This window comes from Corylus avellana, chromosome ca2 (assembly GCF_901000735.1).
Source record: "Corylus avellana chromosome ca2, CavTom2PMs-1.0".
Classification (NCBI taxonomy): Eukaryota; Viridiplantae; Streptophyta; class Magnoliopsida; order Fagales; family Betulaceae; genus Corylus; species Corylus avellana.
Window position 1 is genome coordinate 49,238,148 of NC_081542.1, and position 69,354 is coordinate 49,307,501.

Sequence of the window (69,354 nt, forward strand, 5' to 3'; positions counted from 1 at the left end):
CAATGAATGAGTATGATATGTTTCAAAAAAAAAAAAAAAAAACACCAAAGAAATCTGTATCATGTGATTTTTTAAAAGTTTTTCCTACATTTAGGGAAGGAAATTTTATTTAGGAAAGTTGATCCTTTGGTGTTCCATTAACCAATAAAACACCTTTTTGGTTCCCTAAACATTGAAAATACTATATTTCTACCCAATTCGTAGAGAACCAAAAGTGCTTTCCTATGCATTATTTTAATACAAATCATTTCTTTTTCCTCTCTCATCTCTCATCTGTTTACCTTTTTTTGGGGTTGTGTTGAAATTTTGTGAAAAAATTGAGGGTAAGTAGGAACTTATACTTTGTGAAGAAAGAATATTTAATTGATATAAAAAAACATAAGTGGAGCTATTATGAAGCGTATTTGGATAGGAAAGCAAAAAATAGTTTAGTTCCATAAATTTAAAGAAAATTAAAAGGAAGCGTCTAGGAATACAAATAAACATAAACATCATAATTGTGATACCTTTTGTTGCAGCATGGGTATGGTGAATTGCAAAAATAAACATTGTGTACCAATAGTAGAGCAATAGGGTATACTAACCAAATTGAAGGATTGTGAGAGACATTATAAATTGTGGGTAAATTGGGAAGCCAAATGTAGTTTCTCCAAAAATAAATATTCCACTAAATTAGAGGTAGAGCTAGAAATCTAATGGAAAATGATCCTCTCTAGTCCTGTTGGACTAGAGAAGTCTCCTCCAGTCAATGGCCAGAATGGCCCTACGAAAAATCATCATGCCACATGTCCCACCTATTTAAATATAATAAAATATTATATTTTTATTTTTAAAATAAATAAAAGCTAAAATAATATAATAATGTTTTTTTTTTATATATATATGGCCCTTGGGGGTAGCGGATACCGAGGGCCAAAGATTAACACAGGTGGCCGGCTTCTTATTGTATGAGGGGGGTGGGCGATCCACCCAAAGGAATGGCACAATTTTATTTTTAAATTTTTTTTTTAATATGGCCTTGAAATTAGAGGCCACCAAGAGATATATAAAAATAATAATAATAATAAGAAAATACAAAAATAAGTCTGTTTGGCCCTTAGGTGGCGATCCACCCAAAGGGCAATAAAGAGAATGACCATCCATTTGAGGTGGCTCCAAAGGCCAAGCGATTGGTCCCGACCGAGGAGACCATAAAAAAAAAAAAAAACAAAACAAAACAAAAACAAAAAACATTATTATATTATTTTAGTTTTATTTATTTTTAAAATAAAAAATAATATTTTATTATATTTAAATGGATGGGACACGTGGCATGAAAATGACCTAGAATTTTTCCTAGGGACATCCATTAACTAGAGAGGAGCCGAATCCAAATCTGATATCGCTTACTAAAATTCAAGCCGCGCCCCCCCGCCTCCACCCCCAAGGGCCATGGGGGTGGCCATTCTAGGGGTGGCAAAATGGGTACCTGACACGACCCGATTATTAGCCTATATCCAGACACGACCCGTTTAGCTAAACGGGTAATCAGGTTTGACACGATTATGACACGAAAATAACCAGATAACCCGACACGACCCGTTTTACCCGTTTAAAATAACCAGGTCTAATCGGGGTAGACACGACCCGATTACCCTAAACTATAAAATTAAAAAAAAAAAAAAAAAAAAAAAAAATTAAAATTCAAAGAGCAAGAGGAGGCCCAGGAGGTTATTCTAATTTATACCGAGATGAAAGGTTTTCATAAATTTATAACTAGTGGCCCAGCACATTGTAATGCCAACTCTGTCTACAAAAGAAAACAAACAGGGAAATAATCCATCATAACAAAATAACAACAGAATCACGGCGCTAACACTGGCCACCGTGAGTATGAAATTAGTTAACGCCATTTGGTTGTGCTTTCTTTTGATTCTGAGCCGAAGAGAAAGACCCAAATCAGCGTTAAAAATCGCCCCCTTCAATTGTGCAACAAGCCAAAAAGAACAAACAGAGAATTGCTAATAAAACCAAAAACACAGAGAGAGGGAGAGGAAGAGATAGAGAACATGCGTTAGAGAAAGAAAAGGAAAATAGAGAAGAAAGAATAAATGGAGGGAGAGAGAACGTCAGTTAGAAAGAGAAGGAAGAGACGGAGTAGAAGAAAAGTCCATTAAGTTGTTTGTGAATCGAAGAAAGAGAAACAGAAGAAGAAGAACGACTGTTTTAAATAACTATTAAAATTTTGTGGAGAGGAGGCCCAGGAGGAGGAGGGAGAGTGGAGACCCGAGAGAGAGAGAGGGAGAATCGGGAGAGTGGCCGAGTGGGAGTCTGGGAGACAGTTACGGAGGGAGAGTGAGAGGGACCAGAGGGTTAGGTTACAGACAAACTTTTTGTTCAAAATGGTAAAGTAAAAAAAAAGGTCTGTGACAATGAGACGTGAGTCGTCTGACTCCTCGCGCGAGGTAGAAAAAAGGCCAAAAAAAAAAAAAAAAATTGGGTCTGACAGGTCGACCCGCCAGACACGAAGATTCCGGGTCTTAATCGGGTAGACCCGATTATGACCCGAATCCGATTAGCCCAAACCTAATACCTGTTTTTTCGTGTCGTGTTCGTGTCGGGTTCGTGGGTTGTGTCAAAATTGCCGGCCCTAGGCCATTCCAAGGCCAAACGGTGGCCCTTGGGAGTGGCCCGGCCACTACAAGGGCCATAAAAAAAAATAATAATAAATAAAATAAAAATAAAAAATAAAGGTTATTATATTATTTTAGTTTTATTTATTTTTAAAATAAAAAATAATATTTTATTATATTTAAATGAATGGGACACGTGGTATGAAAATGGCCTAGAATTTTTCCTAGAGACATCCATTAACTAGAGAGGAGCCGGATCCAAATCTAATATCACTTACTAAAATTCAAGCCGCGCCCCCCGACACAAATGCATAATAAAGCTCGACAGACTAAGAAAAATTATGCATCAGCTCCGCCCCCCTCCCATGAAAATTTTAAGAAATAAATCTGTACAAATCCTTCTAAAATTAACTTCTTTCTCCCAAAAGTGATTTTTTTTTTTTACTACTTTTATCTCCTCAAATCTAAAATTCTAGTTCCTGCCCCTGCTTAAAATTACCTAACATTGAAAACAAATTCAAATTATAGAATATAGATCTACTCTTTCATCTCTAACAACACCGAATTACAGATCCAGTTTCTTGGATTTATCATCACCAAAGGTTTACTACATATACTGTAATTGGAGAAGCAGAATGCTAATAAGAATATTTGAGTTTGCTCAGGGCGTTAAGAGGGAGCTGCCTTCCTTGATGAGCACAAACACGCTGCCAGCGTCGCCCCTTGAAATTCGAAGTTCTTCATCAAGGTATGTGGTCAGTAACCATGATTCAGCATTTCTGTTTGAGATAGAGAACTTCACTGGTGGTTGGCTGGAAATGGTCTTCACAACGGATGAAGCTGTCTCTTGAACAGAGGTGATTAAGCCCTTGAAGGGTGTGAGGTCAATCTTTTGTCCAAGAAATTCCACATTTTCTGGTATCACTATCGAGTCAGTTAATTGGGGAGTCCCAATTATACCTTCATCAAACTTGATCTGAATGAAGGAAAAAAGGAAAGGACTAGTTTAGAGCAGAATCCAAAGCTTCAAAATTGTCTAATGTGTGATAGCACCCAGATGTGTTGTTTGGAATCAATTTAAGGAAGAGAGCATGAACAAACAGAATCTGTGACTGCAGAAGGTAATTAGAAGAGGAACAGGTGGAATATAATTTTGTTTTGCATCCTTTGGTGCATGGTTCTTAGAAGATATTAGAACCCTAAATGCAACAAGTAATCCAAAGCTTTGGTTTTTGGAACTTTGTAGGCACAATTAGTGAGTGGCGAGAAAGTATAAAAATAAAGAGTAAAACTATTTTTCACACCCATTTCACACCGACTAACGTAACTTGTTTGAAGTGGCTTTCTATGTTAGCCACTTAAAGCATTCAACATCAACCGGCATGAAATTGATGTAAAGAATAGCATTTCTCGTAAAAGGAAAGTAAACAAACCTGCACACGCTTTGGACTTCGGACTTCAAACTTGGCATTGGTACTAATTGAAGTTGTAGCCAATGGCCCAGCAAACTGGACAGAGTTTTGGACGGTAAAATTCTCCGAGTCAATTGTCTGTGATATTTCCTCCACCTTTACTAAGGGCAATGTACCCCTTGACAACAATGGGAACAAACCTGCAAAAGATGTGTACCTGCTCCACACATAAAGCTCAAAGTCATCACATTCATCATTCATGCTATTCCCACAACTACTAGAGCTTAACAGAAGAAACAAAGCACGCTGTTTTGTGATTTAGTTAAGGATTTAATCTCTTGTCTATTTCAAACTTCCAAGGACTACTACAACCCATTTCTCAGCAGAGTATATGTTAATATAACAAGTAACTACTTCATACCAAATCAATTTCTATAAGAAGCTTCGAATTAATATTCTATGTCAGAAATATAATTGGTATAAGAGCAAAAAAGGCATGGCCTTAAACACCAAGAATTTTGAAAGACTTTTATTTTCCTCTTTTGGATAAGAACAATTGGATGAGTTAGTTACAGATTAGCATTGTGGGATAATTGTAGAATAAAATTGTAGTTTTTAACCTTTCTCAATCCAATAAAAATGGCCAAACTAAAATTTAAGAAAAAAATTACAACAAAATACACTATAGCATGGATTATATTTCTCTCTGGGTCTTCTACCATTACAAGTACACACAAGAAGTCTTTTGATGTCTGCTATAATGCCTTTAATTAATGAATTTGCACAATTTCACTTTGGTCGACCATAGTTGTTGCCCCAACAATTTCATTTGCACAGATTTACTTCACACCTATCTTTCACATCTCATTTTTCCTCCCTTTCTTTATCAATTTCCTTAACTTTCTAAACCATCATTCTCTTTGCCTATTTCTTTCTTTCTTTTTCCTTTTTATTAGCAAGTTACAAAACTCAGGTCATGAACCCAAAAGCTCACTCAATTCCATCAACAAGTTTACCCCTTTGCTCATAAAAAACAAACTCAACCAAGAATAAGGCTTAATCAATAAGATTATTAAGAGTTTTCAATTCTAATTTTACTTCGTTTCCTAATATGTTCTTAGCAAACAAAACAATAAACTTATAAACTTACGCGAGAATCCATTTTCCATTGAGCAGAGCCAAGGCCTCAGTCGGCGCCGGCGTCGGATTCTTCGCCTCCAGCTGGGTGATGAGCTCCACGATCTCCGCTCTCGTCTCGCTCGTCGCTCTCAGGCCCCGATCTGTCCCGTAAAACGAGTCCACCAGCGCCTTCTTCAGCCTATCAATCTCGCTCGGCTCCACCGGCTTCTCCTCCTCCTCCGCCACCGCAACCGAAGCCCCATATGGACCCTCCTCCTTCTCGGGGCTCAACTCGTCATCGTTCACCGCCCGGACCCGGAAACTCGATCGCTCCCGGACGAATTCCTCGGCCCGAATCCATGATTTCCCGATTCGTTTCGGACCGATCTTGACCGAATTCGGCGCGAAAGTTGCTGGCTTGGAAGTTAATTGGGTTACTGAGAGGGCCTTGCATGGGAATTGGTTCAAGTGAGAAATAGAGGCCATTTTGTTCTGGTTTGTTTATTTGGCAGGCAGAAAACAGAGAGATTTGTGAACACAACGAAAAACAGAGGACCAGGTAGTTTATATTGGAGCATATAGTGAACGGGTTAAAGCCACGTGTAGTTCGGAGATTCGTTTTAAATTGTTTCGAATAGTTTTGCTACTGGCTGACAGATTTTAGCAATTTTTAAAAAAAATATATATGTAATAAAAATTATAGAAAAAAACTCTGTTTCATTCAAATTTTAAAATTTTAAAAACTCTCGATTCCACTTAAATAAATGTTCTACAAAAATCAAACATTTAGCTGAACATTTGATATTTCTGATTAAAAGGTAATTCAACATTTTGATTATGGACCTAATGTTCCCATATTAGTATAAATTAGTTACAAATTAATTAATTTGCAGCTAATTTTTGTCTTATCTGCATAATGTCAGTGAAAATTATCTAAAACTGAAAATTAATTTAAATTATGACAAAATTTTCCTCCAAATTATGTTAGAGGAATTTCTCCATAGGTCATCTCTAAAAACACAGAATTACAGGTCTAGTTTATTGGATAAATCACCGTAGGTTGACTACGTATAGTGTATTTTGAGAAGCAGGATGGTAATTATAAGAACATTTGAGTTTGCTCATGGCGTTAAGAGGGAGCTGCCTTCCTTGATGAGCACGAAGACGCTGCCACCCTCTCCTCTAGAAATTCGAAGTTCTTCATCAAGGTATGTGGTAAGCAACCATGATCCATCCTTGCTGTTTGGGATAGAGAACTTTACTGGTGGTTGGCTGGAAATGGTCTTCGCAACAGACGAAGCTGTCTCTTGAACAGAGTTGATCAAGCTCTTGAAGGGTGTGAGATCAATCTTTTGTCCCAAAAATTCCACATCTTCTGGTATCTCTATCGAATCAAACAACTGGGGAGTCCCAATTATACCTTCTTCCAACTTGATCTGAATGAAAGGAGAAAAGGGAAGGACTAATTTAGAGCAGAATCCAAAGCTTCAAAATCTTTGACTGCAGAAGGCATTTGGAAGATGAAGAGATGGAATATTACTCAAAAGTAAACCAACCTGCACACTCTTTGGACTTCGGACTTCAAACTTGGAATTGGTTTTAACTGAAGCTGTAGCCAAATAAGCCAATGGCCCAGAAAACGTGACACAGTTCTGGACGGTAGAATTCTCCGAGTAAATTGTCTGTGATATTTCCTCCACCGTTAGTATGGGCAGAATACCCCCTGACAACAATGGGAACAAACCTTCAGAAGATGTGTACCTGCTCCACACATAAAGTTCAAAGTCACCACAAGCAAGAAGATTGTGACCAAAAAGCTATGATATAATACTCAATTCCATCAACAAGTTTCCCGCTTTGCTCATAAAAAACCAACTCAACCAAGCATAAACTTACTTGAGAATCCATTTGCCATTGAGCAGAGCCAAGGCCTCAGTCGGCGCCGGTGTTGGATTCTTCACCTCGAGCTGCGTGATGAGCTCATCGATCTTCGCTCTCGTCTCGCTCGTTGCTTTCAGCCCCCTATCCGTCCCGCAGAACAAGTGCACCAGCGGCTTCTTCAGCCTATCAATATCGCTTGGCCCCGCCAGCTTCACCACCTCATCCGCCACCGCCACCGCCACCGAAGACGCTGCCTTAGATGGACCCTCCTCTTTCTCCATGCCCAACTTATCATCTTCCGCCGCCCGGACCCGGAAACTCGGTCGCTCCTGGACGAACTCCCAGGCCCGAATGCATGATTTCCCGATTCGTTTCGGGCCGATTTTGACCGAATTCGGCGCGAAAATTGCTGGCTTGGAAATGAATTGGGGTACTGAGAGGGTCTTGCATGGGAATTGGTTCAAGAAAGAAACAGAAGCCATTTTGATCTGTTTCTTTAATTGGACAGAAAACAGAGAGATTTATGAACGCAGAACGAACAACAGAGGAGCAAAAGTAGTATATATTCAAGTATAATGAAAGGTTAACTCCACGTGTAGTTCAGAGATTTGTTTAAATTGTTTTGAAGCATGGTGAGTGCTGCTGCAGTGGGATCCTAGCAATATTACTGTCGGGATAATTGGCAATTTGTTTCAGCAATATTACAAGTAATTAGACTTACAAAACTTTTTTTTGTAACCACGACACATTTGTGTTTTCTACTGTAGTAGCTTTTGAACAATTATTAAATTATCGTTTACGCTCTAGATCTCAAAAACTTTTTTGACACATTTAATTATTATGTAGAATCTCTAAATAATCGGGGCATATCAATTTCCTATAATAGACTACAAGAGACCCTAGTCTAACGAAAGACAAACTAAATCAAGATAAACAACTTAGTCGGTATCCGTACGAGGTCTTTACTCATCCAGACAAAACTAGGTTAATTACAACTAAACTAGAATTTTTGGTACGGCGCGTCCGTATGCATTGTGAACGAGTGTTGATAAGCTTCTCGAGGGGCCTATAAAACTTAGCTCATTCGGATCAACTGCGGATGAGATTGCCGACGAGCTTCTCAGGGGTCTATGAAACTTAGCTCATTTGGACCAATTGCGGACACGATTGCTTACAAGCCCCTTGGGGTCTATGAAACTTACTCGTTCGGGCATTCTTTAGATGAGGTTGAAAACGAGCATTTCGGTGGGTCTTCTATGAACACGTGGTTTGAACAAATTGTAGACAGAAGTATTTTATCACTAAATTAACCAATTCAAAAACCTAACAACAGTCATAATAATTACTTTAGATTAGGGACTTTATTTCAATATATTTTTTCAAAATAAACTAGTAATTCATTGAGGTAATATTTTAAAGCCTTTATTATATAAAACTTGTACATATCTATTTGTGCATTAGTTAAATGATAATTTTGTCCCACTAGTGGTGATCTTTATAAACGATGAAGGATTTGTGTCTTGAAGAAAAAGAGACATGGGTGCTCCGATACTAGGGGCACTAATTGTTGGACATCCTTTTGAAACGTGGATGACCAAGTTGGCTGACTGTGAAGGATTTTGTGTCTCGGAGGTAAGGAAGCCAAAGAAGGTCGTATGAGGTGGACATTCAAACAAACTCCATAATCTTCTATTTTGTCGGATTCTAATTCTTGAACTTTCTGTGGGTTTCCACAAATTTCACAAAATATCTCCATCCAGACTCTTCCGCCGCCCATACAGCTGTTTGTTGGGTCTTTTGTACGTAGTTTTTCTGCTTTTTCCATTCTAAATATACTGCTATTTTGTTGTCTTTTGTATTCCCCTTATTTGCTTTATTTTTCTGTCTTTTCTATTGTGCTTCTTGGGTTTTGTGGGTGTTAGGCTCCCATGTAGTTTGATCTTGGGGTAGAGACTTGTGAAACTGTCTATAGTACTCCTTCTTTATGGGCACCTTTTTCGGATTTTGATAGTCTCTTTCCTCCTTCAGATAATGGTTATAGTTCAGAAAGGGTTACGAGGCCTCTCAAGGTTCTTGTCTCTTTTACTTCAGTATTCGCTTTAGGCGGCTCTACAAAAGATGTGTACCTGCTCCACACATAAAGCTCAAAGTCATCACATTCATGCTATTCCCAAAAGTACAAGAGCAAGGATTCAATCTCTTGTCTATTTCAAACTTCCAAGGACTACTACAACCCATTTCTCAGCAGAGTATATGCTAATATAACGAGTAACTACTTCATACCAAATCAATTTCTATAAGAAGCTTTGAATTAATATTCCATGTCAGAAATAGTTGTAGAATAAAAATTGTAGTTTTTAACCGCTACAAGTACACACAAGAATTCTTTTGATGTCTGCTATAATGCCTTTAATTAATGAATTTGCATAATTTCACTTTGGTCGACCATAGCTCTTGCCCCAACAATTTCATTTGCACAGATTTACTTCACACCTATCTTTCACATCTCATTTTTCCTCCCTTTCTTTCTTAATTTCCTTGACTTTCTAAACCATCATTCTCTTTGCCTATTTCTTTCTATCTTTTTCCTTTTAATTGGCAAGTTACAAAACTCAGGTCATGAACCCAAAAGCTCACTCAATTCCATCAACAAGTTTACACCTTTGCTCATAAAAAAACAAACTCAACCAAGAATAAGGCTTAATCAATAAGATTATTACGAATTTTCAATTCTAATTTTACTTCGTTTCCTAATATGTTCTTAGCAAACAAAACAATAAACTTACGAGAGAATCCATTTTCCATTGAGCAGAGCCAAGGCCTCAATCGGCGCCGGCGTCGGATTCTTCGCCTCCAGCGCACTTGCCTGCACTCTCTCTTAATAATCTCTGCTCTCGTCTCGCTCGTCGCTCTCAGGCCCAAATCTGTCCCGTAAAACGAGTCCACCAGCGCCTTCTTCAGCCTATCAATCTCGCCCGGCTTCGCCTCCTCCTCCGCCACCGCAACCGAAGCCCCAGATGTACCCTCCTCCTTCTCCGGGCTCAACTCGTTATCGTTCACCGCCCGGACCCGGAAACTCTGTCGCTCCCGGACGAATTCCCCGGCCCGAATCCATGATTTCCCAATTCGTTTCGGGCCGACCTTGACCGAATTCGGTGCGAAAGTTGCTGGCTTGGAAATTAATTGGGTTACTGAGAGGGTCTTGCATGGGATTTGGTTCAAGTGAGAAATAGAAGCCATTTTGTTCTAGTTTCTTTATTTGGCGGGCAGAAAACAGAGAGATTTGTGAGAACACAACGAAAAACAGAGGACCAGGAAGTTTGTATCGGAGTAAATAGTGAAAGAGTTAACGCCACGTGTAGTTCGGAGATTCGTTTTAAATTGTTACGAACAGTCTTGCTACTGGCCCACAACAGAGATTTCACCATTTTTTTTTTTTTTTTTAATAACATTTTTAGTACTTGAATTTATATATATATATTTTTTTAAGATTTTAAAACATGACAAATATAGTATGTCAAATTTTGAAAAAGACTAAATTATCACCTCTGTTAATTTTCGTCAATCCTCCACTGGCGGAAGTCCACGTCATCGCCACGTAATATTGTGACACATGTCCACCTTTAAAGAAAAAAAATTAAACTAAACTAAACAATAACTCCACGTCGGTATAACATTAAACTTAGACAAAAAAAAAAAATTGAAATAATTTGATCTCCTTCTTCCTAGTTGTTCTTCCATTTTCAATCTCTCCCACTTGCTCTCAAAGCCTTCATCCACGTGCGGTGCGTTTGGTTCAACCACACCCACCTCTGAGTTTCCAAGTTTTTGAACCTTCAATCACGATGCGCGAACGAGATGCAAATAATTGAGATATGGAGGAATCCAGGAGCGGTTTGAGGATTTGTGACCCAATTGTGAAGCCACACTCAGATATGGAATCAAAGTCATCGTCATCGCTTAGATTTCTTGGGTGCCAATTCCGGTTATGCGGTGGCGTGTGAAATGTTGGGGTTATTTCACATCGATTGTGGAAGGGGCTGATCGTTACTTTATAAGTGTGAGGGAAAGTCTCAAAAAACCTCTTCTTCTTCCTTGTCTTCTTGGGTTCGGAATCCAGCTAATTTAATAGGGTTTGCACATTTGAACTCTCAATTTTGGGTTTTTTTTTTTTTTTTTTTTAGGGGGGGTAACCGTTGGTGGATTCTCTGTCGTTTTGAAGTAATGGGATTTGGTGGGGGCCGACATTCCCAGGCTAAGGATGGTGAGGTTATGGAGAAAGATCCAACCAGACGATACTTACAGGTATGCATAATTCTAGGGTTTCAATTCGGTATCTTTTTGTTTCGGAGAGGGGTTTTCTACTGTGAGTGTTAGGTCATGAACTAGCTTACCATTTATTGAGCAGTCCTTGGGCCCAGCCAGAAGAGGCCCAAGTCCGAGACCTACTCAAAAGGCCCAAGTCCGAGACCTACTCAAAAGGCCCAAGTCCGAGACCTTCTCAAGTGATCCGAGACGAGACCTTCTCAAGTGATCCGAGACGAGACCTACTCAAGTGATCCGAGACGAGGACTACTCTTGAGATCCGAGACCTCCAATCCGAGGCAACCCCTAGCTGAGACCATGAAGTCCGAGAATAACTCAGGACATTTAAGTCGCAGTAAAAGGGATAACTCTGATATTTTAAAAGATTACGAAGTTGATCCTCTGATCTCAAGTTGCTCAAATCGTGGAAGAACTAACAAACATGATCTTTTCATTCAAATGTTTGTTTAGCCGATATCAAGGGATAAGATTCCTTAATAAGTGGGAAATCAAATTCTCTCCAATGCCTATATAAATACAAGTCATATGATCAAAAGCAAAGGTAATCACAACTCTCATAATTTGAGCTCGATAGTTGTTACTAGCATCTTTTCCCATTCTGACTTAGGCATCGGAGTGCCCACGCCGGCTCACCCCCGGTCACTTCGATCCTTCTTTCTTTTTTGTTGTGCAGTCAAACTGTTCGGGAGTTGGTTCAACTCAAACTCGGCAAGGGTGCCACGTCATCTTTTGGAAAACTGTGCATCAACAGTTTGGCGCCGTCTGTGGGAACTTCGATTTTCATCAGTTCTCTACTAATCTAAAATGGTGACTACCCGTTCCACTGCTGCAGCCTCCAACGTACCACCACCATCCGATCTAGCCGAATTCATGAAGCAGATGTCTGAATCTATGAAGGTTCTAAAAAAGCAGAATGAAGACCTGGCTGCAAGGCTCACAGCTGCTGAAGGCCGGAATAGCCAGAGGGATCAAGAGCGAGCACGAAGGCGTGAAGAACGACGTGAGAGGGAAAGGCGAAGGGAGATTCGTGATGGGAAGTGAACTGCAGGTTCCCATCGCGATGAGGAAGCAAGTTCAGTCCAAGCTAGCCATCATACTACTGTCCAGAATGAGGAGCATCGTGAGCAGCAGAACCCAGAGAGGTCTCAGCATACTAGGCCTCGAAGGGAGCAATTTCAAGGGCGAAATGAGGCCCAGATGAGTGCTGACATGGAAGATTTGAAGAAGAAGTACGAAGAACTAACTCGCAAGCTGGCTGAAAAGGATGGAAAAACCCCTGCTTCGGGGCTTATGGATAACACCGACTTGCCTTTCACTGATCGAGTGTTAAGTTTCCCTTTGCCTGAAAACTTCAAGATGCCTCGCGTCAAGGAGTTTAACGGTAGTGGTGACCCTTCTGAACATATGGAAAGCGTCCGTGTTCACTTTTCCCTTCATAGGTTTCCAGATGAAATTGCATGCAGAACCTTTCCTCTTACGCTGGAAGGAGTTGCTCAGGATTGGTTTGCCAGATTGCCTGCCAAGTCAATAGATAGTTTCAAAGAACTTGGAAGTCTCTTTTTAAGCCAATTCCTGGCTACCAAGAAGAGAAGGAAGCACTCGGCTTGCTTACTGTCATTACGTCAAGGGAAGGAAGAAAGCCTGAAGGATTTCATGCATAGGTTCAATAAAGAAAAATTGTTAGTGGATAATCCGGGGGATCAAACGGTATTATCTGCATTATGGCATGGAGTCAGGCCAAACGGGCCTCTAATGGCCGAAGTATCAAAAAGTTCTACAGAAATAACTCTTCCCGAGTTTATCGCCAAAACAGAAGAGTATATTAATCAGGAGGAAATGATTAAGGCCCTCACAAAAGGTCAAGAGGAAGAAGACCGGGAGAAGGAGGACGCCAAAAAGGAAGACGACGCTAAAAAGGAGCCACCTATAGCGTCCGCTCCGAAGGAAGAAAGGTTTCAGAAGAGAGTAGTAAAAAAGACTGTACCATCAGTCCCAAAGACTGAACCCCGGCGACGTGAAGATCGAAGGTTCACACCTTTGAATACTAGGGTCAACGAGGTGTTTATGGAAATCAGAAGAGACCCAGCTTTCAGGTGGCCAAGTAAGTTGCGAGGTGATCCGAGGAAGCGAGACCGGACGAAGTTCTGCGAGTACCACAATGATCACGGACATTTGACGGAAGACTGCATAACCTTGCGCCAGGAAATTGAAACTTTCATTAGAAATGGAAGACTGGTAAGATTCCTAGCAGGGGAAAGGAACCAAGGAGCAGTACACCAACAGCCTCTCCTATTAGATGGAAACCGAGCTGAAAGGGCACGGGAGCCGAGACGTGATCGGGATGATGGTCCTAGAGAAGATCCGAGACCCCCTCGGGATCAAGGAGTAGTAGGAGAAATCCATACTATTGCCGGAGGAATAGCTGGTGGAGGACAGTCTAATTCGGTCAGGAAAGCCCATGCTAGGAAGACACAGGCCGAGGAAGTCTTTACAGTGCAGAGACCGTTCAAAGTTGCAAAAAAGGATTCAGTGATCCTTTCTTTCTCTGAAGAGGACGCTAGGGGGGTAATGCAGCCCCATGATGATCCGCTAGTAGTAACTGTAACAGTGGCCAACCATATGATCCACAGAGTTCTGGTGGACAATGGAAGCTCGGCTGATATACTCTACTGGCCAGTTTTTAAACAAATGGGTATCGATCGTGACAGGATCACACCATTTAGCTCTCCCCTGGTTGGATTTGCAGGAGAGCAGGTCCAGCCAATTGGTCTTATTTCACTCCCTGTAACGGCAGGAACAGCACCTAAGCAGAAAACTGTGATGGTAGATTTTTTGGTTATCGACCGACCAGGTGCCTACAATGCCATTGTCGGTAGACCTGCTTTGAATAAGTTGAAGGCCGTAACTTCGACATACCACTTGATGATGAAGTTCCCGACAGAAGAAGGAGTCGGAGAAGTGAAGGGAGATCAAACCCAGGCGAGAAGATGTTACAATACGTCTCTCAAGAGGGTCTCGGATCCGACTCCTATTGTAATTGGTACAGTAGGTGGGAATAACAAAAATGACCCAAAAGGGGAACCAGCTGAACCTCTGGAGGATGTGGTAATAATTGGAGACAAGACTTTGAAGATTGGGACGCAGCTCAGTCCCAAAATCCGAGACGGCCTTATCATTTTTCTAAAAAGAAATTTAGAAGTTTTTGCTTGGACTCACGAAGATATGCCAGGAATTGATCCTGAAGACATCCTCCACCAGCTAAATGTGGATCCAAGTGTGAAACCAGTAAAGCAAAAAAGAAGAAAGTTCGCCCCTGAACGGAATGAGGCCATAGCAGAAGAAGTAGAGAAACTTCTCAAAGCTCGTTTCATTGAAGAAGTATATTACCCCGATTGGTTGGCTAACGTAGTATTGGTCAAGAAGTCCAATGGGAAATGGAGGATGTGTGTAGATTTCACTGACCTCAATAAGGCCTGCCCAAAAGATAGTTTTCCATTACCTCGCATCGATGCATTGGTGGACTCAACAGCTGGATACGGTTTACTCAGCTTCATGGACGCCTTCTCTGGGTACAACCAGATATACATGCATCCTGAAGACCGTGAGAAAACTGCGTTCATAACTGACCGAGGCCTGTACTGTTATAAAGTCATGCCCTTCGGTTTAAAGAACGCAGGGGCAACGTACCAGAGGCTGGTAAATAAGATGTTCCGAGACCAGATCGGACGCAATATGGAAGTGTACGTTGATGACATGCTAGTCAAGAGTGTGTTGCCACAAGACCACATACTCGACTTGCAGGAAACGTTCGCAACCTTGAAAAAGTACGGGATGAAGTTAAATCCCTCAAAGTGTGCATTCGGAGTTTCATCAGGAAAGTTCCTTGGTTACATGGTGTCCAGCCGAGGAATAGAGGCCAATCCTAAAAAAATACAAGCTGTCTTGGATGTGCAATCTCCAAGAAACTTGAAACAGCTCCAGCAGTTGACAGGAAGGATAGCGGCACTAAATCGGTTCATTTCACGATCAACCGATAAGTGTCTTCCGTTTTTTAAAGTCTTGCGAAAGGCCTTTGAATGGACAAACGAATGCGAAGAAGCCTTCGGACAGCTGAAAGAATATCTGATGAGCCCGCCTTTGCTGAGCCAGACAATACCTGGGGAGGTACTATATTTGTATCTAGCCGTGTCCCAAACGGCAGTGCTGCGTTAATTCGAGAAGAGGAGGGAGCTCAAAAGCCCGTATACTTCACAAGTAGGGCTTTAAGAGGTGCTGAAGAAAGGTATCCCCAAATGGAAAAATTGGCTTTCGCCTTGGTTATAGCATCCAGAAAGCTCCGACCCTACTTCCAAGCTCATACTATCAGGGTATTGACTGAATATCCCCTAAAGAAAATATAAGAAAGCTAGATCTTTCGGGAAGATTAGCCAATTGGGCTATTGAACTAGGAGAATTCGACATCGAGTTTCTCCCTCGGAATTCTTTCAAGGGCCAGGCACTGGCTGATTTTCTGGCAGAATTCACTAATTTGCCAAACATCACAAGCTGGCCAAGTGATGAGACTTGGGTAATCTACGTAGATGGATCATCTACAAAGAAGCATGGTGGAGCTGGAATAGTAATGATTACTCCCAATGGGGAGGAGTTATGTAGTTCATTGAAGTTGAAGTTCAAAACCACAAATAACGAGGCCGAATACGAGGCAGTTTTGGCAGGACTCGGTTTAGCTCTTGAAATGGGAGCCGAATTTGTAGAAATACGGAGTGACTCCCAAGTCGTTGTAGGACACATTCGAGGGGAATTTGAAGCCAAGGGAGACAAGATGAAGCTGTACTTATCTAGGGTACAGAATTTGCAAGCTTTATTTAAGAAGTTTAGCATTGCAAAAATTCCGAGACCAGAGAATGAAAAAGCAGACCAGTTGGCCAGAATTGCCTCAACAGCTAGTGAGGAAATTGAATCCGAGACTCCTATCCAAATTCTTCCACGATCATCAATTACCGAGGCGGTGTCGGTCTCGACAGCCGAGACCATACCTAATTGGCAACTAGAAATCATGGAATACCTGGAAAGAGGAGTACTTCCTTCAGATAGAAAACTTGCTACCCGGTTGAAGGTGAGAGCCGAAAGGTTTACAATGATAAATGGAGTCCTTTACAAAAAGGGTTTCACGTTGCCACTTTTAAAATGTGTTTCCAAGGATGAAGGAGATTATATCCTTAGAGAGATCCATGAAGGGGTCTGTGGAAGCCATTCTGGGGCCAGAATATTGGCGCATAAAGCAGTCCGAGCAGGTTTTTATTGGCCCAACATAAGTCGAGACTCGGCAGATATAGTCAGGAATTGTGACAAGTGCCAGCGATTCGCGAATATCACTCATCAACCTCCTGAAGACTTGAGTGCAATATCCTCACCCTGGCCCTTCTCCCAATGGGGGGTAGATATAGTAGGACCACTGCCTCGGAGCAGGGGAGGTGTGCGGTTCGCAGTTGTTGCTGTAGATTATTTCACCAAGTGGGCAGAGGTTGAAGCCTTAGTAAATATCACGGCTAAGGCAATAGAGCGATTTTTATGGAAGAATATCGTATGTCGGTATGGCATTCCCCATGCTTTTATCACAGATAATGGCAAACAGTTTGACTGCGAGTCATTCCGAGCCTGGTGTGCCCAGCTGCGAATAAGGAACTATTACTCGTCTCCTGGGCACCCCCAGGCAAATGGGCAGGTAGAAGCCACCAACAAAACAATTTTCAAGATCTTGAAGAAGAAGCTGGATGATCGGAAAGGAAACTGGGCAGAAGATCTGCCAGAAGTATTGTGGGCATACCGAACAACCAAGAGAATTTCAACCGAAGAGACACCATATGCCTTAGCATTCGGGACTGAGGCAGTCATTCCAGCCGAGGTAGGCTCAGGCAGCTATCGCGTAGAGACCTTCCAATCCGAGACTAATAACGAAGGGTTACAGCTACATTTGGATTTGCTACAAGAGAAGCGGGATCAAGCCCAAGTGGCTATGGCAGCATATCAGGCGAGAGTGACTCGTTATTTCAACAAAAAGGTCAAGCCTCGGAGCTTCAAAGTTGGAGATATGGTTCTACGTAAAGCTACTTTGGCAACTAAGGACCCGGCTGAGGGAAAGCTGGCTCCTAGTTGGGAAGGACCTTATAAGGTGATTGAGTGCAAAAGAGCAGGAGCATACCACTTGGAAGATTCCAAAGGTAAGGCTCTTCCGAGGCCTTGGAATGCTGAGCACCTTAAAAAGTACTATGTCTAAAACGCTGCGATATGTAATCTGTTCGTTATTTCATTACTTTATTTCAATAAATAAAAGTATCTCGGAGTTATGCAGCATATAAGGTTCATGTGTACAAATTGAATGAGTTTATTAGTCTCCGAGACCTAAACTCGGAGTAACAGTCAAAGTCTCCGAGACCTAAACTCGGAGTAACAGTCAAAGTCTCCGAGACCTAAACTCGGAGTAACAGTCAAAATCTCCGAGACCTAAACTCGGAGTAACAGTCAAAGTCTCCGAGACCTAAACTCGGAGTTGCAATTGAAGTCTCCGAGACCTAAACTCGGAGTAACAATCAAAATCTCCGAGATATAACTCAGAGAGATATAATAAACTTTTGACTACTTTAAGCAACAAATAAATAAAGGTCATTCTGAGAATCATACAAATGTCAAAAACTCGTTTCATTAACAAAAACTTGAGGTATGTACAAAAGATATTACATTATTTTCTCTTAAGGGTAACATCAGGGGCCTCGGCAGAGATGGACTCGGCAGTATTGGCCTCGGCAGAATGGGCATCATCAGGAGCAGATTCAGTGCCTCGATGATGTAGATCTGAAAAGGGATCGTAGAAGAAATCTTTTATTCCTGCAGCATCAGGCATTTGTTCTTGACCCAGGTTGACCAGTTGTGCCATAGCTGCGTCCGAACAAGGGATGTCCTCAACTTTCACTTTGTTAAGATCTATCGTCCGAGTCGAGTCCGTAGCCCATGCTCGAAAACTTTCAAAGCCAAGAATGAGCCCGTCAGCTCAAGCAGAATTCCGAACCCACGAGGCAAAGGACAATTGACGTAAATAATCAGCAGCTCGGTTTCTAGCCTCCTTCAGCTGAGCCCTTACTTGGGCGTATTTTCCCTTAAAGAATTTGAGCTTCTCCTCGGCCACCACCTTGGCTTCACTCGTCTCGGCCACTAGACCCTTCAGATCCGAGACCTCATTTTGGGCCAATTTTAGCTGATCCGAGACCCCTGCATGTGTTTCTTCCAATTGATTGAAGTCCTCCTTAGCAATGGAGTTATCCTCTTGCAGGCGGTTCACTTTATTTCGGAGGCCTTCAATTTCAGTTAGCAGATCGTTAATCTTTAATTCAGCCCTTGCCCGAGCCGCAGCAGCTTCAGAGGTCTCGGCCAGCAATTTAGACTGCTCCTGGCCTGAGGTTAACAGCTCCTCGTCTTGCGCCACAGTGACTTTCTTCAGTTCCGCATTCTTGGCCTCCAGTTCGGTGACCTTGTCTTTAAGGCGACTAATTTCAGAAGCTGAATCCTGTACTGTCTTTCGAAAGTAACAGTACTGTATCAACGACCTCATGAGACCCTGTGAAAAATTCAGTTAGCATATGCATATCAAGGAAAACAAATTAAGGTAAGAATCAGAAAACTTACGACGAGTTGGTTGAAGAGCATTTGCTCAGCCATGCCCCGAGCAGAGGTGTCACGTTTCATTATGAGACCCTCATGAGGAATCAAATCCACTAAGGCCTGGAAAGGATTGCCCTTCAAATCGCCACCAAGCGTAGCAAGGGGTCCGCCAACTGTCCAATCTACCCCCTCGGGTCTCACAAGCGACTCGGACGAAGAGGAGGTCTCGGCACTTACCGCAGAGGCCTTCTCGGTACTGAAAGCCGTCTTGGCAGTAGAGGCCTTCTTAGCATTGGGAGGAGTCGGCTGACAGGCCTCGACAGGCTTTGAAGCCTGATCCATGTGCTCGGCTTCAACGATGGGTGATAACACCCTTACTTCTCCTTCCTGAACCGTGGCAGTATGCTCCTTGGTCCCCTCCTGAACCATCCCTACTGAGGCCTCAGAAGTTTCCTCCAGTTCTATGTCATCCAAAATGTGTTGGATGTTTGAACCAAGAGGCTGGAATGATAAGGACCCAATAGGGATAGCATTATCTGCAGCAGCTCCTGTGGAGTCGAGAGGTGTAGCGTTTAGCGGCCGAGCTGAGATGGGCTCGTTAGCAAGGAAGGCCTCGACTTCCGCAGCGGATCTGACCACGGGCTTAGGACCCGCCTTTCTCCTGGCAGCCAAAAAGTTAGCAAGCTGGTCTTGCACTTTCATTTCAGCCACCTTCTTTGGTTTCTTTTTTTCTGGCTGAGGGACCTCCAAATCCTCAGGCTCATCGACCAACTTCAAAACTCTGGTTGCCCGAGGAGGAGTGCTAGGCTTTTTAGCCTTGGCATCCATTTTCAAGGGCCCAGTGGTTCGAAACTGGGGAACCATAGGTGGGACTGGATCCCCACGTATTTTTAAAGCCCTGCCTGTTTGAAGGGGGATATCTTTCTGTTTGGGCTGTTCAACCATTTTGCCCTTGCCTTTCTCGAGACGAGACTTCCGGGGGGTAGCGCCTCGAGTGTTGGCAGCTGGAGGACCCGAGGCGGCGAGGTTTGGGTCTCGGACGACCACGGAGGCAGGTCTCTTTCTTTTTTCACCAGCACCTCCATTAAAGTCCTCGATACCCTTTCCTTCAGAAAAAGTTTCCATTAACTTGGTGTAGAACATCGAGCCTTCGTGTCTCCGGGCCCATGCTGCGATTTTATCTACGCGTTTTAGTTCGTCCTCATTAAGAGTCGGTTCCTTAGGAGCATTCTTGGCAGGAACACTTGTCTCCCGTGGTACCCTTGGACCTTCAGCAGTTTCAGTAGGGTGAAATTCCCACTGACCAGTGGCGAAGAAGTACTTAGCCTTCCACCGGTGATTACTGGAATACTTGCCATCCATGTGTATAAACTTTCCCTTCCGAGACTGGAAGTTGTATAAACCCTCACACCTTGGGTTCTTCTGAAGCCGATAGAACCACAAAAACTCTCTGGCAGAAAGGTAATGGTTTGGGCCAAGGGCCAGAGGCCAGAGCAAAATGCAAGCGTAGAGAACTCTCCAGCCATTTGGCACAATCTGGTGCGGAGCAAGATTTATGAGACCCAGTAACTCCCTCACCACCCTTGGGAAAGGCAGACGGAAACCCGAGCGAAACATGGTCTCGTATAAGCAAACTTCATGTGCGTCTCCACGCACAATGGCACCCATTTGCTCTTCATCAAACCGAAGTTTCACTGACTTGGGAATGAAACATTCCTCTCGGATTCTGGCTTCGTCAGCCTTAGTTAATTCCGACCGCCAGCAAGCTGGGTAAGTGTTACCTCCGAGACCATCAGAACCCGATCCTTCGTCGCCAGACATGATGATAGGTTATTTTCAGTAGAGGGGAAGCAAAAGAGAAAAAAGCTAGAAAGGAGAAATAAGTTCTGAAGAGACGAAAGAGGAATGAGTAAGATAAGTGCTAACCGCCTATTTAAAGGGATATGACTCGATGGCAGGGGCATTAAATATGCGAAGAAGCGACGGGGCCTCGGAAGCTCAACCGACGCCGCCTGCAGATGACACGTGTAAGCCAGCATTAATGAGGCGATAGGGTCTCAAAATTTCAACCGACACCTGGAATGTCGAGAGTCAAAATTCCCCCCTAATATTTGAAATTTGAATTTGAATTTACCCCCCAAGATTTGAAATTTAAATTTTGAATCTGAAATTTAAATTTCAAATTTTGCCGCCTGATTAATCCGGAACGGAGTCGGAAAGACGTTGACTGTCTTGGAATCTCTCTTAAGAAAAGCTGGCCTCGGTTCATTCCATCAAAACATGAAATTTCTTTAGTTCTACAAACTTCGAAATTGGGGGGTAACTGTTAGGTCATGAACTAGCTTACCATTTATTGAGCAGTCCTTGGGCCCAGCCAGAAGAGGCCCAAGTCCGAGACCTACTCAAAAGGCCCAAGTCCGAGACCTACTCAAAAGGCCCAAGTCCGAGACCTTCTCAAGTGATCCGAGACGAGACCTTCTCAAGTGATCCGAGACGAGACCTACTCAAGTGATCTGAGACGAGGACTACTCTTGAGATCCGAGACCTCCAATCCGAGGCAACCCCTAGCTGAGACCATGAAGTCCGAGAATAACTCAGGACATTTAAGTCGCAGTAAAAGGGATAACTCTGATATTTTAAAAGATTACGAAGTTGATCCTCTGATCTCAAGTTGCTCAAATCGTGGAAGAACTAACAAACATGATCTTTTCATTCAAATGTTTGTTTAGCCGATATCAAGGGATAAGATTCCTTAATAAGTGGGAAATCAAATTCTCTCCAATGCCTATAAATACAAGTCATATGATCAAAAGCAAAGGTAATCACAACTCTCATAATTTGAGCTCGATAGTTGTTACTAGCATCTTTTCCCATTCTGACTTAGGCATCGGAGTGCCCACGCCGGCTCACCCCCGGTCACTTCGATCCTTCTTTCTTTTTTGTTGTGCAGTCAAACTGTTCGGGAGTTGGTTCAACTCAAACTCGGCAGGCGTGCCACGTCATCTTTTGGAAAACTGTGCATCAACAGTGAGGAAGACGAAGGGTGTGTTCAAAATGTTTTAATGAGTTGTTTCAAATTGGTTTGATTTCAGGTTTTTGGTTTTTTTTTTTTTGGTTTGAAGACGAAGGAGAAAACCGTTTGGTTTGGAGAAGGAAGCTTCCGTTTGAAGAAGGAGATCAAATTATTTAACTTTTTGTTTAATGTTATACCAAAGTGGATTTACCGTTTAGATTTTTTTTTTTTTTTTTAGATGGACACGTGTCGTGATATAACGCGATTACGTGGCAATGATATGGACTTCCATAAGTGGGAGACTGATGCAAATTAACGGAGTTGGTGATTTGGTCTTTTCCCATATCTCAGGTACTAGTTTTGTGTCCCCAAGGGGTAGCTCAATCGGCAGTGGACCACGCCTAATAAAGTAAAAAAAAAAAAGGTACTAGTTTTGTCATGTTTTAAAACCTAGTAAAAAAAAAAATAATAAAAACATTAAAACCCAGGTACCAAAAAGGTTAACCCATTTTTTTTATAAAAAAATAGTAATAAAAATCATATGAAAAACTTCACAAAATGCCCCTTAACTTCTACGCGTCTTGAGAATACTTATAAAATTAGAAAATCTCAATTCCATCTCTCCAATTTTTAATATGATGTAATCTAAATTATAAATTATAATAGAATGAGAGATAAGTGTAATTTCCAACCAAATAAATGTTCCACTAAATTCAGAGGTGGGAGCTGGACATTTGATATCTCTAGTTAAAACATTTTGATTATGGATCTAATGTCCCTATATTAATACACGGACAAAAATTAGCTACAAACTGGTTTATAGATAATTTCTACAAGCCAATTTAATAAGGTAACATGTATTTGCTAAGAAATGTCACCTTATTAGATTTACAAATCAATTTGCAGCTAATTTTTGTCTATCTGGGGAGAGTCTCGCGGTCAGAATTATCTAAAACTGAAAATCAATTTAAATTATAGATCCACCGTTTCATCTCTAAAAACACAGAATTACAGATCTAGTTTATTGGATATATCACCATAGGTTTACCACGTATAGTGTATTTTGAGAAGCAGGATGGTAAGTATAAGAACATTTGAGTTTGCTCATGGCGTTAGGAGGGGGCTGCCTTCCTTGATGAGCACGAAGACGCTGCCACCCTCTCCCCTTGAAATTCGAAGTTCTTCATCAAGGTATGTGGTAAGCAACCATGATCCATCCTTGCTGTTTGGAATAGAGAACTTCACTGGTGGTTGGCTGGAAATGGTCTTCGCAACGGATGAAGCTGTCTCTTGAATAGAGTTGATCAAGCCCTTGAAGGGTGTGAGGTCAATCTTTTGTCCCAAAAATTCCATATCTTCTGGTATCTCTATCGAGTCAATCAATTGGGGAGTCCCAATTATACCTTCTTCCAACTTGATCTGAATGAAAGGAGAAAAGGGAAGGACTAATTTAGAGCAGAATCCAAAGCTTCAAAATCTATCACTGCAGAAAGCATTTGGAAGACGAAGAGATGGAATATTAGTCAAAAGTAAACAAACCTGCATACTCTTTGGACTTCGAACGTCAAACTTGGAATTGGTTTTAACTGAAGCTGTAGCCAATGGCCCAGAAAACGTGACACAGTTCTGGACGGTAGAATTCTCTGAGTAAATTGTCTGTGATATTTCCTCCACCGTTAGTAAGGGCAGTATACTCCCTGACAACAATGGGAACAATCCTTCAGAAGATGTGTACCTGCTCCACACATAAAGTTCAAAGTCACCACAAGCAATAAGATTGTGACCAAAAAACTATAATATAATACTCAATTCCATCAACAAGTTTCCCGCTTTGTTCGTAAAAGACAAGCTCAACCAGGCATAAACTTACTTGAGAATCCATTTGCCATTGAGCAGAGCCAAGGCCTCAGTCGGCGCCGGTGTTGGATTCTTCGCCTCCAGCTGCGTGATGCGCTCCACGATCTCCGCTCTTGTCTCTCTCGTCGCTTTCAGCCCCCGATCCGTCCCGCAGAACGAGTCCACCAGCGGCTTCTTCAGCTTATCAACATCGCTTGGCCCCGCCAGCTTTTCCACCTCCTCCACCACCGCCGCCCCCACCGAAGACCCTGCCGCAGATGGACCCTCCTCCTTCTCCGGGCTCAACTCGTCATCTTTCGCCGCCCGGACCCGGAAACTCGGTCGCTCTTGGACGAACTCCCAAGCCCGAATGCATGATTTCCCGATTCGTTTCGGGCCGATTTTGACTGAATTCGGCGCGAAATTTGCTGGCTTAGAAATGGATTGGGGTACTGAGAGGGTCTTGCATGGGAATTGGTTCAAGAAAGAAACAGAAGCCATTTTGATCTGTTTCTTTAATTGGACAGAAAACAGAGAGTTTTATGAACGCAGAACCTAAAACAGAGGAGCAAGTAGTATATATTCAAGTATAATTTCTGAATGAAACGAAATGTTAACTCCACGTGTAGTTCAGAGACTTGATTTAAATTGATTTGAAGTTGGCTGCTGCAGTGCCGACCTATTTGTTTGACTCTCTGGCCGCAGTGGATCCCAGCAATTTTACTGTCGGGATTATTGACAATTTGTTTTTTGTTTTGTTTGTTTGTTTTTTTTGTATTGCAGTAGCTTAAGAACTTCTAATTAATTATTAAATTATCTAGATTTTAAAAACTCTCTTAGATTCCGGATATATAGACTAGAAGAGACCTTAGTCTAATGAAATATAAACTAAATCAAGATAAATTACAAAACTTAGTCTGCATCTGTACAAGGTCTTTACTCATCCAGACACAATTAGATTAATCATGAGTAAACGAGATTGCCGACTTAGTTTGTGCAGACTAACTATGGATAAGATTGCCAACGAGCTTCTTTGAGGGTCTATGAAACCAACATCATTTTGACCAATTGCAGACACGATTGTTGAAGAGCCTCTTGAAACCTATGAGAAACTTAGCTCGTTCGAACACTCTTCAGACGAGGTTGCAAACAAGTATTTTGGTGGGTCTTCTATGAACACCTCTTCCAAACGAATTGTAAACAAAAGTATTTTGTTACTAAATTAGCCAATTCAAAAACCTAACTACCGTTGTAATAATTATTTTAGATTAGGGTCTTTGTTTCAATATATTTTTTCAAAATAAACTAGTAATTGATTGTGGTAATATTTTAAAGCCTTTTATTATATAAAACTTGTACATATCTATTTGTGCATTAGTCAAATGATCATTTTCTCCCACTAGTGGAGATCTTTATAAACAATGAAGAATTCGTGTCTTGGAGGAAAAGAGATGGGTGCTCCGATACAAGGGACACTAATTGTTGGACATCCTTTTGACACGTGGATGACAACTTGGCTGACTCTGAAAGATTTTGTGTCTTGGAGGTAAAGAATCCAAAGGAAGGTCGTATGAGGTGGACATTCAAACAAACATCTATTTTGTCGGATTCTAATTCTTGAACTTTCTGGGGGTTTCCACAAATTTCACAAAATATCTCTATTCCAGACTCTTCCGCCGCCCATACAGCTGTTTGTTGGGTCTTTTGTACGTAGTTTTTCTGCTTTTACCATCGTAAATATTAAAAAAGTTGTTAGAGAACGTAATTTTACAGAATAATTTGTGCTGCTTTCTTATAAGATTAAATAGAATAGAAAATACAATTATAATCCATCACCAACTTTGATAACATAAGTTGATATGAATTCAAAAACTAATAACATAATCTTAACATAAGACTTAATACTAATATGAAAGTAATAACAAGAGAACAAGAGAAGTAGAATACAAACATATGACTTAAAGAGTTATTTGTTTGCATTAGAAGAAAGAGATGCAGTAAGACTAAAAGATTTCAGATGATCGCGTGTGTGATCGATCGCACTATCAAAGACTTTTACATTGTAGTGAGTGCGCTCGATTGCACTACCAGAGGGTTCAGGATGCACATGTGAGATCGATCGCGCTATCAAAGACTTTTGTCTTGTAGTTAGTGCGCTCGATCGCACTACTAGAGGCTTCAGGATTAGTAGCCGTTACATGTACGCTCGATCGCTTAGAGGAACTGCAATCGATCGCAGTAACAGGAACTTCAGGGACTTCATCAACAGTATGTTTAACAAATATACTGGCATACTGCTATTTTGTTGTCTTTGTATTTCCCTTATTTGCTTTACTTTTCTGTATTTTCTATTGTGGTTCTTGGGTTTTGTGGGTGTTAGCCTCCCATGTACTCCCTCTTCATGGGTGCCTCTTTCGGATTTTGATAGTGTCTTTCTTCCTTCAGCTACCCTCCGTTCATTATTGCAGTTTCCTTGCTGGGGTATAGGAAGGGTTGCAAGACCTCTCAAGGTTCTTGCCCCTTTTACTTCATTATTCGCTTTAGGCACCTCTACAAAGAGGATCGAGCCATTTATTTGGCTCATTTTCTAGCTAATTCCTACTATTTATATGTATTTCTACATTTTGTTTTTTTTTTTTTTTTTTTTTTTAGAGAAAAGGGTTACAAGGGAGGATCTTTCCCATTCCTGATCCGAAAGGAAGAAAGAATGGGCAATCCTGAAACTAAAAGTGGGATGGGCTCCCCAACAACAAACCCAAAACAACCAACAACAGTGCAGAAATAATAACAAAGCGTAGGAAATGGGACAAACAAATGTCCCGGTCCTCTCAAAGGGCCGCACAAAGCGGTTACAGAAGCAAAATGGGTCCAGATTAAGGCGAACCTATCTGAACCCCCACTAGGTAACAACATCAACCACCGAAAAGAGGCTGAAGTCGAATATGCACTGTTGAAGTCCGAAGGAGGGACTGATGCAGAGAGAGGTACCAACACCAAATTAGTTACAAAAGCCTCCACGTCTAGATCTGACCATGAAAAAACAGGGAGACAATAACCCAAAACAAAAAACAACAGAATTACAAAAGAAATTACAAAAACACAAAAAAACAACCGGAAAGCAGCAGCCATGGCTGGAAAACAGAAGGTGGTACACGCTGACCGGAGCGTGGAACACACGCGCCAGTAAGTGTGGACCACGCTCCGGCGCGTGGTGATCGGAGCGGAGAGTGGCATACGGCGTTTGAAAGATGGGATGCCGGAGGCCACAGTGGAGAGGCGCGTGGTGCCAAAAGCCTGGTAGAAAATAGTAGATCTAGTTTTGAAAAAACGAGATCTAAAACCTACAACAGACCCGGTGACGTTGGCGGAGCTGCGGCCGCTGAGAGCTGAAAAGGGAGGATGCCGGCGCATCTGGACTGAACGAAAACAACAAAAAAACACTACAAAGATCAATAGCGGGAAGGAGAACAGAGGAAGAAAAGAAGAAAGAGGGGAGGAGGAAAGGAAAAGAACCAATCCTCCTCCCCTAAAAGCCCTCACAAGGAGGTGAAAAGCCCTCACAAAGGAGGTGGAAAGCCCTCACAAGGAGGTGGAAAAGGTTTTTCTAGAGAGAAGTTAGAGCCTCTCTCTCTAGCAAACAGGATAGAGAGTCATTCAACACTTTTGTACATTTATATGTATTTCTACATTGTTACTTCAGTTTTTGGTCTATTATTGGAGAGCTTTCCTTTTTCTTTTTTTGGTATTTTAATTTTGATAAGTACTACACATTTCAAATTTTCTTTTCAAAAGTTGGTTCCTAAACTATGTGTCACCATTTCATGAAATTTATTATTTTAGAAAAATGTGTCACCAATTCATAGGATGGTGATATATTATTTGGGAACCAACTTTTAGAACAAAAATTTGAGATGTTTAGCATTTAATTCTTGGTATCCCTTCCCAATTTTCTCTTACTTGGTTTTTATAAAATAATTTTCACCTAAGACCAGAAAGACAATAGTAGAACACTGTAGCATTTTCCTATTATTAATTTAATTATATTGTTCTTACTTGGTAATTTAATAGAATATTATGCTTGGGCCGGGCTTAGGGCAAGCAAGAAAACAGGAACACCAAAATAAGCTGAGCCACGTGCAAGCCGCTTAAGAGTCTTGTTAGAAGATACCGAAAAGAGCCCTATGGAATCATGGGCTGCCCCATGAACACCTCCACTTCTATATCTTTTGGGCGTATAATTGTAATAGCCCATCTTATACAAAACAGAATATATATATATATATTAATGGCTAATCAAAAGACTTATTGGTAATGTCACATCAGCAAAGTGGGCTACAAGCCTACAAGTGTGATTTGTACATTACTATTACGAAATGTTATTGATCACACATTTATCACACCACGCTCATACCATGCTAATGTGTCATGTACCAATCGTCTCTCATAATTTACTTTTAAAAAAAAAAACAAGATCTGACCTAAAGGCCAATTGGCACTTGCAGGCTTGCAGTTCAGCAGGATAAGATAGTGGTGGGATAAACGTGTAATTTCTAGCATATTTCTTTTGATACTCATAACATTTTTTTCAATGTAATGTCTATCTGTATAGAATTACACATGATATCAACTTTTATTCTTTTTATATTTCACCTTGGTCAATCAATTCTTGAAAATTTTTATTTTAACAATAATAGATCCTTAATTAGCATGATTTCTAAGATTACTATTATCCTAATCTTAGTATGATTATAAAAGTTCAGGAAAAAAAGAGATGGGGGAAAAAATAGTTTCTATTGACTTGAGGCATTGTTTATTTGTTGGTACCAAACCTAATCATGAGTTTAGATTTGATTGAGTTATGAAATACTAACCAAGTCCAGCTCGAGAACAGACAAAGTACTTGATCAAAATCTGACACGAAATTGTCCACCTAACACAAAATGTCATATCATTCAAGCCGAAAAACTATTTAAAATTTCGGAAAAATTGCAGATTTTGATGACTTCTTGGTACCCCATATTCTGGTTGGTGCCAACAAAAAAGTCTTTGTCATTGGTTGGAGATCATGGACCAACCATGCCAATCATTGACCTCAAAAAAGATAATTAACAGGGTATTAATCATATGATTGACTTTCAGATTGTCATGATCGACATTAACTAGAATTAAGAAGAGCTTTAATCATGGTAGGATGAGTTTTTTGATGATGATAACATGCCTACTTTATTTACAATTTAATCCACCTGAAAAAGAGTCCACTTGTGAAATTGAGTGAAAAAGTAAAAGTTTAAGCCCCATTAGATTATAAATCCCACTTTTTTAATCAATAGTTACTGTTGGTTATTCCTTTTCCCTTTCAAAAAAAAGGTAATTCACTCTTTTCTTCTTCTTTCCCTTGGGCTGGAGAAAGAATTAATGGCTCATCCGACATTGCTGGAAAGCAAACTTCTCATTGTTGGCACAATCAGTGGATTAACTTTCGTTTGAAGGGAAAATAAAATAAAATAAAAAACAATTTTTTTGGGTGCTTAGGGAGGGATTTGTGATTCTTAAAAATAATTATTTTATTATCGTGAGCATCCGATTAGCTTAAATGATAATTTTTTTTTTTTTTTTTTAATAAGAAACTTACCAATATGTATGGTGGACCCATCAGCCTAAGGCCCAAACATATGAGAGCCGTTGGTTGAGCACCGACCTCCTCAAGTGGAGCAAAGGTGAAAGAGGATCTGGTTTACATGTTGTTATCATGTATGCTGTAATAAAAGCAATGGTTAAGATTGAATCTCTCAAAATCTCTTTTCATTTTCTTCTTCTTATTAAAAGCTTCTAAAAGTAAGTCAACTTTGAAATTCAATCTTAACCGTTGTTTTTACTACAACATACATGTAAAATAACAGTATGTAAGCCGAATCCGAAAAAGAAATTTCACCACTGAAAGAGGGGAAAAAAAAAAAACACAAAATTAGATATGAATTATATATATAATAATATAATATTAAATGGTGCGAGTAGATGAACCGCATACCCATTTTTTTTTTCTTTTTTTAATTTATTTTATTCAAAGCGAGAGAGGGGGAAAAGGGGATACTGCATACCCTTAAACGGTTTATTTTCGTCAAATTTTAAGAAAATCCTCCCTATTCGAATAATTTTGTATTTTTTATTTTTGACATGTTGGAGGGAAATGGGGGAGAAAGATTCAATCTTTCGACCTCCGCTTCATGAAGTGTGGCTTCCAGCCGCTAGAGTTAGGATTGATCGTAATCAAATTCGAATACCATTAAATTTAATTGATTTGATTACTGTACTTATCTTCAACTTTACCTATTTCAATTCTTTTATAAATATAAGTATTTTGTATTGATAAAAAAAAAAAAAAAAAAAAATTAAAAAAAAATTAAGAAATAAAAGAAAAATGTAACATTTTGGACTGTGATGGATGTCGGCACCAACCACCTGAAAATCATTGTCTCCAATTTCTTTGTTTATTTCGATTTTATATTATATTTTTGGTTTCCAATTTAGTTTTAATTTTTTTTCCTCCTCTTATCATTTTTGTCTCTAATTTTCACGTAATATAAGAGTTGATTCACTCGTTCTCTATGATTCTTCTCCGGTGGTGATTCTTTTATCGGGTAGCAATGCCTTGCCAAAACCATACTCAAAGTCAAAGTTGTCGTGTGTCGTGTATTCTCATTGGTCAAGAACACCAAATCCTGTGCCGTGGACGAAGCCCGAGCAGCAGCTTCAACTTCTTCCAGGTAATCGCTTCTTAAATCTTCCAACTTTCAAACATCAAAACCATTTACGTACAGATCACACATATAAACCAAAACCAAACACCCACCTAAAGATTCCGGTTAGCTTGAACATTATAAACAGATACTATATAAAAGAGAACAAAAAAAATGGTTAGGTCGTACTGTAATATGATTCTACTTACGTACGCCAATGAGAAATGCCACATGGCAAAACCTAGGTTCACGCGCCGGCTTCAATGGCTTTTGACTTCGTTTACAGGCCGGCGAACAGCATCTTTAAGGAACGAAAACTACAAAGCTACTTATTATAGTACTTCTTTAATATTAAAGTTGACAAAAAAACTAAAAGAAAAATTGCTCCTCTTGCTCCAAGTTCAAGACAAGCCAAGAAGAAAGAAGAGAAGAAACTCTGGAAAGTACCCAATTCTCTCCCTTTTGTTATCTTCTTCTTCTTATTCTTATTCTTCTTCTTCTATAATTGTCCTTAGCCTTCTCAGACTCTCAAAATACGGAGCTGGCTATGACCTCATAGACCCAGACCCAGTCTTTATTGACCTCTCAAATATGAAAAATACTGTTTTTTTTGGACCCCATTGCTCCCTGTATGGTATTGTCACTTTCGCTTCTGTGAATTAAAACTTAAGAGGTGGGGTTTTGCTGGTCCTTGAAGAAGCTCACGGGATTTCCATTGATAAGCCGCCCTTCACTCACTCTGATCCAATCCTGTAGGTCTTATTAATAATCCACACACGAAAACCTTTCTATGTGTTTTTATTCGTTTTTGGCTTCTGGGTTTGCGTGAAAATGAGTCAACTCGGTGTCATGTTGCAGGAATCGGTGGTAAGAGAAAGGGAGACGAGAACGATTCTGTGTTTTCTGAGGGAGGAAATGGACGGCGTGGATGGAGCGAGGAGGCGGAGGAGTCTGAAGGAACGGCTGGGATTGAAGGGGATGGGCTGTTGCGGCGCAAAATGGGGCTTCGGAGCCAACACGGTGAGAGGCGACGACGAAGACGAAGAAAGTCAACAAGAACAGGTGATCTATGAGGGTCAGGATCTGCCGGAGAGAAGTTCGGACCCTGCTTGTACGGAACCGGTTCCGTCTGGTTCGGGTATGAACTTGGCGGCGGCTCTGGCGGCGGAGCGACACTTCCGGGCGTCGTACGAACCGGAGCAGGCATCGCAGGAACCGGAGGCAATGGCTGGGGAACCCACGGGTGATAACCAGATGGATACTGGAACCGCACCGGGAACACCGTTGAGAGTATCGTTGATGAGGCTGCTTGAGGAAACAGCGGTCGGTGGAGATGAGGGGGAGGCGATGCAGAAAGAGAAAGTACCCGGAGAGCTGGGCAGTGATTCAGTGTGCTGCGTGTGCATGGTGCGGAAGAAAGGGGCAGCGTTCATCCCATGTGGGCACACTTTTTGCAGGGTGTGTTCGAGGGAGCTGTGGTTGAATCGAGGCTCTTGTCCCCTCTGCAACCGTTCGATCCTCGAGATCCTCGATATCTTCTAAGATCAGTGGCCACAGTGCCTCGTGATCCGTGTGAGTGTCTTTATTGGGAGGAAAATTTTATAAAGGATTTCAGTATGGGCTTATATATAATTATGTGGAACATGAATTTGATGAATTTATTGCTATTTATCGTTCTTTATGTGAAAATTTTCATCTTCATTTCTAAAGGATTCTAACATTTTTTCTTGTGGGTTCAAATTATTCAAAAGACATAAATTTTCTCTAAATCAGTCTAAAAGAAATATTTTTCAACTCATATAAAATAATGCTAAGTGTCTATAAACATTTAACAAACACATTAAATTTAGTTTAAGTTAGTAAACTGCTATTAATGATCAAGGTTAAGAATTTAATGTGCATTTTAAGTATTTATAGACATGTCTATAAATACTGATCCCTATACTTTCGACAGTCAACACATGTTAGAAAAAATTTCAGACGTGTCAAACACCATAAAACGTCAGAAATTTCCGGTCAAGAAAAAATTATTTTTTTTATAGTGTACACTTGACACTATTTTACATGAATTGAAAGATATTTCCTCCAAAACTGATTTGAAAAAAATTTATGTTCATTATTCAACACATAAAATATGTGACTTATGGAATTGGAATCAAGTTAATATACACTCAAAAAAAAAAAAGAGTTGGACCAAAGCTTTCACATTAAAGTATGGGCTTAACATATTCTTGCTCCTTGCAATGATACGAGATAATTGGGCATCACTAAATATTTGGGCCTTGGAGCATTCATGCTCTAGCCTTACCCAAATTGAAGTTGAGCCTGGATAATATTTTGGATTTAATTGGGATGAGTATCTCTAGCTGAGATATTGTTGAATCTCAGCAAATTTAACTGGGCTTGTTCTGATATAGTGATATTGTATGTGGACCTTTTGATTGGTCCAAAGTTCAGTTATTATATATAAATTTGATATGGCTGTGACTCCCTCTAACAAAAGAACCTTGATCCATCAATTCTGGACACCCATAATGGCTCAAATCAGAAGCCTTCATCTTTTTTTTCTTTTTGTAAAGAAGCCTTCATCTTTAAAGGTGTAGTCATTAGGCCAAAGAAGCCAGTGTTATTCATCTATTGGTTATTTTCTTTTGATACTTTTTCAAAGGTGTTATTTTTCAAATACATGCATTTTAGAGATATGTCAACTTAAATAGAATGAGTTTAAGACTAACAATTTGTATTCACGTGTCGAGTTTGGATTGTTTCGAACTATAGGTATAAAAGACTATATAGGTACGTATACTATAACTTGACCTATTTAATTAAATAAATTATATATTTCAACTGTTAAAATTTATTGGCCCTGTATGTTTTATCTGGTTTGATAATCTTTGGTTTTCTTTTGTTGGTCGTGCTTTTTGGAAAGTTAAAAAGAGTACGTAGGGAAGAGGAAATAATTATCCTCACGTACATCATCACAGGAGCCTTTAACTAAACTACTCAACGCAATTCTAACTTGACATAAATCTCATATTACGTCTCATGTCACGAAATTTTGCTGGATTGCCAACTTGCTCAAGTTGACGCAAACCTCTCTCTCTCTCTCTCTCTCTCTCTCTCTCTCTAGTTGAGTGCTTAAAATGTTGCTGCTTATCGTGACTACATTCATTAACTAATAATGCATGTATGCATGCGTGCGTGAAAAGTGAGCATCATGATAAGCACGAGCTTTGGAGAGAGAGAGAGAGAGAGAGTGAGGCTTGTGATCAATGTGGGCATAATTGAAATGCGAAGGGGAACCATGTGATTGCGAGTGTGTTTGAAATGGATGTTTTATTGATACGTGCAAGGTATGTGCAGAAGGAAGAGGAAGGAAAAAGCTTCTTTTTTTAGAGGGTGAGTAAGTGGGGAGGTGTGTTCGATTTGCATCAGAAACATTTTTACTTTTGGGAAAGCTGATCTTTTGTTCCTTGTTCCAATTATGTGGTCTCAGCAAGCAGCTTGATCGAAATAAAAAGTACACTGCAATGCCAATCTCTATCTCTTTTTGTTTGATGCTGATTGCTGATGCCCCAGCTGGGATCCTAGCTGGGTACGTTTAGTTTTGGAAGGCATGTTAATTGCAGTTTACAGAACAATTGTTGCCGAATTGCTTTCAAGATTCTCATAACTTTTTGGCACATTGGAAGGCCATTGATAGTCCCAATTACAATTTGATTCAGAAACCACAAGCGGTCTAAAGGAATCCAACAAAATACTCCTCTCTCAAATGCTCTACTCTGAGATAATTTTTTGCAATTTTTGCGATCTAACAGTGTAATACCCCGGTCCCATATTGGGAAGATGAGAAGAAGCCCACATAGAGTGGGTAGTTTATAAAGATAGTCATAGGTGCTAAGTCCCACATTGCCTAGTTACTAGGTGAAACTGGGCTTTATAATGAATTATAGGGAAACTCTAAATTGACTAGTCCTTTTGGGGTAATAGCGCAGATGTGGCTAGCGCTTTTTCCTAGGTCATTAACGCCAGGCCATGTGGTACGTATTAGAGCACTACATGACGTAGCCCTGACGAGGACGTCAGGAATTTAAGAGGGGGAATTTGTAATACCCCGGTCCCATATTGGGAAGATGAGAAGAAGCTCACATAGAGTGGGCAGTTTATAAAGATAGTCATAGGTGCTAAGTCTCACATTGCCTAGTTACTAGGTGAAACTGGGCTTTATAATGAATTATAGGGAAACTCTAAATTGACTAGTCCTTTTGGGGTAATAGCGCAGATGTGACTAGCGCTTTTTCCTAGGTCGTTACAAACAGTGATTATGGCAACACCTACATGTTAGAAATTGTTTAGAAGGAGAGACTTAGACGACAGGTATTGTAGGTACTCCCTTAAGACTAATTGAGTCATAACCTAACCGAGCGTCACTAGAACATTAGTGGTTCTCAAGGTGGTCAATACTAATTAGGCTTGTGTGAGTAATTCTCTATTGCAGACAATTGAATCTACACCCTAATACATGTCCAACCCTATAAAAAAAATTTTGTGACCGCTAAACCAGCACTGTCAATAATAGTAAGTTTTTTAAAGTCATTTAAAAAAAAAATGTTACGTTTATTTTGTTTCAATAAAATGTGCGTCCCTAGGTTATAAGTTCTCATCTATATATTTATATTATGAAACAAATTGAGTACATGATTATCATGATACAACTCAACTATTGAAATCAAATCACTTCTATCATTACTTCATTAGTCAATGTGTAATCATGCCACTCAAGCTCGCCCGTGGATGCCGGAGTGTATCATTATGATCATTATTATCACAAGAAGCTAGTTTCATGGTCCAAATCATATCTTTTATGAAAAAAAAAAAAAAAAAAAAAAAAAAGAAGATAATAAGAATAAGAAGAAAGATCCCAACCTCAAACTCAAAACTACAACTACAACAAGTGATCAGATCCATCCGAATTCTCAATATAATTTGCTGTTCATGTGAGATAATTTTTATAAGGCCCTTCTTATGTTTGGGTATGTGAGCCTATATTAATACTTTCATAATTACCCTCTAAATTACTAGCAATCCGGATAAGTAAACTATTAGACCACTAAAATAAAATACATAATAATGGCTTCAAAACTAATATATATATTTTGTCCAAAAGTACAAGTCTTAATTGCTATTGATCGACAAGGGTTTAACTCACCACCTTCATGGACCGAAGTCAACTGCAGATCTATGAGATGGTCCCATGAATTTTCCTTTTTATTTCTTTTTTGCTAAGATTCCCTCATTCTTCTAAAAAGCAAAGAACATGGTGTTCAATCTAATCAGAAGACTCTGCCCTATCCTCCGGGAGAGCAGAAATCTCTAATCACAAGAACTTTTTATGTTAATTAATTTGCTTTCTTGCATAATTCCAAGCTTGATATTCGGTCTCCCATAAAATGCACGTTAGATGGACCCACATATGATTTATCCATTCTAAATCATATGATTGAAATATTTATTGGTAAAACCACGGATTCAAGTGAAAAAAAAAAATTAAAAAAAAAAAAAATAGTTATATATATCTACAAAAATCTAGGTAGTTTAAGTGAAAGGTAAGTTACGGGCCGGACTTATTTACTCTGAGTAAGTAAATGAGTTCTACATCTTAAACTATTCAAAATAGTGATCAACTGTAACTATTTTAACTTGGTGTGAATCTGTGATTACGGTGGTAGTATTTACTCGCTGAGAATTGTTCAAGAGAGACTTATACAGTAAAAATCGCATGCACTCCCTTAAAACCACCTAGCCTAAATAGCTAGTCCCACAAGGACAATAGTAGTTTTTAAGATGGCTAATACTAATCAGACTTGTGTGAGTGATTCTCCATTGCGGAGAGTCGAACCTACACTAATATATGCCCAACTTCATGATGAAAATTTTCTTAAGATCACTTAACCAATGACGGAGCCACAGTACTCTTTGCGGGTGCCGCCAAAGATTGTTTTAATTTTTTATTTTCCCACTGTAAAATTTAAAAAAAAGAAAAAAAATCTTTTTACCTACCCATTACCCAAGACACGGCACCCCCAATATTATTAGTACTACCATTACTTCTCAACACAGTGTCTACCTTGTTGTCTTCAATATGGTTGTCAAGCAATGTGGGATTGAGGATCTTTTGTCCCATATCTTGTCTAGATGCCACCATTATCATCACCAAGCAAAATAACTCCTCATCTCTGACTCTCAGTCGCTTATGTGTTAGATTTTTATTCTAGTTTCTTTCTTTTACCTAGTTTTAATTTTGAATTTTTCGAGTTATTTTATCAGTTTCTTAAGGTTGTGTGGTGCACTGGGCGTGGGGTGGGAATGATCAAACTCGATGATGCAGCTACCAAATTAGGTCTTGATCTGATCTCTCTAATTATTAATTCTCACATATTTATCTTTTCTATTTGTAATTTTTTTGCTGTTTTCGTTTAATTATCTTATGTTTGGACATTGGTTGCCTAAAAAATTGAATAAAAGTTAGTAAACCTATATGTATTTATCTATGGAGTCTGGTTATCCAGAAATGGAAAATCCCATAGGCATCTAAATCGAAATGGATTTTTCGATTTAGATTCGATATATACTCGATGATTTTGTACTTTTAAGAGACCGTAAAGTGCATTTTTAGACACCTTTTTTTTTTTTTTTTTTTTGTATTTCTGTCTTTTTGATATAGTGCTGACATGTTACATTTCTAATATATCAATCTGAGCACATATTTATGAAATTTTATAGATATTTTTTTGTGATGCATATATTGTGTGAATTACAAAATTTTAAGCGTGAAAAAAAATTTTAAGACGCCAACAAAATTTTAACAATACTCTCAATATAAAATGTTTGACTCCGCTACTACTCACTTGTGGTAATTCGAACAACCTACTAACAAAGAATTTTTATCAAGCGAAGGGTGCTCTGATTTAGTGATCTTTGCACATGTGTACTTGATTTGGACCATTGACGGCTATTTGATATTTGTCAGGTGGGCTCACATGAAGTACTGTATCCATAGAATATATATATATGTAGGCACGCCGAGAGCATGCTTTTGAAGGAGCTTATCAAGAATCTAAGGATAGATTTGATTTGATTTGAGTGGGAGAGGCTTTCATTTTAGTTTCCCATTTATATTCGTGCAGCTGGTAATTGGATTTTAATAATTTTATAGAATGCTAAACAATTATAAGTTTATAACACATGGTGTCAAATACTGTTTACTTACACGTTTATGTATTCCTAGCTATATTCCTATAGCTAGGTTTAATTAATTAGATAATTAGCAAAATATTCGGTTTTCAACCAATGTCAAGGTTTAGATTGGTGCTCAACTCAAATAAATTAATTATTAATCTTTCCCTTTTTGAAACGAATCTTACCCTCCTAATCCAATCATCCAATACTATATATTAGCTTTAAAAAGAAAAAAAGAATAATCTAACGGTTGGGGCCTAGCCTGGGGGCCAAAATCACATCCCATGTTTTAATTAAGATCAATTGGATGAAGGTTTAACTTTGTTTAATTTTGAGTTAAAAATGTTCTAAAGTTCTCATATATAGTTTGATTCTCCTCATTCAAATTAACCACGGAAGAGCTTACCAGAGTCTTGGGTTGAAGCGAAGAAGGTTAGTTCCTGAATGTGGTCCGTATGGAAGAAAACCAGAAGTTCTGGAGCGAATGTAGTGGAAGGTGAATTGGTCGTTTTGTTAGTAAAATCAGTCTGTAACCTAACTCTTTTATAGTGGATATCTTTGAAGTTCGATTGATGGTTTTTCATGCTCATCAATATCTTTCAAACTTTGCATTTTTTCTTTTAAAGTTGTAGTTTTTCTTCAGCTACCTACAAAACGCTAAAAACACAAAACATTAAATAACGACACTGTTAAAAGATTAACTAATGTAAATAAATGGGTCAAAATATCCAAAATTTGGCACTTATCAGTTTTTACATTCAAAAGAGATATTCAAAAGAATTTTACTTCATTATCAAAATCTTAATTTTTATTGATACATTTTACACTTGCTTTAATTGATTTTGGTATTGATATAAGGGGAAAACCTAAGTTTTTCTATGACATTCTTGTTAAATTACCAGTTATCCTAAAAGTTTAAACTGATAGAAATAGGTAAATTTAATCACTTAATCATTACTTTAACATTCCCCCTCACATGTGGGAAATTGACCTTTGGCTCTGATACCATGTTAAATTACCAGTTATCCCAAAAGCTTTAGCTGATAGGAAGATATAAATTTAATCACTTAACCATTATTTTAACAATTATTTGTTGTTATATTATAATCATAATTCTTTTTGACATGTCCATACAAGGGATAGGGGAGGTGGGATTCGAACTAATGACCTCTACTTCATGAGGCGTTGATAACAACCAATTGAGCCCCTTGAGGACATTTATAATCATAATTCTGTGATCTACTCTTAGATATATGTAAAATAAATTCTATGTGGATTCTAGCTATGAAAGAAAGAAATGGTCCAAATGGACTTCATATAGAGCCAAATGGAAGGAGGGAGGCCTGGCTGAAGTGGGATCCACATCCTCGACAACTTAAGATCCACAAAACATTACATGTGAAGTAGGTACGTATACGGTATACCCCATTGTAACCTTTTCCCCTTTTCAATTAAAAAAAAAAAGTAGGTACGTATGATAATAGGATTTTTCAGAAAATGTCTTTTCCTGGTAAACAAACAGTACCATCAGTGAGAAACAATTCGAATGGTATGTCATAACTCCTAATGCTAATTTCAAATTTCAAAGGTGAACGATAAGGACTACTGAGAAAAAGGGAGGAGAAGATCAAGAGCAAGTCCTATCTTTGTCATCGCTGATGACTACAACATGGATGAGCTCATGATAAGAAGTATCAGAACCTTGCATTATTGGGAGACTGGAGGTGATGAACCAGAGAATTCGTAAAGCTAACAAAATAAAAATTCGTGGAATCTGGAACTTGATCCAAAAACTTTTATTGACACTGTTTGTTTCTGTTGCATTCACATGTGCTATGTTGCGTATACAAACAAGTCAAATGACAAATGTGCTCAACCCTTGACCATAAAGTTTGAGACCCATAAAGGTCTCAACATTTTTGTTGTACGATAGTCTGTGTCAGCAGCCCGTTCTCTTGGTCAGACAAATGGGTCTTATAAAAACTCTCACGTATTTACTACCTAAATTGCTAAAGATTCTTATCTCATCAATCTACGTTGGAGTCCCCCACAAAAGTTGTAAAAACCCTTTTGAAATTACATGTACTTTTATGAAATAGGCCTTTTAACATTAATTTTTTACCCTCCACCGAAAATTTTTATTCCTCCCCTTCCCGTGAGGATCATTCATTTTACCCAAGCATTAGTTCGTTTTGCAGTTGAGCTATAGCTTCTAGTGTGCAAAGTTCTCCTCTCTTTGGATGAATAAGGAAAAATTACACTTTACCATCCTAAAGTTTGGAACGATTTGCAATTTGACCTTCAAAGTTTCAATTTTGGCAATTCACCCCCCTAAAGTTTCAAATATTTGCAATTCGACCAATATTATTTCAAAATTTCCATATTGCCTCTAATTTTTATTTTTTACAAAAAAAAAAAAAAAAACAAAGAACAAAGAACAAATTTGGGGATGCAAAAATGGCCAAATGGCGTAGCCACACCGAATTTTTTTTAAAAATTTTTTTTTATAAAAAATAAAAAATTTAAGGGCAGTATGGGAAGTTTTGGATATAATTTGTCAAATTGCAAAAATTTGAAATTTTGGAGGGGGTGGATTGCCAAAATTGAAATTTTGAAGGTCGAATTGTAAATCGTCCCAAATTTTGGGGGAGTAAAATATAATTTTCCCGATGAATAAATTACAAATTCATAAAAATATTATAATAATAATAATAATGATAATGAGATGACATTAACAGTACTAGGGGCTTAGCATTGTGAATTAATAATATTTAAGGTTGAATATATAGGTAGAATATTTAATTATAATGAGATGTACGTAATGATGAAAACAAAATTTAAACTCAAAATATTTGCTATGATAATATATTAAATCACAATTTATTCAAAAAATTTAAATCCATAAAAAAAATTACTTAATCATCATACACACATCTCATTTGCCCTTTCGGTTATGCATATCACATTAGCTCTTTTACTTCATGGCCACTTCGATGATCATTTTCAATATAGATTAATTAGTAATTACCAGATGTTTTATTATAGAAAATATATAAGTCTGCTAATGAAAAAATAACTGTAAAAACAAAATTCGTCAGCAAACTGTATCCATGTGACATAAATAGGAAAATAGAATTAAAATATTATTATTTTGACAAATATTTCTACATACAAACATGAAACATCATTACTTTATACGAAAAAAAAAAAGGTTGGTCTTTTCAAGTCATAAACGTACTGGTCGCAATCGGAAAGGCATTGATCATCTAAAAGTAGAATAGCATAAATGCTTTTAATTATCTTACAATAATATATATATTCCCGTTTATATATACAGTAGTCTCCATTCAAACAATATTGGACTTCTTGGGCACGTTGTTCGGATCAAATTTTCAAACAAATGACCAGACGTACACTTCTTTCTCTGTCCTGTCATTGACTAAATTTCCCAAAAGAATGTCTTCGATTTAACAACCGAATTTGCATCAGAAACTATGGATCTTTAAACTGTTTCTATATACGTTTCAACAATACTATATAACAACTGTATTAGATTCCAAAGGCAATGAAAGCTAGTTTTGAAAAAGAAAAAAAAAAAGAAAAAAAAAAAAAAAACGACTGACCCTACTCAATCAAGTGAACAATAAATAAATAAAATGCAAAAGCCTACTAGATAATAACTCTCCAAAAAAAAACCCAACAATATCATAATACTCTGTCGCAAACATCCAAAAGATCATCATCCTCTATATATAGTGTTTCCATAAATACTAAGGGGCATGCATTTTTAGGTTTTTTTTTTTTTTTTTGAACTTAGGTGAATATTATTTTCTAAACCCCCCAAAAAAAAGGTCTTTATTTCTTTCACCCGGTTTTAAAAAATAATATTCACTTAGGATTCGAAAAAATACCGATGAATACTAAGAAAACACATAACATTTCCCATATAGGTAAGGAATTCTCTCTTCTCTTTGTTTATTCATTTGTTATTTGAAAATCATTACTTACTTGAAGATCGGAGACTCCCCCAATCTATACTAATGGTTTCTGGTTATTGGTTTTTTCTTGTTTCGTAGATGACCCGTCGCTCCAAAAAAAAAAAAATTGTTTTATCTGGTACGTAGGATATAGATTCTTTATAGTTTCGGATGAACGCCCATTTAGATAGATGAACCATCTTCCAACCCAATTAATAAAAATGATATATATTCTTTTGCAATATATATATATATATATATATTGCATGATAAAAACAGAAGGGCAGGGGGAGACTTGTGACTTGTCAGAGACTATTTGGCACGGAAATTATGCCAAAGGTCTTGCATGTGACTGAAGAGCAAAAGTTGATAGCTTTATCAAAAAATTAAAAAAAAAAAGTAGAAAGTTTTAGAAGCAGGTCAAATTGTCGTCAACTCAGAGGCCCATAACTTTCTGTTGCTTGAAACCAATGGCACATTGTTTAGTAACATGTAAACGCAGATTTAACCACAAAACCAGTGGTAAAATCAATTACCCTACCTGTAAAAGTCCCACTCGCCCTAGCACATTGCGTTCTATCCACGCTCAGGTTCTAATAAGAAATATTTTCCTGAACTTATGGGTTAGAAATTTTAATTTAGTTCATTAAACTAGATGACAATTTGTGTTTGTGTATTGGATTCGGATCGTCTCGAAGCATAAGTATATATAACACTATATAAATTAACCTTAATCGAACACATTTAATTAAACGAGTCATAACCTTTAATCGTAACTTGTTAATTTCGTATTGGGTTCAAGTCGAATTCGTTAGTTGTGTAAAAAATTGTCAATCTTAAATATCACGTGACAAGTTCTGGTTGTATCGAAGCTTGAGTATAAGACATTATATAAGTTAAACATATCCGATACTTCAACCTTAAACAGCTAATTTTGTATTGAATTCATGTTTTAATTATCCTAAAATCACATCTATTTTTAATCTAAACACACATAAATTTGAGACATGGGCAATCATATATGCTTCCCACTACACAAGAGTAGTCCACAAATTACTCCTCTTTTATGGTATAATGGTATAAAAAGCACATTAGATTGGAAAAAAACATTCAAAGAAGAAACACACTATAATTAGCATTATCTGATTGAGGGTCACGTGCATTATTTTAACGCGCATATTGCATGCTTTTCCCCTAAAAATTCTCGCATGCCTTGTCCAATCGTCCTTCCCTGGATTGCATGCTCTCAAAACCCTTTTTCAGGTCCCACTGGTGGAGAAAAAAGCTTCATCTTTCTTGCACATTTTCACTGACTCGCCCACATCTCTCCTTCTTTTTAGCAATCTCTTTGACAACCTTTTATGGCATGCTTGCCTTCAAACGATAATTAAATGTGTTTTTTTCTTCTTGGGTAACCGATAATTCAATGTAATTGTTACTTTACTTCTTGTTTTTTAATTGGGTTTTAGGTTTTTTAATTTTGCTTACTACCCGTGATATTTATCTCTTTACCGACACTTTTAGACTCCCTCTTACCTTAAGGCTGTCTTGTTTTGAGAATCAGCTAGAAGCATGGCAAAAAGATAGGTGAAAGATATGAACTATACAAAATATGATTCGCAAATTCGATAATAACTCAATCCAAAATTAGCAAAGTAAAATTAAAGGGTATAATTTGTTTAATTAAATAAGTTGAGTTAAAGTTAATCTATGTAGTATTATATATACTCATGCCTCAACATATGAGACATTAATTTAAGGATGCCAATTTGTGACACGTCCTACGAACTTGACACAAACTCAATATGAAGTTATATAGCGAGTTAAGATTGAGGGTATGACTCATTTAATTAAATGTGTTGGATTAAGATTGATTTATATAGTCTTATATATATTCATACTTCAACACGACCCGAATTTAACATACGAAAAAAATTGTCACACCCTTAATATTTACTTGATATATATATCATCTTTTCGACCCCTACCTCTTTTCATTTCTCACTTTTTTTTTGGTTGGTTACTATTGTATTATCCCTTCTTTGTTTGGGATAGGAGACTGCGACTGACATCTTTGGTTGGTTGCATATAAAATATATGCATGTCTATGTCTATGATCAAGTTAATAATGGCAACATTTACTCAGGATATTATAGCACACTATATTAATATATATAGGACCGGTACCTGATGTTAACAGCAGCACCTGGCGAAAAAGAAAAGATCTGAGCTAGTGAAGATGCTTTAATCTCTCTCTTATTCTTCCTTACACGTACACTCATCCATGATAATGTTTTTTATTATGGTTAATTAGACGTCACAAATATTATTATTATTATTATTTTTTCTATTTTTCTTTCTTCTTCGGGTTATCCCGGTGGCGGTGGACTTAGATATCTTAATCGGTCAAATCCAAACAAGGGAAAGAGGATGGCTCTGTGTGTACTGGGAAAAAAGTAGCAGCCAACCTGTGGGGTTGGCTAAGTCTCAAGAAAGCAAGCTAGGAGGTGAACAGCCACCAAAGCTGGTCCCACTCCCACCAAAGCACCAAGAACAAAGATCATGGACATCATGGTCACACAGCCTCAATAACAAAGATGGTAGGGGTCCATCATATGTTCTCACATTCATGCTCCACGACTCCTGTTTCTTTAACCTAAATTTCGACATATATATATATATATATATATATACATGGGCTTTTAAGGGTGGCCTAAGGGTGCTTGGATCTTTCTTTATAATTTTCATTTCTTCCCCACTAAACTTTTTGTTCAAAGCCAACTATCCAAGTGCTTCCCTGGAAAGAAGGAAACAGTGTTGTAAGTTCTCATAGGACGATAGACGAATCAACCAATTATTGCAGCTTTGGGGGCCGAACATTAAAAAATTATTGCAGCTTGCCTAGAAGGATCTAGCAAAGTGGTACAATTCTAGAAGCTTTTCTTAGCCCCAAGATTTAATGTAAAGACACCTAATAATTTACTCAAAGAAATGGTTATGTCACAGTTCAGTGTGACATAAGAAATTTATTATTTATTTTTTCTTTTTTAAAATATTTATAAACAAATAAATAACATAGTATATATCACATACTCTTTATTCAATGTGACCATAATGATAGATCCTGTAAGTAAGAATTTATAATAGGGGCTATCATTCATGTGAGAGAGAAATATTACTACTTATAAAATATGAAATAACTTTCATATATATATATATATAATATAGAAGCTACATATGTATGCTGCCAAATATGTAATGAAGAACTTTAAGTCATAATTGATGCTCTCTCATGTGAAAGCATTAATGATGAAGTGATATTCAAATCCTCAATCGCTCTCGTATATTTATTTATTTTCTCAGTGATGCTCTCAAAAATAAGTTTACGAATCTATATGATCAAAAGTCCAAAATAAGTTTTGGATATAGTTTTTCTTTAAACTGAATTAAATGTATTTTTTTCAATTCAATCTATATATTAAACTAACTTCTACCTTTAGAATATTTGATTCTCACATGTAAATAATGTAATTTTAATTGGACATATTATTATACTAATATTTGTTCTTAAAGCATATGAAATTTATGTAAAAATTGCATGTATGCTCTAAAGATATATATTAGTTTAATATACTAAATTAAGAAGAAGAAAAAAAATCTAACTTAATTTAAAGGAAAATTGTAGGGTTTTTTTTTTTTTTTTTTGGTCTTGAAAGCATTTATTACTATTTAATTAAAATTCTTCCTTTTTTTCTGAGTGGGCAATCTTTTTTTTTAGAGAAAGTACTTCGTAAGTCCCCACCACTTAAGCTTGTTTTACTTTTTTGCCACTCCTCCAGGGCCTATAAATTGCCACACCAAGTAGCCTGTTTTCAATACAAAGCATAAGAAAGTGAGAGCAAGAGGTGGAAGAAAGAAAAGAGAGAATGGAGACTTTCCCAGTTATTGACATGGAGAAGCTTAATGGCGAAGAGAGAGGTGCAACCATGGAATTGATAGAAGATGCCTGTGCGAACTGGGGATTCTTTGAGGTACTAGAATAGTTAGATATAATTACTATATATATATATATATCTGCCAATATTCTTTTTGAAGTTTGTTTGAAGCAATTATGTACGTTTTTGAAACCTCTGCTAACTTCTAGTGTGGTTTTTTCTGTAAAGTTGGTGAATCATGGGATTTCTCATGATTTGATGGACTCTGTGGAGAAGCTGACAAAGGAGCATTACAGGAAGTGTATGGAGGAAAGGTTTAAGGAAATGGTGGCAAGTAAGGGTCTAGAGGCTGCTCAGTCCGAAGTCAGTGACATCGACTGGGAAAGCACCTTCTTCTTGCGCCACCTTCCTGCCTCGAACATGTCCGAAATCCCTGATCTTGATGAAGATTATAGGTTACAAATATAACTCAATTTTTATTTTTATTTATTTATTATTATTATTTTTTTTCTGAAAGTAGTTGTCTTTTGTGTGTGTGTGTGTGTGTGTGTGTATATATATATATGTTAAGGGAAACCATGAGTTATAGTTGTTCTGTTACCAATTTCAGGAAGGCAATGAAGGAATTTGTAGTGGATTTAGAGAAACTGGCTGAGCAACTCTTGGACCTGCTGTGTGAGAATCTTGGGCTGGAGAAAGGATACCTGAAGAAATCCTTTTATGGCTCCAAAGGTCCAACTTTTGGCACCAAGGTCAGCAACTACCCTCCTTGCCCCAAACCAGAGCTCATCAAGGGCCTCCGCGCCCACACCGACGCCGGCGGCCTCATCCTGCTCTTCCAAGATGACAAGGTCAGTGGCCTTCAGCTTCTCAAGGATGGCGAATGGATTGATGTTCCCCCAATGCGCCACTCCATCGTCATCAACCTTGGTGACCAACTTGAGGTATATATACTTGCAAGGGCCATTAATATTGCATTAAAACAATGTAGTTGGGATGTCTTAGCATTTCCTAATTAAGATTTTTTTTTTCTTTGTGTGTAGGTCATTACCAATGGCAAATACAAGAGTGTGCTGCACCGCGTGAATGTTCAACCAGATGGTAACAGAATGTCCATAGCATCATTCTACAACCCCGGCAGTGATGCCGTTATCTATCCGGCACCAGCATTGGTGGAGAAAGAAGCCGATGAGAAAGGCCAAGTGTACCCGAAGTTTGTGTTTGAAGACTATATGAAGCTCTATGCCGGCCTGAAATTCCAGGCCAAGGAGCCAAGGTTTGAGGCCATGAAGGCCATGGAGTTCCCCGTTAAGTTGGGTCCTATTGCCACTGCCTGATCAGTCCACCTCTCGTGCATGAAAGATAGGAAAAAGGGTTTTGTTGTGTGTGTGTTGCTGTGAATAATTATCATAGAGTCCTAGCTATTGAGTCTTACTGTTTCTCTGTTGAGTGAGTTTTAAGCTTGTGGTTAATTTAGGTGTGCTTTGCTATATGCTTCTTCAATAGTTCCTGTGGTGTTATGTATGTGCTGCTCTGCTGTTGATCAGATGTACTGTTTAGAAGTGACTTATCATCCCTTTTGGTAAGGAATTGTCTTAAGATTCTCTTGGGGGTATTATGCTTAATTCAAAACATATTCTTGGAATATAAATCAGAATCAATGCCTTACAAAGGGAACGTGTAAATTAAATATTGTTGACCATCTATTAAGGGTAAAAACTGGTTCCAAGCTTAAAGCTGGCCTAAAATGACTATCTAATTTTCATTCATAGAATCTTAAACGTGGAATTATTGAGTTTAAAGAAGCTCTGATCTGGAAAAACAGATAAAAGAAAAAGACATTTCTGGACAATGAAGTGTAGACAATAGGATAATCAGTCCGCATTTCTCCTTTTCTCTGCACTTCCTCATTAAGAAACCCCTGTTCTCGATATTCCCCCATAAATGTGTTTTCCTCGTTAGATTTCAATATCCACATTAAAAAAAAATTATGAAAGTCGAGTACTGATAAAATGTTTACATACCAAAACTCAAGAAAGTGCCATGAATTGGAATTGCCTTTTATTCGGCTGCCCGAATCTCAGCTTAAAGAGAGAAAATTGTAGAGCCCACTTATTCCGAGTAGATAAGTTCTGCATTCTAAGCTACTTTGGAAACCGACAACTCCTCTTTTAAGCTGTTCGAATTTTCTAATAACAAAAAAACAACCTAATAACGGGATCCTCGACGGAAGTAATGATATTGTAACACTTAAAGGCACACAAGTATGTAAATTTTATTGATACCACTAAATCATTGGTTACAGTTTCCCACCAATACAAGGGGCCCATGTTCTTGTAAGCCTCATGCTATTGGATAGTTAGGATACAGAAAGCAGTATGTCATTATTAATTGAAATGATGTAAAGAAGTAGATAGTGGTCTGTTTTCAGTATCCTTAGAATATCAAGTATTCTCCTCTGTGTCCGAAAGGTTTCGGACAATAATAAAAAATTGAACCCCGAATCAGCTGTACTGAAAAACACCTGGAAACCAGATAGTATAAAGAAATCAAAGACTTTAAAGGAAGCAGTGAAGAGACACTAAAGGCACAGCAATTCAACCGTAATTCTTAGTACACACTAAACACAACTGAAAATTATGCTTCTGGATCAGGTGACTTTTTTTTTTTTTTTTTTTTTTTTTTTTTAATTGAATAAGGAAAGGGCTACAGGGAAGAATCTTTTCCACTTTTGATCCGAACGGAAGAAAAAGTGAGAGATCCTGAAAACGAAAGGGGTGGGCTCCCCAACAATAAACCCAAAATAAACTAAAACAATACAGAAATAAAAATAAGAGGGAAGGCCACCCCAACAACAAAGCCCAAATGGTAAAATACAGTGCAAATACAAGAACAAGTACTGGATCCAGTCCAAAAGGACCAAACAGCAGGCAATGGTAATTGCCAATGATCCCAAAAGAATCATAAGCAAGCCGGGCCTATTCCAGAACCGCACAAGGCGGTGCAAATTGCAAAGAAACTCCGTGAAGAAATCTTTGCGGGCAAACCAACAACCACTGTTAAATGGCTGTTGAAGAGTAGGCACTGCAGAAAATCAAAAATGAGCCGGCATAGGACGACCACCAACATCAATCTCCTCCTCAAAATCAAACCAAGTCATGGCAGGGAGATAAAAACCCACAAAAAACAATACAAACAGCAAACTAAAACTAAATTTACAGTAAAACAGAAATAAAATTACAACAAAAACAAGCACAAAGAACACCAAAAAACAAGGGCAGGGGCGGTGGTAGCCTGCCGAAGAACAGATCGGGCACCGGCAAGCAGTGGACTGATCGAGGATCGGCTGGCGGAAGAGGGAAGCTAGGAGGCCAGGGAGGATGGTAGAAGGCCTCGATTGGTGGATGGGTCGGCGAGGAAGAGTAGATCGGATTTTGAAAAAACCCAATCTAAACCCCCAAAAACCAGATCCACAACCAGGAACTTCCGCGAGGCAGTGGACGGCGACAGGGATGGACTGAACTACTGCTACTGCTTTTCAACCATAACTATCAGAATACACTAAACACAACTGAAAAGTATATCTATTCTATTTCTCAAAAAGAAATAATCATCGCAAACAACTAAACAATAGTATATGACCATGAGCAATGTTGCATCTTGTCTCAGCAAGCCACCAACAGCTATTCAAAAAACCGGCCCCAAGGCTTTAGCTTATGAGGGTGTAAAATGTGATACAAATATCATGCTGCATGATTGATATGAAAGGTATATAGATTGTCATATCAAAGGAATATATGCAGATTTGCAAGGTAATAGTGAAGATATAAATTAAAATTAGCAGCTGTATGAAAGGCTTGTTTACAGTTTCTTAGCAAGGAACTATCAACACCCTGTTTCAGTATTACTCAACTAGTTTAGTTTCCATTGGTGACAAATGAAAGGATAGTCATGTAACAATTGAGCACCAATACAAAGATAACTCCATCAGAGACCAAACTGGACGAAGTTAAGATGAGAAAAGGCAGGACTTAGATTGGTCATCATGTGCAAAAAAATCCACTAAGTGCATCAATAAGGAGTGACAAATCTTATTTCATAAGCAGTGAAGAATGTGACTTAACAGAATATCCGGTACGCAATAAAGTGGAATGGCAGATAGCAGGCACATAGTTGAATACAGTTCAATCCAGCTCTGCTTGTATCTAATGATCTTAGCATGTTCTCACTCACAATCTAGCTTGAACATACTTGCGTATTTTAAATATTTCAATCAATAAAAATCAATACGGTTTAGGATCCATAGGTTCTTTTTTAACTGACAAATGCGAGAACATCTAATTCAATGCACAATCCACACAGATATGCGAACATGTCAGAACCCAAAATATCTGAATCAATGTAAGAGTGCAGCTGCTTTAGTGATATCACCTACAAACACATCGTATGCACCGAAAGTGAAGTAACCATAAAAAAGGCCATCATTCTACCAATAAGTCTTTTCTTAGCATTATGAGTCACTTTCATGGATTAGGTCCCATTATTCCATACCGTCATCTGTAAGTGCAAAGATGATGGATCACTGCCCCCGGCAGCTTAAAAAATTCATGAACTCAAATGTATGGGTAAGGACAACCAGCCAATACAACCAACTGGTGCCTCTCCCCTCATTTTCAAGTGACGAGCAAGTAGATGGATTTGAGAAGATGGGTGTTGGCAGAGATTTTTTTTTTTTTTCCCACCCTTTTCTGTTTGGGGTATGGTGGGAATGAGGGGATTGTGTGCTTTATGTTGTTCTTTTTCCATGCATTAAAAAGAACAAGATCCGGAGTGCTACAGATCACTAATGAAACTAGATGATGAAAACAAATTATGAATGGGCAATGCAATGAATGAAATAAGTCCAAACAATGATACAGACCAAGTCCCACTTCGGAATGGCAAGGCCAAAATCAGACCCTAGGCAAATAAATTGTTTATTGAAAACTCATCAGTATTGGAAGAAACAATGTTAAACGTCACCTAGAAAATTATCACGGAGAACTCAAAGCACAAAATCTTTGGAGTAAACAGATACTTAATGTTGGCACCCGATTTTTCAGAACCAAAGGAAAATAACTCTAGAATTCCACCATTTTGATATAAGAAAAGAAGCATTTCATTTCTCCAATTCATGCTCATGCTTAAATGAGAAAATCTGAATGTAAGCTGTGACGCAGATGGATAATCTCTCTCCATATCACTTTCCCAATGCTTTATCAACTACATCATTCTTAGCTTCCCCAGCCACATCAGTGTCCGGCCTTGGAACCTTTTTCTCATCCGTTTCAACTGCATCTCCATTAGAGCAGTGGTTCTTCAAAACAGTTGAAATGTCAGCCTCAGAAGCTCCAGCGAGCTTAAAGCGCTCAACAGCAGCATCAAGGTTTTCCTTCCAACCACCCAGCCCCAATTTGCATTCAACTTGGGATCGCTCAAAAAGCATGTTACCCCAGAAGAGATGTATCTGTGATCTCATCACAGCTGCTTGTTCTGCTGCTTCATCTGCTGAAACTTCACCCTGACTGCCAAGGCTAGAGGGCTCGCCTTCAGCATTACTTCCTTGTTTCTTCCTTCTTTTCAATAACTCTTCCTTCTTACTTGCACTTGGATCTTTTAGCTCATTTGCTCTCTGCTCCTCAAGCTTCTCCCACATCTCTGTTGCAGCCTTCATCTTTTCCTCTGCACTGTCAAAAAGTTTAAGAGTTTCGGCAGAATCCCAGCTAGAAAGATCCATCTTCTTAGCAAGTGCAAATGACCAATGAAGTTTGGCCATTTCAAATTGCTGCTGCCCAAGAGCCAGCAACCCCTCATAAAAGTCTGGTTTAATCAGGAGAGCCTCCTCGTACTTCTCTCTGGCCAGAGAATATCTTCCCTTAACCCAGTCATAGGCCACATGAAGTTTTGCTGCCACTACCTCCTTTCCAGCAGATTCATCTAAGGGAATGCGTTTCCTTGCTGCACACATATGAACATTTCCCCAATTGAAGAAAGCCAAAGCAGCTACCTCCTGGAACTTAGCGGCAGCCTTGTCAAAAAGACCTTGGGCTTCCTCACTTGTCACCGTCTCCTCGAGTGCCTCAGAACAAAGCTCCATCCCCAGCTCATGCAAGTCAATATGAGCATCTGGGTCAATGCCAACATGAGTGCGGAAAAGCTGAGCAAATTCAAACAACCAATCGTCCATCTCCACCTCCTTGCCCTCAGGATCTTCTGCTACCAATTTCTCCTTCTGAGCCTCTTTCTCTATCTTATTGATTCCTGTATCAGCAGGTTCCAACACAGATTCACCAAGTGATGAATTAGAGCCACTTTCATCTCCCTTGTTTCCCTCGCTCTCCACATCCTTCTCATCCTCTTCTTCCAATAAAGGTGGCTCCTGCTCAAGACCCACCTCCACAATATGCAATCTCAACATCCCGATTGAGTCTGTCTTATCTGTTTCAGGATCCTTTGGGATGAGGTTATCCACAAAAGACTCTGCCAATCTAAGTTCCCCTGAACAGGTTATGGTCACCAAATCACCATCATTATCCTTATACTTGATCAAAACTGACTTTGATGACGGAAACCTTTTGCCCACAATCTCCCTTAACACTCTGAAACTGCATTTCACTGGCATCTGGGCAAGCCTTATGTCGTGATCATAAACAAGCTTCAATGGCCTCCACTGGATTTCAGCTTCTGGAGTCTGCCCACGCAATGACACTAATGAAAACGATGAATTTTCCTTCTGGTTATCCTTTCTTGGATTGACAGGTTTTGAAGAACCACTAGAAGGCTTCAACACGAGCTTGGGCAACTGTGCTTTAGACTCTGGACCATTTTCTGTGGGAAAAACAGTTTGAGGCCTCTCTGGCTTATTATTTGGTAATATGACTGATCCCCCTGCTGTAGTAGTTGCCTTCTTTGGTACCGGTCGGGCAGGCAAACATGGCCCTAAGCCACCAACTGGGGCACCACGAACTGCAGAAGCCCCGAGGGCAGCAGGGGACGGGCGGCTCTGGAGGTCCTGCTGGGCCTCCTGGCGAGGACCCAATGCTGCCCTCAACCTCCGGGCAATCTCCAAAGCATCCCCATGATTTGGGTCTGCCCCCAATAACACCTGCACATCCTGCATCGCCATTTCATACTTCCCTGTTGCCTCAAATGCCCGAGCCCTCCTAAGGATAGCCCGGACGAAGCGGGGCTGGACCTGAAGCGCCATAGTACACTCAGCAATCACTGCCTCATAGTCTATAGGCTTCATTTGCATCAAACAAGCCGCTCTATTGCTATGAAACACGGCTCGGTCCTGATGGGTTTTTGGAGTAAGTTTAAGAGCATTATCATACTGCTCGAGAGCCCCCACGTAATCCTTACTTGTAAACCTGTTATTCCCTTCTTCTTTGAGCTCATGGGCTCTTTTCAAAAAGACCGAAGAGTCCAAATCAACACCACCATTAACATTTGGTGTTGAATTATCCCCTGACACTTGGTTTGCACCACCCTTCTTCTTCTTATTCCCTGACTTCCCCATATAAAATATAAATCTTTCTCTCCCCCTTCCTCTCTTTCTCTCAAACACACACAAATATAAATTTATCTATTTTATCTAAACGAAAGATAAAGCAGAAGAAAGCTTCCAGAATTTTCAAGAAGAATCTGTGTTCAATGAACAAGAAGAGAGAAAAAGGGGTACTTACAATTACAAATGAGAAGCTCAAAGTTGGAAGCTTTCTGTGAAGATTTTTGTTTCTGTGTGATTTTTTGCCCTGTTGAGTCCCAAAAGAGCCCCAGAAGATCGGTTGGGAAGAAGGTGGATTGGTTGGGTATTTGGAGAAATGTTTGGGTGCTCAGTGTACGAGAGAGATGGAAATGGAAAATGGGGTTTTTGGGAAGTCACTTGGGATGAAACCCTAGATGGTGGGAGGATTTTGGCAATCTAAGATGGAGCCTACTTCTACTTGGTGATCCTCAACCGTCCGATCTGTAGAATGTTATTTCGTCCTTGACTACTTCAAACCCTTCATGTTGGATATTTATCACCTCAAACAGGGGCCAGGGGATCCAAATGAATCCCTGTACCTAAATGCGACGCGTGGCAGATATAAAAATGTTTTCTAGAATCATCGTTCTTTTAAATAATTGCGCGTGTCCTGAATTGATTTTGCATTTTTATTTTTATTTTTTATAAATAGCATTTTTTTGATAAATGTTTTATAATTATACGATAGTTACTAAATAACATTTACCTAATTGAAAAGAAAAATATTATTATTTACACTCATTTTATGCCGACTAACGTGACGTATTTTAAATAATTTTTCATATGAATAAATGAATGAGCATAAAAAATAACATTATTTATTTGAAATGAGTAATGTATCAACTCTTACGCTCACTCTCCAAATACTTTTTTTTTTTTTTACATGTCAGCACAAGAGGGAAAAAGAGATTCAAACTAGTGATATCTGTTTCATTAGACGTGGTCACAGTCGATTGAATTACCTCTTGAAGACATCCAAATACACTTGTTGATATCATAATAAAAATTACCATTAAATTTTGAATGAATTATTAGTAAATTTTATATTTAATGGGGATTTCACTCCACACTAAAGAGTGCAATTAAGAGTGTACTAGCATTTCTCTAAAACCAAATATTAGAATGGCAAGGGTATTGTGGTAATTCAGCATTGAATAGTGGCTAGGGTTGGTAACTGGGATCTCAGGCACTCTATATAAAGACCTCAAAAATTGCAGGACTGGTAAGGTTCGGCGCTTCCCTTCATCTTCTCGAGCGAATTGGTAAATAGGGTTAGGGTTTAAGACTTGGTGTTATATCATTCTTTGATTTGTCTGATAAACCATTCATATTTTAGGGTTTTTCTTTTTGTTTTGTTTCAATCAAAGCCTCTGTTCTGTTTAAGAGAATCGGAGACGGTTTGTGTCTCTGTGTTCAGAAGAACTGCGAGGTATAACAAAATCAACGGCCGAGATATCGTTTCAGTCGTCATATTGTATTGGCGATTCGATTGTTGCTCGTCCACATTTGTTATTTCATTTCTTTTCTTTTTTTCCTTTTTCTCTATCTTTTCTTTGAGTTTGAATCTGACAGTTTTCAAAGGAGAAGCAAAAGAAATGCAGAGAAGCCGGTCCTTTCTACAAATGGTTAAAAAAAAAACAAAAAAAAAAAAGAAAGGAAATAACCATTTTACCCTGAAAAGAAAGGAAATAACCATTTTACCTTTTAAATTCTCTCCTTTTAAAATAAGGGACCGGCCGGGTCTAGTTTTCAACCAGGACATGAATTAGGGACCGGGTCCGGTTTTTATATTCTCTTATAAATTTAATAAATAAATTCACAAATAGTTAATTTGTAAAATAAAATTGCTATATATATATATACCCATTATCGGACAAGGTTTTCCTCATTTGGGGAAAATTTTCTAAATTCGCATATGATTAGACAATCACATATAAGTTGTAAGAACGATTCTCTTTAATAGATTTAGTTAATAACTCGTCATAGATATTTATCTTTTGGAATAAAAGTTAATTGGACACAACTTTGCCGAATTTGGGGTGCATCAAATGCTTTGGGCTATGCATACAAACAATGTGTGTACCTTATAGGTCCCCAAGTTCTTTAAATAGCTCTGCAGGCTGTGGGTTTATGGAACTTTAATCGACTTGAAAGTCTACCTTTTTGTCATTAATTACTAAAATAAAAAAAAGTAAATTTATCCATCAAATTTTACTACTAATTGTGATATGACAAACACAAGAGGAAGTGAGGAAACTGAAGAAGACAAGGGTAACCAACACCTTCAACAATAACATAGGAATATTCACAAAGGAACGAAGAAGATGAAATGTTCACACATACAAAAGCGAAGACCTATATTTATGATTTCTAATTAACAAGGAAACCAAGGCAAGAACACCAGCTAAGGGTGTACGGGGAGGATTCCAACAAAAAAAAGAAAAGAAAAGAAAAAGGAATGATATTATTATCCGACATCCACTACTTTCACTTTCTTTTCGGCTCATCTCAATCAATGGCCACTCTCCATGCTTTTCTGCTTTATGTGAAAGCAAATGCCTTTTCTTCCTTGTATTAGGCTATCTCTTTAAACATGAAAATGATATTGGCAAGTGCTTCAAGCCAGAAATATCAAACAATTCTATGAACCTCTGATCTGTCACTCTGGCCTTAGCAGCAGCAAACCTCTGATACTCATCAAAAACAGAAGACAGGCACCATCTTTGCAATCTTCTCAAGCATCCCACCAGACAACCAGTACGGTGCTGCACAGTCGAATCGAATGATACACAGATTGTTTGAAGATTTCAATCATATAAGAAAGCAGAAAGCAGAAAACAGAAAATAATCACAGTACCTTCCCTCGTTTGCAATGAATTAGAAGTGGGTGGTTCCTCACATCTGGCATGGCAGACAAGCAAAAAACTTGCATTAGCAGGTTGCACAAAAGAGTCAAGTTATCCTATATTTGGGCATAATGTTTAAGTTTGTATGATACCAAGGAGAACTTTCAGTGCTTCGCGAATTGTTTCCTCTGGAATGTTTACAAAAGGCTCCTGCCCATGGCATTGGTTATCAATGTCAAATGTTGTTTCGGATGCAAGTACAACAACCATACACAATCACATACTATATGAGGCAAAGCTTCCACTGATATCAGCAATTGTGATCAATGACTACTCACTCAAAGGAAGAAACAACATTAACAAAAACCCCTAAAGGGATAAGTACATCTCTGGTAACCCTGCACAAAATATGGTTACTACTTTTACATAAATATATCCAAAGCATAGCCAATCTTTTGCAACCCAGAAGCTCCCCTGTTTCTAGGATTCCTCAATTTACAATTCTATGATCCACTATCTACCTCTGTCAAAATTGGTTTCCCTACTAACAGTCGATTTTTCTTCTACAGTTTCTTTTGAAAACTTCAACCCATGAAAACCTTTCAAGAAGAGGGCTGATTCATGCCACTTTGCCATGACAGAATAATGGGATAAAAATATGGTTTCAAGAATTTTTAAAATGGATCTGTTTAATATTTAGTGGTCAACATGAAGATTTTTTCAGCAGATCAACCACAAGAAAAACCAGTGTCTCAAAAACGCACAGCAATGTGGCCGCAAGTCTTGATAGCTACCAAAATAGAAATCTGCATCTTAGTGTTAAAACAATGGCCAATAGATTATATTAATAATAATAAAAAGCATAGGTCCGTTCTGAACCTTACTCAATTAGTCCCATTTCAATTATCATAGTTAACGCGTTGTTTGATCCCATTTCTAACAATTTCGCACATAAATTCAGGAAGCAGAGTCAACAATTCCACAGTAAATAAAAAAAAAAAAAAAAAATCAGATCATTATCAAATTACATGAACGAATTAAGCCTAAAAATCCAATACCGAACCTTACAGCCATCGATCCCGAACTGGAAAAGCTTAATCCCATTAGCCTTCAAAAACTCATTGTTCGCCTCCGGATAGGGCTCCAGGCACAAACATCTACCACAAACAACGATATCAAATCCCCAAAATATCACTCATAGCGACCAAAATTTCCGAAGAAGAAAACAGTTATCGAAAAATTACACACTCACATAATGGAACGGAGCTCTAGGGATTTCAAGAAGCCGAAGTTAGCGGAATCTGGGAAACCGGACCTGAACACGCCATTATCGACCATCGCGAAGTTCAGCGGCGGAACCAACAACTCCTCCCCGTCCCGCTCGCCATCTTCAACGACAATCGGCGGAGACTTCGCCGCCGTCGAGTTCCCGAAGGTCAACGACTGCGAGGGTTCGGTCGCTGTACACATCTCCGGCCCAAAGCTCTCAACCTTCATGGATTTGGCGCCAAAAATTTGAAACAAAGCGATTCTGAGAATCTGAGAGGCTTTTCGAAATCTTCTTTCTTTCTCTCTTCTTTTTTCTCGGTGGGAAAGAGGGAAAAAGTGAGAGAGAAAGGATCTCGTGATGATGAATCGTGCTGTGGACGATGGAATGGGATTGTGATCCGGTTGGTTTTCGTATTGGCCTTGTACGATAGAGACGTGGACATAAAAAGCAAAGACCAAGAAGAGTTGAGGGAAAAAGGCTGAGCCTGATGAATATCTACTTTACTTGTAGATTTTTTTAATAATGAGAAAGAGTTATATAGTGGAGAGACCGAGATATAATAGTTGAGAAAATATATTTAATTAACACTCTCCTGACATTTACATATAAAATATTTTACTGTGGAGGTTAATATCATATTAAATTATTAATTATCTCAAAAAATTAGTTTATAGAAATAATAATCACTTTCCTTGCTTTGTGGACAAATTAATTAAGTTTTGTGCTCAATAATTTGTTTATTCAATTTCATAATTCTAGATCCAATTAGAGGTGGGAAAGAAAATTCACAGAAATTTATTTCAAACTGGTATGGAGGAATATCTTTCAACTCATGTAAAATAGTGTCAAGTGTTTATAAATATTTAAAAGATACATTAAATTTAGTTTAAATTAGTAAACTGTTATTAATGAGGTTAAGAATTTAATGTGTCTTTTAAATGTTTATGGACACTTAGCACTATTTTACATGGGTTTAGTTTTTTTTTTTTTTTGGAAGGGAGGGGGAGATGCAGATGATGATTGGAGTGTTAGTAAACCTAGTAGACTAAAGAAACCCTAGAATACATAAGGCAAGTAATAACTCAAGAATAATATCAAATAATTCTTAACATAGAGTATTCTAATTTTGTTAAAAAAAAATTGATAGCCCACACATAGAGGGATTGAGGCGGATTCTGATTTTAGAAAATAGGAGTCTCTACGATGTTCGCTTTTCGCAACATGTAGACGGACTATTCGAAATCTATTCGGGCAAACAAATCTCATACAAATTTTTTCACATTTGTAACCTAAATTGATAGCAATTTGAACAATAAAATTGCTAAAAATCTCTATCCAAATTGCGGCACCTGTTTGTCTTGAACATGTGACCTTTTACACCCTAATCTAGTTAGAATAATTAATTATGTAGCGCTTCTTCTTTTTTGTGGAATGTTCAATTTTTAGTGAAATTTGAGCATTCCAATTATAAAGGATTCGACCACATTATATATTCTTTTTGAATATTTTATGTAGGTCTTATAAATTTAATGAAGAATTTAAAAAATATATATATAAAACGAAAATGGATGAGAAATGATTTCTTTTATATTTTATTTATTATAATTTTTTTTTTTTTTATGGTCAATGGTCAATGATTAAGATTTAGCAACTCACCTGGGCCTTAAAAGGGTCACTTACATGTGGAGTGAGCATTCGACAAGATTCGAAGGATCTTTAAGATATACAACAAATATTTTCCTTTGACCAAAACTAAATATTTTAATATTACTAATATATTATTCTCTATTAGTTAGTTTGATCAGCGTTAAGAGGCCTAGCGATTAACTTTTCATTTTCGTAGTAAAGCTCCAAATCAAAATCTACCATAATATGCTTCTCTATCTTTGACACATACTATAAAAATTTTAAATTGTTGTTATTTAATGAAGTTCGGGAGGTATGTTGAATCTATATTATTCGAAGGATCTTTATGTTATACAACAAATATTTTCCTTTAACTAAAACTGAATATTTTAATATAACTAATATATTATTCTCTATTGGTTAGTCTGATCAACGTTAAGAAGCCTAGCAACTAACTTCTCATTTTCGTAGTAAAGCTCCAAAATCAAAACCTACCACAATATGATTCTCTATCTTTGACACATTCTATAAAATTCCAAATTGTTGTTATTCAATGAAGTTCGGGAGGTACGTTGGATCTATATTATTCGAAGGATCTTTATAGTATATAACAAATATTTTCCTTTAACCAAAATTGAATATTTTAATATTACTAACATATTATTCTTTATTGGTTAGTCTGACCAGCGTTAAGAGGCCTAGCGACTAACTTCTCATTTTCGTAGTAAAGCTCTAAATCAAAACCTACCATAATATGCTTCTCTATCTTTGACACATGTTATAAAATTCCAAATTGTTGTTATTTAATGAAGCTCGGGAAGTATGTTGGATCTATATTATTCGAAGGATCTTTATGGTATGCAACAAATATTTTCCTTTGACCAAAACTGAATATTTTAATATTACTAATATATTATTCTCTATTGGTTAGTCTGATCAACGTTAAGAAGCCTAGCAACTAACTTCTCATTTTCGTAGTAAAAATCCGAAATCAAAACCTACCACAATATGATTCTCTATCTTTGACACATACTATAAAATTCCAAATTGTCGTTATTCAATGAAGTTCGGGAGGTACGTTGGATCTATATTATTCGAAGGATCTTTATAGTATATAACAAATATTTTCCTTTAACCAAAATTGAATATTTTAATATTACTAACATATTATTCTTTATTGGTTAGTCTGACCGGCGTTAAGAGGCCTAGCGACTAACTTCTCATTTTCGTAGTAAAGCTCCAAATCAAAACCTACCATAATATGCTTCTCTATCTTTGACACATGTTATAAAATTCCAAATTGTTGTTATTTAATGAAGCTCGGGAAGTATGTTGGATCTATATTATTCGAAGGATCTTTATGGTATGCAACAAATATTTTCCTTTGACCAAAACTGAATATTTTAATATTACTAATATATTATTCTCTATTGGTTAGTCTGATCAACGTTAAGAAGCCTAGCAACTAACTTCTCATTTTCGTAGTAAAGATCCGAAATCAAAACCTACCACAATATGATTCTCTATCTTTGACACATACTATAAAATTCCAAATTGTCGTTGTTCAATGAAGTTCGGAAGGTACGTTGGATCTATATTATTCGAAGGATCTTTATGGTATACAACAAATATTTTCCTTTAACCAAAATTGAATATTTTAATATTACTAATACATTATTCTTTATTGGTTAGTCTGACGAGCGTTAAGAGGCCTAGCGACTAACTTCTCATTTTCGTAGTAAAGCTCCAAATCAAAACCTACCATAATATGCTTCTCTATCTTTGACACGTACTATAAAATTCCAAATTGTTTAGTAATGCTTCTTAAGGTTACTCTTTTATTTTTAGCAAAAGCGAAAAGTAAGAACATTTAAAAAAAAAAAAAAACAAACAAAAACAAAAACCCCAAACAAATTCCTCCTAAAAAGTTTTGCCAAACGAACCCATTAATGTTCCTGATTACCAAAAAAAAAAAAAAAAACGTTCCTGATTACAGTGTTTGGTATTGGAAATATGACATAAGCCATTAAAAACTAGACGGGTGATGGGATTATATTGAAATGAGTTGGATGCTGTGTAAATCTTTTCATGTCCAAACTAATATATTCTCTAGGCTCAAAAGATCACCTGTAGTCTGTAGAATAATGTTACGCGTACGAGTTTACTTGCAGCTTTTCTGCTCAATGACGTGGATATAAACTTCAATGGGGCCGACAATCCTAACCTTACCTGCCCATTTCATACTCAATAACATACGCAAATATCAAGCAGTGGAGAGATGGGACTTTAAATAATGAGGATTTTAATTAATTTTCAATTTCCACCAACTATTCCCCCTGCCCTATCCTTCACGCTGCAAGTACTAGTACTTTAATCGTTCCTTGACTATTTGCAGTCAACATTGTTGGGCTATCATTCTTCCAACAAACAGCACTGATGAAGTAACGTCCTACATTATTCTCATCATCTCCTTCTGAAGAACCAAATCTATGCCAAGCCATTGGTTTAGAGATAGCCTGCAGGTAGACATCAAAATCAGGTTTCTTCAAGTAGACATCAAAATCAGGTTTCTTCAAGTAGACATCAAAATCAGGTTTCTACAAGATTGAATTATAAAGAGTAATACTTCTCTTCACACTGACTGACATGACATATTTTAAGTAACTTTTCATACTAACTCTTTTAAAACTTGTTGACATGTGTTAATATGTAATTAGAGAGTGTTATAACTTACATAGTTTTAATTACATGCTGACACTTGCTACTTTTTTTTTTTTTGATTTTTTTTTTTTTTTTTAAAAAATGTAGATGTAGCATTACTCATTTAGATATTTCTTAACCTTGTGATAAACGAACACTTCGTTTGTCTCACTGCCACAAGCTATGTACTCGCTATTTACCGAGAGACCCACAAAATTCTTCTCATTCACGTGGCCTCTGTACGTGCGCAGCTGTGCAAATGAGAAATAATTTATGAATGCATAGTTAGTTTGGATATCATTTAAATAAAAAAGAAAAGAAAAAAGAAAGAAGTTTTGAATTCCCATATAAACAAAAGGGTATCATAATTGAGCCATATATATATATATATATATATATATAGAGAGAGAGAGAGAGAGAGAGAGAAATTCTATCGGTACCAAACTTTTTGCCAAAAGAATGAGATAGTGGTACCAAAATGATGTGAAACTTATTTATTAGTACCTGTAGCATTTGTCATAATTAATTGTTTAAATCTTCTCCAATGAATAAACTCCACATCATTTTGATACTCATCTCTTGGTAAAATATTTGGTACCCTTCACAATCCCATTAAAGTTACCAAGAACACTTAGGCCCCGTTTGGCTTGTGAATACTTACTGGTAAATTTTCCTTCACATCCCACAAGCGCAATGTGTTGTCAGTAGATGCAGAAGCAAGTTCATTGTTAGACAAGAATTTTACATATGAAACAGCTTTTCTGTGCCCGCTAAACACATGCAGGGGTTGGCTGATATTTCTCAAGTCATAATAGCGAACGTGACGATCTGAAGAACCAACCTGAAAAACTCCCAAGTATTAGAGCTTATATCTGGATTTTATCCAGATAGATAGCCGAAGTTGAGCCATGAGTTCTACGAAGTCTAAATTTCATTGGATGTGAGTAAGGGAAGTCTGCATCACAAACTACTGTTCTTTCATCAATTATTGAAATAAAAGATAAAGACAAAAGTAGAGTTTTAGTATCAACAATTTCAAGACATTTGTATTTTAGATAAAAACATGACTCAAGCAGCAAAGCTTTGATGGAAACATACTGCCACATAAATGCTTGATCCAGGATTATACTTGACAGAACAAATATTCGCTTTCATGTCGATTGTAAGAACACTTGCTTCTTGCCTTGTGCACCAAATTTTGACCTGTTACTCACAGACAAAAAAAAAAAAAAAAAAAAAATCAAGCTGAGACTACTTTTTAGCATGAACTCAATCAAAATAAGCTACATCAATATTTTATGAGGTAACCCAAAAAAATCCCAACTTGAGATTGCATAAGGGCATGGCAAGAGCACTAATATGTCTCAACGTAAATGGCTGATCCAGAAAAATGCAGCTTGCTTATATTCTGATTAAGGACACTAAATCAGACTATTGTGTTTCTAAATATTAGTTATCATGAAACAGAAGAAAACAATTTCCACATTGACAAAATTGGCTTGACTTGCTTGCAGATTTGGTGCATTTATCATGCCATACAAATAAGAATCCACTTACCAAAAAGAAAAAGAAGCAAGGAAATCTGACGATTGATACTTTAACTGAGGACTATTTAAAAGACAATATAGGCAATGTCATGGCCAAAAGCAGGACTTTTTCCATGAAGATGACACGTGGATTGACTAAATTCTTAAATCTAAAAGGAAAAGTGGTCAAGAAATTGTGACCATAATTTAGGGGCCACTTGGGCTGTAAACAAGTTGGAACATTTGGGTCGAGCACATACTGTCATAATGGCTCTGAAAAAGATGAACTGTTTGTGCCCAGGTCCGTTGACAAATAGTACACTATTTCAAGAAACTCCCCTGGGGTGTCTTACAAATGTCATGATAAGATCCTTGATTTCTCAAGACAGCCGACACATTCTAAGGCTCTAATTTCAAGAGGTACTAAGGATATCTCTATTTCATCCGTGCAACCTTGAATACTGCACACCTATAAGGAACCAGTCTATTGTCCATTTTTTTTCTTTTCTTTTCAACTCATATTAATATACAGCTCACCAAGTCATACGGTATACCCCATATTTTTCCATTTCCAACTACCTTGCAGTCATCACTGCCTGATACAAGCATTGAAGGTTCGGTGCGTGAAAAATCAACACTCCAAGCTCGCTTTTCATGCTCCTCATATTCCATCACACTCTGGAAAGAAAAGAGTTCTGTTAAATAATTTCTATGACTAGATGATTAGAAGGATGACCAGATTATGACAGTGTATTTGTGTATGCAGATAAACTTGTGAGAGCATACGCTACCCAGTGATTGAAAGAGAAAAAAAGAGAGTTACTACCTGGCGGTTGTTTACATCCCAAACAGTCACTATCCCCTCATAATCACTACTAGCAATATGGTTTTTTGTGTACTTATTCCAGCTCAAGCAAATAAGTTTGGATCGTGTGGGCATCTCTACAACAGGACGGTGAACATCTGCAGGTTCATTCACCACCTAGAAGCAATCACAAAGGCAATAGATTACCAGTAAAATAAAAAAATTAAAAAAAAAAAATTGTGGCATAAATAATGTCTCAGGAAAGATAAATAAAATGGTATATTGCTGTCTCCATTTCTTATTAGAACATAATAAACGCACCATTTAAGTAAAATGCTCAAGAAACAGCTAAAACATGGTAGTATAAAGTAGATCCAGATCACATATTTAAGAATGTTATTTAAGAAGCTATAAAAGAAATGGTATGGAAGATTGCCTTTCATATTCCTCCCAAGTCATTTTTTGCTGTTAGAAAGAAACTAGACTCCATCAAAACCCGAAATATTATCTTAAACACTTACTGAGGAAAAATCAAAAACCTTGATGCGCCGTGAAACACCAGCTGTAGCAAACAACTCATTATCACGATCGAATTCTATACTGCAGCAAATACAATGGGATTTGAAATTCAATGGTTTTGACCTTTAAGAGAAGCTAAATAACAATATCTAAGTTGCATGGCTTGCACAGAGAAATTGCAGAACTCTGTTTGATTGTTTTTTCCTTTTTACATGACTTGGTAGGTCATTTGCATTGCCATTGGCAAATGTGGTTGCCATGGGTGCATTATAATTTACAAATTTATATATTTACAACATTTACAACATATTATAAATATGATAAATTGTTAGCAAATCTAGAAGATAAAGAGAATCACACCAGAGCTTCTGACTGGTTAAATGAAATTGTACAACATGCAAGAAATTTCAACTCACCTTGACACAATATTGGGAGTGTGAAAAATGTCATCATGCCGAAGTTCAGCAATGACCCTCAATCGACTATATCAAGCAACAACCAGATAATATCAGCAATTTAGCAAATAATGTTTCCCAAAAAGGACTGAATATGAAAAACTAAAATCAATACCTCAAAAATCCAGTACCTGTATCGGGTAAAGGTAGTCAGCACAGATAGGAAATCATCAAGACCTGGATTATAACCTCCTCTACTTACAGTATTTGTGTCCCTTCTATCCTGTTTGTGAGACTGCCCATTCCAATTCCGCCTCTTTTGCAAATAACACTCTTGTAGGCCGTTGAACTGTAGCAAGAGATGATAATAAGAACCAATTAACTATATAAATAATTAAAATATACTTATAATAAGCTTTAATTCAATAGCCTATTCATCTCAACCACAGATCAATTTGCACAATTTCTCAGAGTAATATCAGCCTAACTTCTAGGAGGTCTCAACTTCAGTAGGAGTTATTCCAATAGCATATAATTACAGTAGCTGGCAAACAGAATATAGCATCTATAAAGCAGCTTAAGGAACTTGGCCCTTGGGCTATATAGTTTTGTGCCATCAGAAAGGACAGAAGGCCTAATGACACAAAAAGTCAACATAAGATAATACACGGACAACCAAATCTTCACCACCACATCACAGCCAGGAAGCTGTTGCTCACTAAAGGACATGATAAAATAGCAACTCAATTTCAATGTACAATAAGGATAAAATAAAACTCTTGTAAGATCACAAACCTGTGAATGGACCTGCCTTTTTCTTGCTACAGCTAGTGCTGATGGAGCAACAGATTGCAAATCTGAACCACTACAAGCATCCCTCCTTTGGAGTACGTGGGAGCTCGCTTGATCCATTGCATCAGCAATTTTGTTCTGTGATCCCATCTGCCCTTGCGCATAGCGTGCACTGCACATAATGCCACTTTCATGCTTATCAGTCAACGAAGCCCACGCTTTTGTTGCAATGGAGTCACCATTAAGCATCCTCAGTTTTACTGAGAATCCATCTTTTGTCCGGTACAGTCCTGTTCTATATCTCTGTACAGCATTTATGTCCTCCTTGATATACAGGAGATCAGCTTGTAACTACAATGGAAACAGAAGAATATCAGCTCCGAAACTAAAGATGAACTGCAATTTAATAAAAAGAAACATTAACTCTTCATTAAACCCCTTGGCAGTCATCCAACAATGAACCAATACATACATTTACAGCACTTGCAAGTAAATGCATCCTTCCCCGCAGGGCACAGTGGAAACAATTAACATGTACAGTGATATATGCAACTTGAAGTAAACTAGACATCCTGAGGACTGACAATCATAGCATGGAAGTCAAGGGTTCTCCTCAAGGTTCGCTCGTTTGAAGTTCCAGATGCCTCTGGTTTTTCTAGGTGTATTCAGATAACTGTTTCATGACTTTAAAATAGGGTTTTTTGTTTTTTTTTTTACTCCGCATTATTACTCCATCAGCGGGGGGATAATCCCATGTATCATAACAGTTATACAAGCAGATATTTCCAGTAGAAAGTGTTGGCATACACGAAGGAAATAAAATATGACTCAAAGGCAGAAATAAATAAAATCAGGTGCAAAGACCTCATTCAGCTCTTCAGTCTTTTTCTCCCGCAGGCAATGTAAGAAGTCAAGCAGAATCTGCATATTTTTCTCAGCTTCTTCTTGCTCCATTTTTCTCTTCATTTCTGTGAGGAGAGACAGCAGGCCATCTAGCTCCTTAATTGACACCTCACGACCCTGTCTAAGATCCTCAAGAAAGAGTCATTCTAAATAACAAGTAATTATATACAGATAATTAGCATTAAAACATCCACTGATACATTTCAAAACTAATTTAACTGACTAACTAAAAATAAATCCCAACTGGAAAAAAGAAATGAAAAATCTGCAGGCAAGACAGAAATTTTCTTTATATTAACTGACCTGTTGTAATGACTGACGAAGATGTTCAAAAGGGGACGCAGACTTTGCTTTCTGACGAGCACAAGTTCTCCTTAATAACTGCAAGGTTCAATACAGATTTCTAAACAAACTGTACTCAGGTTATCAAAAATAGTAAGATTTAGTATATTAATTAAATAATTAAATTTATCAATTTTTATTGGTTTAACTTATTAAGAGAAGTAGTCATTTACATGGTATTAAAGCGAATAATTCACTCTTCCTTTTAATTAAATATTTGGCGCGATGAAAGAGATGCGAAAGTGTTAAAATATTAATTAAATTATTAAATTCTCCTTCCTATAAAGTTGAATTTTATTATTTTGATTGCTTTGATTTCCAACTGTACATGCATTTTCAGATCGTCAACAATGAAGAACTCAATTCAACATGCATCATTTCATTTTCTCCCACATTTTCTCTGGTAACAAACGGAACACCACGAAACCGATCCGCAAACAAAATTCACAAACAAAAATTCCAAAAAAGCGCTAATCAGAAGAAACCAAAAAAAAAAAAAATAATAATAATAATAATTAACACACCTTATCAAGTAGAAAATTAGGGAAGATATGAGCGGTAGTGAGGTAGTGACTGCAACAAGGACAGTCGCTCTTGTTCCTCAGGTGCGTGACAATGCACATGTAGCAGAAGCTGTGGCCACACGCAGTGAGGAACGCGTCGCTTATGATCTGCATGCATATCGGGCAAAGCGAGTCCTTGTCCATGTCACTCGGTCCCGCGTCCTCCGACTCCGGATTCGGAGGAGCAGGTGGCACCGGCGGCCGTTCCGCCGCGGGGTCCAGTGAGGGCTCGTCCTTCACGGAGGGGACCAGTTCTCCCACTGCGCTCTCTCCCATTTTGTCTTCTTCAATTTCTCTTTCTTTTTCTTTTCTTTTTTTCTGAGTCAATCTCTCTTTCTCTAGAATTGGAGTTGTGTGAATCGTGTGAGCAGAGTGTGAGTTATAAAAGTCGTTGGAAGAAGAGAGGAAATGAAACGTTGTCCTGTGAACAGAGCGAGATAGTTTGTGAGGGTGAAAACCACCCACGTTAGGCGGGCGTTTTCTTCATTCGTTTTTTTTTTTTGTTCGAACAACGGCGTCGTGTTGGACTTGTTGTGTTTAGTGTTTAACTTTGATTTGCCAGATCAAAGCGGTTGTTGGAATGTCATTTAATACTCCAACTGTCAACGGTGACATTTTGATTTGGATGCCTAATTGTCAGGGACCAATGTTATTTAGATAATTAATTGTAAATGAGTAATGTACGTTATTTAGTAGATTTTTGTATATAATTATTCTATAATTTACTCACACTTATAAAATAAAATAAAAACAAGGATAGTTGTATGATAGTGTCTATTAAATATAATAACTCATTGTAAAATGTAAATAAAGTGATAAATGTTGACGTGACAATATCATCATAATTTATAGAGGTGTCAACCCGGTCCGGTTTCCCGGTTTTTGGCTAAAACCGGAACCGGAACCGGGACCCCGGTTAACCGGGGTCCCGGTTCCCGGCCGGTTCCGGTTTTACCCGGTCCGGTAACCGGTTTTTGAAAAAAAATTAGTGTTTGGGGCTTATTTTAGGTATTGGGCCTAAAATAAACTCATTATTTTTTTCATAAGTTAGCTCATTTAAAAAAAGTTATTAATCTTTTTGTCTAAATTAAATAGGCTTTATTGTGATTGTTCCAAATAATTAAAAAATAAACCTAAAAAAGCCTAAAAATCCTAAAAAAATCAATGTTTTTGCATATATGAGCCTTAGAAATAAAAAATCAAATTTTTTAAAATACCCTAAAAATCATTTTAAATTAGATACATAAAGAAAACATTAAAACAATAAAAAGTAAAAACAAGTATGTAAACAAACCAACATGCACAAGAAATAAATACCCCTTACTACAACAATTCAAAACCCAAAAAAATAAAAAATAAAACAAGTATTTAAATAATCTACCAATCAAAAGAAATACACTCACAATAAAAATAGTTTACAAACATATTACAAAGACAATATATATATATATATTATTTAATAAAATAAGACCCGGTTCCGGTTTTCCCGGTTTTTACCGGGTGCCAAAAACCGGGACCGGAACCGGGGTCCCGGTTTCCGGTTTTCCGGTCCCGGTTCCGGTTTCCCGGTTATTTTTGACACCCCTAATAATTTAATTTAAAATAGTGTTGATAAGAACTATACGTTTTACTACAAGTTTCTTATAAATTAACATGATGGTTCATGTAACACTTATCACATCACTATTGGCTGGGAAAACGGGTTTGTGGATTGACATGATTACGACTCGTAATGACCCGTGACCCGATTAGCTTAT

At 38.0% G+C, this 69,354-nt stretch overlaps 9 protein-coding genes and 1 non-coding gene across 11 annotated transcripts; 3 read left to right on the forward strand and 7 right to left on the reverse strand.

The window, feature by feature from the left end:
• Positions 1-3,126: 3,126 nt before the first annotated feature.
• Positions 3,127-5,872, reverse strand: LOC132173014 (plastid-lipid-associated protein, chloroplastic-like). Its single transcript, XM_059584577.1, has 3 exons — positions 5,175-5,872; positions 4,046-4,241; positions 3,127-3,588 (listed from the first exon to the last, which is right to left on the reverse strand). The coding sequence occupies exons 1-3, from the start codon at positions 5,627-5,629 to the stop codon at positions 3,274-3,276; spliced, it is 966 nt and encodes a 321-aa protein (XP_059440560.1). The 5' UTR covers positions 5,630-5,872; the 3' UTR covers positions 3,127-3,273.
• A 283-nt stretch (positions 5,873-6,155) lies between these two features.
• LOC132173013 (plastid-lipid-associated protein, chloroplastic-like) lies at positions 6,156-7,595 on the reverse strand. Its single transcript, XM_059584576.1, has 3 exons — positions 7,040-7,595; positions 6,700-6,904; positions 6,156-6,579 (listed from the first exon to the last, which is right to left on the reverse strand). Exons 1-3 carry the CDS (start codon positions 7,504-7,506, stop codon positions 6,265-6,267), a joined length of 987 nt encoding a protein of 328 aa, XP_059440559.1. The 5' UTR covers positions 7,507-7,595; the 3' UTR covers positions 6,156-6,264.
• A 182-nt stretch (positions 7,596-7,777) lies between these two features.
• On the reverse strand, positions 7,778-10,405 carry LOC132173015 (plastid-lipid-associated protein, chloroplastic-like). The gene is made up of 2 exons (XM_059584578.1): positions 9,811-10,405; positions 7,778-9,150 (listed from the first exon to the last, which is right to left on the reverse strand). The coding sequence occupies exons 1-2, from the start codon at positions 10,262-10,264 to the stop codon at positions 9,134-9,136; spliced, it is 471 nt and encodes a 156-aa protein (XP_059440561.1). The 5' UTR covers positions 10,265-10,405; the 3' UTR covers positions 7,778-9,133.
• A 12,559-nt stretch (positions 10,406-22,964) lies between these two features.
• LOC132173016 (plastid-lipid-associated protein, chloroplastic-like) lies at positions 22,965-24,451 on the reverse strand. Its single transcript, XM_059584580.1, has 3 exons — positions 23,890-24,451; positions 23,559-23,754; positions 22,965-23,438 (listed from the first exon to the last, which is right to left on the reverse strand). Exons 1-3 carry the CDS (start codon positions 24,354-24,356, stop codon positions 23,124-23,126), a joined length of 978 nt encoding a protein of 325 aa, XP_059440563.1. The 5' UTR covers positions 24,357-24,451; the 3' UTR covers positions 22,965-23,123.
• Positions 24,452-30,967: 6,516 nt separating this feature from the next.
• Positions 30,968-32,223, forward strand: LOC132172302 (uncharacterized). 2 transcript variants are annotated; one of them, XM_059583778.1, is made up of 2 exons: positions 30,968-31,344; positions 31,451-32,223. In XM_059583778.1, exon 2 carries the CDS (start codon positions 31,508-31,510, stop codon positions 32,132-32,134), a length of 627 nt encoding a protein of 208 aa, XP_059439761.1. In that variant the 5' UTR covers positions 30,968-31,344; positions 31,451-31,507; the 3' UTR covers positions 32,135-32,223. The 2 variants fall into 2 exon arrangements, with proteins under 2 accessions (XP_059439761.1, XP_059439760.1); XM_059583777.1 differs by lacking the exon at positions 30,968-31,344 and having other exon boundaries at positions 31,355-32,223.
• A 13,465-nt stretch (positions 32,224-45,688) lies between these two features.
• Positions 45,689-47,329, forward strand: LOC132170670 (1-aminocyclopropane-1-carboxylate oxidase). Its single transcript, XM_059581734.1, has 4 exons — positions 45,689-45,839; positions 45,972-46,198; positions 46,354-46,687; positions 46,787-47,329. The coding sequence occupies exons 1-4, from the start codon at positions 45,735-45,737 to the stop codon at positions 47,078-47,080; spliced, it is 960 nt and encodes a 319-aa protein (XP_059437717.1). The 5' UTR covers positions 45,689-45,734; the 3' UTR covers positions 47,081-47,329.
• Positions 47,330-50,681: 3,352 nt separating this feature from the next.
• Positions 50,682-53,737, reverse strand: LOC132171504 (protein CLMP1). The gene has a single exon (XM_059582832.1). The coding sequence runs from the start codon at positions 53,299-53,301 to the stop codon at positions 50,983-50,985; it is 2,319 nt and encodes a 772-aa protein (XP_059438815.1). The 5' UTR covers positions 53,302-53,737; the 3' UTR covers positions 50,682-50,982.
• Positions 53,738-54,689: 952 nt separating this feature from the next.
• Positions 54,690-54,816, forward strand: LOC132173199 (small nucleolar RNA snoR111). The gene has a single exon (XR_009439290.1). It is a non-coding gene; the product is annotated as a small nucleolar RNA snoR111 (small nucleolar RNA).
• Positions 54,817-55,582: 766 nt separating this feature from the next.
• LOC132170485 (probable tyrosine-protein phosphatase DSP4) lies at positions 55,583-57,908 on the reverse strand. The gene is made up of 5 exons (XM_059581479.1): positions 57,409-57,908; positions 57,220-57,313; positions 56,309-56,366; positions 56,168-56,211; positions 55,583-56,075 (listed from the first exon to the last, which is right to left on the reverse strand). The coding sequence occupies exons 1-5, from the start codon at positions 57,651-57,653 to the stop codon at positions 55,890-55,892; spliced, it is 627 nt and encodes a 208-aa protein (XP_059437462.1). The 5' UTR covers positions 57,654-57,908; the 3' UTR covers positions 55,583-55,889.
• A 3,194-nt stretch (positions 57,909-61,102) lies between these two features.
• LOC132170510 (E3 ubiquitin-protein ligase COP1-like) lies at positions 61,103-67,955 on the reverse strand. Its single transcript, XM_059581513.1, has 13 exons — positions 67,559-67,955; positions 66,996-67,073; positions 66,654-66,809; positions 65,793-66,140; positions 65,189-65,346; positions 65,019-65,084; positions 64,605-64,683; positions 64,105-64,260; positions 63,858-63,956; positions 62,851-62,955; positions 62,414-62,593; positions 61,893-62,003; positions 61,103-61,568 (listed from the first exon to the last, which is right to left on the reverse strand). The coding sequence occupies exons 1-13, from the start codon at positions 67,871-67,873 to the stop codon at positions 61,401-61,403; spliced, it is 2,019 nt and encodes a 672-aa protein (XP_059437496.1). The 5' UTR covers positions 67,874-67,955; the 3' UTR covers positions 61,103-61,400.
• Between the last annotated feature and the right edge of the window lie 1,399 nt (positions 67,956-69,354).

Excerpts from the sequence above, each read along its gene's own strand:
- LOC132173016 (XM_059584580.1), bottom strand. The coding sequence starts at position 24,356 with ATGGCTTCTGTTTCTTTCTTGAACCAATTCCCATGCAAGACCCTCTCA. Across the intron at positions 23,755-23,889 it reads AATGGCAAATGGATTCTCAA|GTACACATCTTCTGAAGGAT; the intron begins GTAAGTTTATGC and ends TGTGTGGAGCAG. Across the intron at positions 23,439-23,558 it reads GAAGTCCAAAGAGTATGCAG|ATCAAGTTGGAAGAAGGTAT; the intron begins GTTTGTTTACTT and ends CCTTTCATTCAG.
- LOC132170510 (XM_059581513.1), bottom strand. The coding sequence starts at position 67,873 with ATGGGAGAGAGCGCAGTGGGAGAACTGGTCCCCTCCGTGAAGGACGAG. Across the intron at positions 63,957-64,104 it reads GGGATGTAAACAACCGCCAG|AGTGTGATGGAATATGAGGA; the intron begins GTAGTAACTCTC and ends TTTTCTTTCCAG. Across the intron at positions 62,004-62,413 it reads ATGTGAAGGAAAATTTACCA|CTGCGCACGTACAGAGGCCA; the intron begins GTAAGTATTCAC and ends TCATTTGCACAG.
- LOC132173013 (XM_059584576.1), bottom strand. The coding sequence starts at position 7,506 with ATGGCTTCTGTTTCTTTCTTGAACCAATTCCCATGCAAGACCCTCTCA. Across the intron at positions 6,905-7,039 it reads AATGGCAAATGGATTCTCAA|GTACACATCTTCTGAAGGTT; the intron begins GTAAGTTTATGC and ends TGTGTGGAGCAG. Across the intron at positions 6,580-6,699 it reads GAAGTCCAAAGAGTGTGCAG|ATCAAGTTGGAAGAAGGTAT; the intron begins GTTGGTTTACTT and ends CCTTTCATTCAG.
- LOC132173015 (XM_059584578.1), bottom strand. The coding sequence starts at position 10,264 with ATGGCTTCTATTTCTCACTTGAACCAAATCCCATGCAAGACCCTCTCA.
- LOC132172302 (XM_059583777.1), top strand. The coding sequence starts at position 31,424 with ATGAGTCAACTCGGTGTCATGTTGCAGGAATCGGTGGTAAGAGAAAGG.
- LOC132173014 (XM_059584577.1), bottom strand. The coding sequence starts at position 5,629 with ATGGCCTCTATTTCTCACTTGAACCAATTCCCATGCAAGGCCCTCTCA. Across the intron at positions 4,242-5,174 it reads AATGGAAAATGGATTCTCGC|GTACACATCTTTTGCAGGTT; the intron begins GTAAGTTTATAA and ends TGTGTGGAGCAG. Across the intron at positions 3,589-4,045 it reads GAAGTCCAAAGCGTGTGCAG|ATCAAGTTTGATGAAGGTAT; the intron begins GTTTGTTTACTT and ends TCCTTCATTCAG.
- LOC132170670 (XM_059581734.1), top strand. The coding sequence starts at position 45,735 with ATGGAGACTTTCCCAGTTATTGACATGGAGAAGCTTAATGGCGAAGAG. Across the intron at positions 45,840-45,971 it reads CGAACTGGGGATTCTTTGAG|TTGGTGAATCATGGGATTTC; the intron begins GTACTAGAATAG and ends TTTTCTGTAAAG. Across the intron at positions 46,199-46,353 it reads GATCTTGATGAAGATTATAG|GAAGGCAATGAAGGAATTTG; the intron begins GTTACAAATATA and ends TACCAATTTCAG.
- LOC132171504 (XM_059582832.1), bottom strand. The coding sequence starts at position 53,301 with ATGGGGAAGTCAGGGAATAAGAAGAAGAAGGGTGGTGCAAACCAAGTG.
- LOC132170485 (XM_059581479.1), bottom strand. The coding sequence starts at position 57,653 with ATGAAGGTTGAGAGCTTTGGGCCGGAGATGTGTACAGCGACCGAACCC. Across the intron at positions 56,367-57,219 it reads TCGGGATCGATGGCTGTAAG|GAGCCTTTTGTAAACATTCC; the intron begins GTTCGGTATTGG and ends TGCCATGGGCAG. Across the intron at positions 56,076-56,167 it reads TTCATTGCAAACGAGGGAAG|CACCGTACTGGTTGTCTGGT; the intron begins GTACTGTGATTA and ends TCGACTGTGCAG.